This window comes from Marmota flaviventris, chromosome 13 (genome assembly GCF_047511675.1).
Source record: "Marmota flaviventris isolate mMarFla1 chromosome 13, mMarFla1.hap1, whole genome shotgun sequence".
Lineage (NCBI taxonomy): Eukaryota > Metazoa > Chordata > Mammalia > Rodentia > Sciuridae > Marmota > Marmota flaviventris.
In genome coordinates this window covers 27,879,634-27,951,722 of record NC_092510.1, presented here as the reverse complement: position 1 = coordinate 27,951,722, position 72,089 = coordinate 27,879,634, and the positions used below count along the sequence as shown (strand labels likewise).

The 72,089-nt window shown below is 38.6% G+C and overlaps 1 long non-coding RNA gene across 1 annotated transcript; it reads left to right on the top strand.

Moving 5' to 3' along the window:
* Nucleotides 1-29,372: 29,372 nt before the first annotated feature.
* LOC114096544 (uncharacterized) lies at nt 29,373-65,686 on the top strand. Its single transcript, XR_003583444.2, has 4 exons — nt 29,373-29,438; nt 63,126-63,196; nt 64,867-64,931; nt 65,459-65,686. It is a non-coding gene; the product is annotated as an uncharacterized lncRNA (long non-coding RNA).
* The last annotated feature ends 6,403 nt before the right edge of the window (nt 65,687-72,089 follow it).

Below are 72,089 nucleotides of genomic sequence, written 5' to 3'. Positions count from 1 at the left end.
CATGTTCAGAGGGGCAATGATGTGAAGACACAAGAGGAAGCCCATCTTCAAGCCAAGGATTATCTCAAGTCCACCATAACCTGGGCGAGAGACCTGGAACAAATTCTTCCCGAGCATCTTCAGAGGGAGTGTGGTCCTGTCACCACCTTGATCTTTAACTTCTAAGCTCCAGAATTGTGAGACAACACATTTCTTCTGTTTAAGGCACTCAGTTTGGGGTAGTTCGTACAGCAGCCCCAGGAAATTAAAATACTAAGATGTAGGTACATTAAGGGTTGATTATGTAATTCTTTCCATTTTTGTATATGTTTTAAATTTTCCATAATAAAAAGAAAAAATAAAAAGAAGCATTGCACATGGTCTCAAAAATATTAATATTTCAGCTGTACTCTGCCACAGTGTTCCCGGAGGAAACCCCCCAAGTACCAAAGTACCTCTAATATCCAAAATTACAGCTGGTCCCTTCTTCAATTCATGAGTCTAATTTCAAATCTGCAATCCCCTTTCAGGGAATCACTGGTAAGTCTCCTAAACAAGGCGCCAGAGAGCTCTCCTGTGTCTCTTGGCTCTTTGGAGCCCCCAACAGTGTATCCTCCTCTTCAGCATAATTGAAGCAGCCTGGCAGTGCTTAAGAAACCCGCACATGGGGAGAGGAGAGAAAGGAAGAGCTTGCAGCATAAACCCATGCGGGAAGCTTTCCTGAATTAGTTTCCTGCCCAAATATGAATGGACTACTGGATACACCATGTTGACGGTATTTGACACTTGGTAGACAGGTTAAGGAAAAGTACACCATAAAGTGCATTAAATAACCTCATAATCATATTTGTAGGCTAAGTGAACTGGGGCCACCACAAGTACTAAAACACATGATAACAAAGGCAGTCAGCATTTTCCATACCATATGCTTGTAAATGTTATTCTGCGGGGAACCAATTAAAACTATGGAATACTTAGAACACAGACATATGGAACAAAACAGGGCAACTTATCTTGTCACCACGGTGCTTGCTCAGTACATCTATTAGGGAGATGTGATACTGAATTATTAGTACAAATAAATGTTATTTTAATTATGAATACCAAAAGGCATACCACTACTTCAAGTGCTTGCTATGGCGGTGGCACTGTTTTGTTTTGGATAGGAGAGCCTACTATCTCCAAATAGTCACATAAAATACCAGTTGTATTAATTATCAAAAGTATAATTATTATAACAAATGTTAGGTCAGTCTATATTCTAAGTGTCTCAACTGTTACACTGGGAAGATAACAATAATATTATTCTATGAAATCCACAGGGTTCTTGGTAAACCACTTAAAAAAACTGTAAGCAAAAGCATGGAATTTGTGTCAGGTTTTATTTTTCTTGTTATCAATGAAAAGAAGACATGCAGACCATCCAAAAGGAGAAACTATCAAGACTGATTCTAACAATCATTAACAAACCAGCTTTATTAAGTTTTCCTGACATTAAAAGAGACGAAAACTTAAAAAAAAAAAATCTGGGCTACATTCATAGTTCAGTCTTAACAGGTAAAAGACAGTGTTCTTTTCCATCCCATAACTGAAGCTTTGTTTGCCATTATTACTTAATTTAGAATTAACATTTAAAGGACTCAGACATATACATTCTAACAAGTTGGTTCAAACACAACAGGAATTATGCTAGGATTTGCAGGCTCAAGCAATGCCCCCAGATTCAGAGCATGCATGAAATATAAAAGAAGACATAAAGGAAAAGAGTAACAAGAGTTTATAGCCGAATAAATCTGTTAACTATACTGGATGAGATCAGGAAAAGGACTGACTGGTGTAGTATGGCATCTGGGACTACATTAATTAATAGTAAATTAGCACCAAAATATGAGTAACAAATTTGAAAACACTAGTTCCACATGCACACTCCTACTTTCTTGTCAGTGATCCATACAACAATTGTGTTTAAAACAAACAAGATTGGAGGAGGAGGAGGAGGAGGAGGAGGAGGAGGAGGAGGAGGAGGAGGAGGAGGAGGAGGAGAAGACAATGACAAACACTACTGAGGCCTTTTCCCAGGTTTTTCTTCCCTACACACACCTCAGTGTTAGCCATCCAGGGAGCACCTGACCTGTTCCACACTTGCCTGATTTTCAACCCCCAAGTTTTTGCACTGGTGGATCCCTTTCCCTAAAATTTCCTTCCTCTTTGTCTGCTCAGTGAACTGACTCTTCTTTTAAAGCTCTGCTTAGCCATCACCCTTTCTGTGAAACCTTTCCTGTTTACCCCACCTTCAGAACATCAGGGCTTTCGGTACCTTCCAGTGCTAGAGATTTCCAAATTGTAAATGTGTCGTCATGTCTATCTGCATAAATTGTGAGCAACTTGAGGGCAAGATTCCTGTTTTAGTCATCTGTGAGTCCAAAGTCTTGCAATGTTCTGAGCAGACAGCAGAGAAGTACTAAATAAATGTCTAGAAATGAATGAATGGGAATTTGGGTATAGAGACCATCCGATCACTCAAGCCATGTCATTGCTAACCATCTTGCTTTCCCATCTATGTCCCTCTGACATGTATACCAAACATGGGGGAACATCAAAATCACAGCATGGGTGCAGAAAGCACCCAGAAACACTGTTTTTTGTTTTGTTGTTGTTTGTTTGTTTTGTTTTGTTGTTTGTTTGTTTTAATGCAGCCCAGGTTCCACTCTGGTACATCTGATCAGCTGGATCTAGAGTCTGGCCTGCGTGCCTGTGTTTTTAGCAAACTCCTCAGGTGAATGTAATACACATCAAAATGTAAGAATCAAGCCTCCATGATTTAGTAGTAATTTCCTAAATTTAGTAGTAATTTCTTACCGCATAATCCTTGCACCCTGTTTTTCCAATCCAAAAACTGGTTTATTTAAAGAGGTTTATAACCTCTCATAGAATAATCGTCCCATGGTATAATTCTGTTCATCATGCCGCTTAAAAGATAATCAGAGCAGCAATGTATTCACCAGTGGCATATGGATGCACATTTGTCTTCTCTCACAGTGCTAGCCTTGCGCCTAGAATGCTCAGCGCATGCGCATTGTCAATGTATTTCAAGCTGCCTTTCGTGGTTTGTTTGGAGCACTGCAGTCCTAACACATTTTGTATGAGTGGCACCAAGGACCGGTCATCACATATGGAAACCAATGATGGTAGTGAAGAATCTTCGGATACAGAAGATAAAACTCCATATCTCACAATACTGTAGTAAATTTTCTGAAGTGTAATATTTTGACTATAATGCACAAATCAGTAACAACAAACGTTAACTTTTTCCAAACTGTAAAAATGTTCACTAGACTGTCAAGAAGAAATGATGTGCGTCTATAGGGACTATTCAGTTTTAACACATATTCATGAGTATTCCAGGCATTCTAATCTTGCACCAAAGACAGTTTAGTAATAAATTATTTTTAAGAAATATTGGTACCATTAAAAAAAAAGAGGTTCACTTAATGGCTCCCCCCACACACACTTTTTTGAAAAACACTTTTTTTTTTTTGCAAAAAATCTGCAACAGTTATGTAATGAAATACAGTAGACAAAATTATTTCTGCAAATCTGCTTGCAAAACCTGTTTCCAGAGAAATGATTTAGTCTGACACAAAGGAACAGTCTTGGATTTGAGACAAACACTAATTGAATGGATAAATGGAAATAAAAAATATTCAATGAATACTTTGGACTCAAAATCTCCATGGACTTGACTGAGTTTCGTTACTAATAAACCATCAAAGATATTTCCATAAATGCAAGGAATAGTATGCTCTGCTTGGGAATACAAGAGCACTTTATGCCCATGACCCACTGCCAGGCAGAATGCAAACAGGATTGCTCCTGACCACATCAGGACCCTTTCCTGGGCCAGTTTCTCCAGGACTTTTTCAGACTTTGCCACAACAGGAAATGGATGATACTGATTCTGTAGAGACACCTACATAAACAAGTGGGGTTTTAAATTTGTCTTTCTTTCTTTGATTTATTCTTCCTTCTCTCACATACATATGTACCTATTATACTTGGTGGAGGTGGTAGGAGGGAGCCCTGAGGCTACTCCACCATTTTTAGTGGAATTGACAAAAAAAATTATCAGCACATGTCAATGATTCTAACTCTTCTGTTTCAATCTCCTTGCTACCCAAACATGCCATTTTACACACTAGTTTTAAAATAACCATTGGATCTTGGAAGAGGCTTATACCTGAGAGGAAATTTTATATATAATTACCCTAATGCCTGCCATCTCCAGAATTACAGTGACTCCAGAGAAATGCTAATCAAACTGCATTACATGAAATATTTTTAGGCACATAATTTAATAGAGGTTGACACATTTGAAAGAAAGTTGTCTCCTCAGGATGCCATAAGACACATAAAACTCTCTAGTAAAGAGGCAGGAGACACAGGATACAGAGCCGAACTCTACTACTAACTAGCTGTGAGACCTTGATCTAGACACTTCTGTATTCTCAGGCTCAGATTCTTCATCTATAAAATAATGAGGCTGGACCAGATGATTGCTAGAATCCCTTCTAGCTTTACTGCTCTAGAATAAGTCTACAAAAGAAGATGGGTGTATGAAGAGGAATCCCAGAAAGAACTGCATTATAAAGTATAGAATTTTTATTTCATTTTTCTCTTATTTTAAAATTTATATAACTTATTAGTGTATTACAATTATACACAATAGTGGAATTTGTTGTTACATTTTCATACATGCACATGATAAAAATTCCCCTAGAATGTTTATTTTAAAAAAAAAAAAATCAAAGGAATGGTTTCTAAAGGTTGGAACTCCAGGCACTGCTGCACTGGAGTTTGAGGTCGACATCTAAGAACCCATTCAGTCATACTACCCAAAAGTAATCTTCCTTGGCTACAGACTCTCTCCTGAGGCTTGTTTAATTAATGTTTAAGAAACACTGAGATGTTAGAGTGCAGTAACCAAGAATGGGTGAATGAATAATCCACTATTTGAAGAATAAACTTGTTCTCAGATTACAAGAACAGACAACTGCTACCTTTTATAATGTCGTCTCCAGCTGCTGAGATTTGGAAAGAAAGCCTCTCTAGGGGATACCCTTACCCACGATAGAAAATAAAATCTACCTAGGTATAGTGTAAGACGTACTGTGACCCTTAGCAGGGGAGATGTAGAATCGAGACTTAGCAGGAAATGGGGATTTAACAGTGGTGTTGTTATTGACAGATTCTGGGGCTGATCAAGCTGTTTAGCAAGGAACAGACAGGGATCAATAGCCGCATCAGCAAGACACTGAAGATCCTGCTGATTTCTCAGAAATTGTCCTCTGTGGGAAAAAAAAAAAAAAAAGATCAGCACTGTGGTCAATCAGATGGTCCTTGAGGCTACTGGAGAGTCAAGGTATTGACAAAACTCAGTGTAAGAACACAGACTAATTTCAAGGACAGGGCAGCCAGCTAGAAAACCAGGTATTCTCTTTAAAAACAGCTAAAGAGAAGAGAAAGGGAAGGGGCAGATGGAACAGTCTACTCTTAAAGGACAGGGGTGTGCAAGAGACATGCATTGGGGATCTTTGGAGAAGACAGGAGTGACATGAGCAAGAAAATGACTCATAATGTTGTTATGAAAAAGCGCTGGACCTTTGGCTTCATTTTTCTCACTCAGAGTCTAGACAAGCTTCAAGCTGTAAAGTCAAAAGTTACTCACAGAGGACCACAAATAACCCAGAATCCAGAGAGCTCTTGAATCCCCAGAGCAAAGCTCTGTTGGCTACTTTCTAAGAGATACAGGATAGATCATCCACTTTAGAAGAGTTATTAGGAACACAATAAGGAATTCTGATGAGAAGTAAGATTCCTATGTAGTCTTACTTAGTCTGTTGTCTGCGGCTACAACAGAGTATCTGAAACTGGGTCATGTATAAAGAAAAGAGGTTTGTTTGGGTTCACAGTTCTGGAGGCTGGGAAATCCAAGATCAAGTACCTATATCTGGTGAGGGTTTTGTGCTGCTTGGTAACAGGGAGGAAGTCGGAAGGGCAAGTGGGCATGGGAGGAAGAAAGAAAACATGAAGGGCAGACTTGTTTCATAATAGCCACTCTCATGGTAATTAATTCGGTTCAGTGAGAGTCCAGGGTTAATCAGGGTGAGTATTTAGACGTTTTATAATTTTAGAAGAGAACTTTAAAAAGTGATGTAATTCTAATGATACCTATCATGAAATCAACTAAACCCATAAAAATGAATGCTTTGTCTGTTTCAGATTTTTACAGAGAAAGCAAATCACTAGTGGTTTGAATATGGTTTTCTCCCTTCAAAACTCAGGTTGAAATTTGATTGCCCTTGTGGGTTGTTGGAAGATGATTAGGTCAGTAAGAGGGATTCATGACTTTCCTACCAGACTGGGTTAATTCTGATAATTCAAACTGAATTATATAGAATCACTCTTGTTTCAAAGTATATCTTTTAAAATATAGAAATACACAGACTTTTATCTCAATCCTTTGTATCATTAAAATGTTGTATTGGGGCTGGGGTTGTAGCTCAGTGGTTGAGTGCTTGCCTCGCATGCCTGAGGTACTAAGTTTGATCCTCAGCACTACATAAAATAAATAAATAATAAATATATTTTCAAAATGTTGTTGGCATGGAAAATTAAGAATTATAAAATAAAACTTTTTTTATGAAACTTTCCACTTGAATGAACTAGTGATAATATCTTACATCAGAATAATTTTTACCTCAAGGGTCCCTCATAAGCGTGCTAAAGGGAGCCAGGAAGGCTGCGTACAGGCAAGCATTTTCTGAACTACGTTCTGGTAAACAATAGTACAGTAAAAAGTTTGGAAAATACTGTGCTTAACAATGTTTAAACACATGATTATATCACAAGACCTCTCAGATGCTTCACCAGTTTATTGTAAATTACCACATGTATACATGTACATGAGAGAGAGGAATGAGATGTTTCTCAGACTTTTTTAAAACCCTTTTTCCATTGCATGGCTTATGGAATGCATGTTGGGATTGTCTGTGCTTCACCACTTGCGACATGAAAAAAATGTCTATGTCAAAATTTTAGCTACGCTGTAATCAACATCTGAAAAACATCTACTGAACAACAACGTCTTAGACACCATTCTAGAAGGGGCTAAAACTGATCAAAACTCCTGCTTTTATGTAGCTTATATTCTAATGGGGAGCAAGAAAATAAATCAATGAGTAAAATGTTTAATTTTACACATTTTACATTTAATTTTACATGTAATTTTACACAATTTGCATTTACTCAAATAGGAATAAATGTCAAGAAAAAATATCAGGGAAGGGTAATGTACATTACCCACTGTGTAAATACCCACGGTGTATGTGTGTATGTGCAAGTGTGTGGGAACATGCATATTTACAAGCCTGTGTTGGGAAAGGGGCAATATTTTTAGTAAAGTGGCCAAAGAAGGCCCCCAAGAGATAGCTGAGGCCAAAAAGGAAGTGAGGGAGGGAGTTACCACATAGCTGCAGGAGAAGCATGCTGAGGAAAGGGTACGGCAAAGACCCAAGGGCACATCAGAGACAGGGATCTGAAATTGGACTAAAACAAGGCCCTGTTTTTAAATGTAATTGTAAAGATTACACACTAGTCTTTTATGAGGCCTAACATTTTTTAAAGTCATGCATTTTTTATTTACATTTATTTTTATTGAAATTGGTATTTTTTTAAGGATGGATATGAAGTCTTTTATTTTTTAATTGGATACAGTGTTTTATTTTGTTTTTCTTTCCATATTTTTATTGTGCCACAACATTATAATTGTACCTAATCATGTTAATTTGATGTTACATGTTCATACATGTACACTATATAACAATATAAGTTGGCCAATAGCCATGCATGTTTTAGGTATACATAATTCACCAGTCTGGTACTACTTCACTGTAGGAATCAAGTCTTTAATTTGTACCCCTCAAACCCTGGAGGATCCCTGGGACATTTTCAGGGACTTCATGAACTTAGATCTATTTTCATGAAAATTGGGAAATATTATTTTCCTCTTTTTTTTTTTTTTGTTTCTTTCTTTCTTTTTTTTTTTTTTTTTTTTTTTTTTTGATTTTATGCTGTGTAGACATTTGCGCTGATGGATTTTCACTTCACAGACATTTGCACAAAAGCTGTGGTAGCTAAAACTTTCAGAGCCTTGGCAAGAATCGGGGCATTGGCACTATTAGTCACTGTAATCTTCACAGCCATGACCTGTCAGGGACAAAACTGCCAGCTTCACTGAGAATGTCCTCGATGAAACAGCGAAAAATATTAAGTTGATTAACTATCAAGGCTCAAGTACACATATCCTTTTCAGTACTCTGTGATAAAAATGGGAAGTATGCACACAGCATTCCTTCTGCATTCTGAAGACCAATGGTCGTCTAGAAGGAAAGCAATTGTGAGACTGAGTTGTGAGCTGAATTAGCTGCTGCTCACTAAATATTTTTATTTGGGGAAATATATTGATTTTTGGTAAGGTGTTCTTTTGTTAACATGTAATGAAAATATGATATTTTTAATAAATTAATAAATAAATACTTAAACTTTTCCTCATTTTTTCTAATATGATAAATATTGATAAATAGAAAACACAGACAAGTTTTTGGTTATCCTGGCTGATTTTCAAAAGTATAAATGTTTTCTCGAAGAGTTTGAGAAGCACTTATTATAATAAAATAACAAAGCCATCCATGGACTCGTATATATGTTTGTGCATGTATACACATATGTGGATGTATGTGTGTGCACACACATGTTTTTTAAATTGAAATGAAATTCACAACATAAAATCAACTATTTTAAAGAGAACAAGTCAATGGCCTTTAGAGTGTTCACAATATTAGGCAACCACCATGCTATGGCAGGAGTCATTACGTCCCATCTTCATGACCTGGGCCCTATCCATTGATCACCTCTAATTTGCTTACATTTTAATTGACTAATATATAAGCAAAATTATTTCCAAAGTATTATATTATTACCAATAAATATAGAAAGCCAATGCCACTTGCTAATAGAAAAAAAATGTATGAACCACCTCAAATCGTTCAAAGAATTTATATTATATTGTCTTATTCGTACAATACAAAAATGTCCTAGTTTTTGGATTTTAATAATAAGCAAACATTTTAATGAATTGATAAGCTGAGGATTTGATTAATTCTAAAAGTTAGGATTCATTACTTATTCTCTCTTCTCTGGAAAAGCTAGTGAAAATATTTATGGCTCTGAGTCACACACTACCCATGTAGCACTTGGCAGAGCTTTGAGATAATGGACAAGTAACATTCTTAGCTACAGGCTTGCTTTGAACATAAGAACCAAGTGAATTCAAAAACTATAAAATTGTTCAAAAAGTTACAATATGGCTTCTGAGTACATTAAAAAAACAGAACCACATTTAAGTTTTATTGCCTTTGGATTCTCTCTGTAATAAAAGAGACTGAAGATATAAGGAGGCACTTGACACTTGACTTCCCTCTTTTTGGGTGCAGAAATCACTCCTTGTAAGTGAATCATTCTCTGTACTACCTCTTCTACGGTGACTTTGCCAAGTGCAAAATCATCCCTTCCCTTTTCCATGCCCCATTGATGTGATGTTTCTGTTCTTCCCACCAAGACCAGAAATTTATTTTTCCATCCCTTAAATCTGAGCAGACCTGTGACTTGCTTTGTCTAACAGATATAAGAATTCATTAAGTGGCTAAGAAAATGAAAAGACTATAAGAAGTACTTAACACAGTACCTGACACATAGTAAGTCCTGGTTAAACATTGACAGTATGTATGCAGTAAGCAGCATGCACTGGGAAAGTGGCTCCCTGTTTCAGGGACTTTGGTCTGCATTCCTCCCTTATCCTTCTCCTCCCCTCTCTTCACTTGCCAACTTTGGGCTGGGTCCAGATGTTACCAGTTGATAGCAGGCCCAGCTGAAGGGCCTGCACACAGCACATTTGGTTAACACTTCCTGAGGAAGTGAGAATTAACTGGCCCATCCTTGGGTTCACTGCAATCCAAAGAACTCCAAGTCCACCTTAGAGTTCACAGTATTTATGACATTAGCTGGTGGAGCTAGTTTAATTTAAACCATCTCCATTGGGTAATTTTGTTTGCACACTCGAGAACTAGAAAAACAACTAAACATATTGAGGACCAATGGCTAAATGCCTCACATGTACCATCTCATTTATCTTCCAAGTAACCTCCTAAACTCCAAATAAGATTATATGTTTAACAGATGAAAAAACCAAGGCTTGCAGATGTGAATATTATGCTTGATTAACTATGTGGAAGGTGCTGTAAGAAAAATAAACAAGAACTGATTCTTGTTCCCCAAAGTTCCAGCACTAAAGATCCTTTCTATTCCTTCTTTCCTCTGCAGACTCCATGTCTTGCAAGAGTTTATTTACTCATTCCACAGCATCATTAGTTTTGAAATACTAAAACAGTTTCCTGCTTTGGGGATCTCAAAGTACTAGATCCCCTGGTTTGGAACAGTTGAACTAAACCTTACTACTTATTTTGCATTTGAAGAAAGAGAATTCCAGAAAGTGTCAGTGTTTTCCCAAGGTCACAGGGCTCCTACTTAGAAGAGAAGGCACTAAAATCTGCATCTCATTGTTTCCTGGAGCCACTGTTTTTGCCACTATAGAATTCTGTCTCTGGAACATGGTGCTTATCACAGGGACAATTTGAAACCAAATCACCATTAGAAGGAAACAGAATTAGGAAAACAGAATCATTGAGGAAGCCTGTCTGTCTTCACGTGGCACCTCTTCTGTAGCTGTCACACCTTTTGGCTTAGTGATTATTTACCCCAAGGGAAGGAGTGAAAAGGTCTTCATTCTGGCACCAGGTAGAATAAAAAGGAAAGATCAAATGAATGTTTATAGATGATATCCAAAAATACCTAACAGTTATTTGCATATTACCATAGTAGGAGGTTTCATCTGGAATCTGATAGTGTACTGGAAGAAACATCAAACTTGCCATTATTCTTTTTAATTTTTGAGTTTGCATTACAAAACAAAGTAATACCTTCTAGCTTGGTGCAATGTGAAAGCAAGCTTTGTGCATTAAAGGAGGCAAGGTGAATTTGAAAGTCTGGTAAAACCTTGCCCAGGGAAGGCTAGAACTGAAGATCTCTTATTTCATTCCTAGGCACTCACCCATCCTGATTCCCTGGGGTCTACCAGAACAGCTGAAAAGAAATAAGGAAGAGTAAGGGAAATGACCATTAATGTTTATTGAGCATCCACTTTTTACCTGACAAACAGTGAAACAGGACTTAGAGGAGATGAACAGATTTAATCTTCACAGTAGCAATTCCAGACACAGAGCCAACTACATCAAGAAGCAGCCAAGCATGACGAACATGAATGTGGAGTTTGGAGCTGGGTTGGCTTAGGTTCAGAACCTGACTCTGTGCCTTCCTGCCTGTGTGAGTCCAGCAAGTCGATCACCTCTTTCTACCTCAGTTTTCTCATGTGCAAAACAGAGATAACAATGCTCAATTAACTAGTATTATTGTGAAAATAATACTATTTCGTAAATAAAAAATTTAGATAATGCTCTTTCGATGATCACAATGGATAAGTATTACATAAGATTAACATTTATGAATAAGTCAAGGCCCAAAAAGGTTAAGGAATGTACCCCCAAGTTTATACAACTGAGAAGTAATCAAACTTGAAGTTCAGATTCCTTGACTCTTTCTCTTTCAGTCAACCTGAGGCTCACAGACTTAGCAGAGAGGATACCAGGTAGAAGCAGCCTCCAGGCCAGAAACTGAAAAACCAGCCTCTACCTCAGAGCAAAGCCTGTCCAAGGAAGGAGCATGACCTTTGTCCTTGGAAAGACCCACAGAGCACTCCTAGGCACATTCCCACCCTGCTAAGTTGTTTATCTACAAATAATAGGAGAGATCTGCTGTGCCAGTGTCCCTGACTCAGTCAGGCTAGGTGGGGACCCATAGCAACCCCCTAGCAGCCTCCAATCAGCATGAGACCAGGAAAATACCTGGGATGCCAGATGACCCTCCCAGTAGTTTATGGTGGTTATAATGTGTTGGGAAACCATGTAGTTCAGCACAAACACCCCTCTTGGCTTAAACCAATCAGTTCAAAGGAATTCCCCTCTTGAAGTAACCGATCACCCCCTACCCAACTTGTTCCCACCAGTGAATGTGCTAATCAATGTTAAGAGTTGTTTGTTTTTCCCAGGGTGTGTGATGATTTGATAAGAGATGCTATGAGGTATGTGAAGTCCCTGCCTTTCCCAAAGAATGAATGAAACTGCTGCAAACCCTGGGCTCAGGGGCCTCTCAGCCTCACCAGTTGCTGTGTGCGCGCGCGGAGGACCAAGCTAGCTCACAATAAACACCTCTTTGCTGCTTACATCGATCTTGGTCTCTGGTGGTCTTTTGAGGGTTCCGAATTCGAGCATAACAAAACCTCATTATATCCCTTATAAACTCCTCTCCGCAGCACTAACCTGCACGTCTTTACTCATTTCCACCAAGAGTTGTCCCCTGGGGTCAAGCCACCAACTTCCTCAAGCTTCTCCTCCCAGGCTTTGCTCAGGATTTCCCAGCAAACTGTGCAGCTGTCCATGCAAATATCCCCACTCACACAACGCCAATGCACAGTGGTTGAGTAATAAACCAAGTAGCAACTTTCAAAGGACTTTCATAACACACAATGACAAGAGGAGGCAAGCACACATTTAGACATTAATTTGTCTAAGAAATTGCGGCTAGTTTTGTTAGGAGACCAGGAATTTAAGCCCTTATTTTCTATGTTAATGTTTATCTTATTAATGAATAAGTAACTCTTAAACTCAAGTACATAATTCTGATTGTCTGTTGACTCCAAAACTGGTGGTTTTGAAATCCTCAATATGTTTTCCAGAGGTTCAGATACCAAAAAAGGAGAAATCATCACCATCATCACCATCACCACCACCACCATCATCATCATCTTCATCAAAGCACACACTCAAATATTTTTATTATGTACCAAGTATAGATCCAAGAGTTTTACATATACTATTTAATTTGATTTTCAAAATCTCCTACAAGAGGAATTCAATTATTCTTCCCAATTTACATATGAAGAAACCAAGGCACAGAGAATTTAAAGGATCCTTCCAGGAATCCTTATTTGACACAGTCTTCCCTGCTGATCTAAAGAAATCAGCCCAGATTCCTCAAACCCCTTTCTTGGAATGCAGATACAGCCTGAAGTCATCCATCCCAAATGTGTCCATGAAAACAACCCCTGCCCAAACCTCATCTGAAGGCTTTACGTACTACTGATTCTTAATATGAATAACTGCCTAACAAGCCCACGTTTCTTAATAAATGTTTTTACTGGGTGACAAGCTACCTACTGATATGATCATTAATATAATGTGAGAATGGTTCTGTCCAGGTCTACCCAAGAGGGTGAATTCCAGCTTCACAGCATAAGCAGACTGCAATATATTCCTACATATTAGCTTTCCTTCCTACAAAAGAATAATAACATGTCCTCGTGCAATACCACGCAACTTGCAGTACCTGCCTACTGGTATAGTAACACCCCACTGCCATTGGGTTTGGCCTTGTGACTTGCTTTGACGGATGAAGTGCCCATGGAAATGGCTCCTTCTAGTCTGAGAAAAAGCTGTAAGAACCATTGCCAGATCTTCCCAGCTCTCTTACATGCTCCTGCCATGGAGCAGCATAGCCCATGTCTATATTGCTCCTTTAGCTCGCATTCCAGAATGCAGGTGGCACTTGGAGCCACAGCTGACTTTCAGCAACTTGTAACCGGAGCAGTTGACAGCCACCAACACTGGGGATCTCTGTTACCACAGCATAACCCAGTGAAAGCAGATTGATACCTAGAGGTACCTGAAATGATCCTGAAAAGCTGCAAAATGTCTGCTGGTCACCAAACTACAGGAGGTTCCACAAGCCACTCTGAGCTCCCACTGTGTTAAGAGAAACAAAATTCTATGTTGAGGGAAAAGGAACAGGAAAGCACAAAGGGCCTATAGGAAAAGAAGTGTGAAGGAAAAACACATCAGAGCAGCAGAGTGACTGAGCAGAAGCCATCAACATAGGAAGGAGGACATGAATAATAAAGGAACACCATAAATAACACTGCATCATGTACAAACAGGCACCAGGACAATAGGGAGGATGGGACAGGAGCCCAGGAGCAGATAACCATCCAGATGACAAAAGCACTGCCTGAAAGATGGAGAAAACCTACTGTAGATAAGGAGAGGCCAAACCCTGCTGAGGAAACTGTGAACAGTTCCGAGAGAAAAGAGAGCTCCATCCAAACCTGTGTTTCCAGTAGCAAGTCCTGTGGAACTGCCACTGATGTGGTCTTGCGCCCAGGCTCATCCCAAGAACACCGCCAAGAGCCCTCCATTTCCCACAAGGCGGCCAGCCCTGGAGTCCTCTGCTCCCACTTCTCCCTAAACCCGATCACATATTTAGGTCCCCTCCATGGCTGCCAGGCCCCATTAAGCCACAAGACCATGTGTTTTGTATGAGCGAGAATAAGGAACATGAAGTTCAACACACTTTAGAAACTTGTTTTAGTCCAGAGCCTAACTTATGGGTAAGTACAACCAGTGGCTGATGGATTCTGTATGTTGTAACTGCAGATTCTTTTTCTTCCCAAACCAATTCTTCTCTTACCTGAAATAGGATAGCTATAGATTTGTTCCTCTGGCTTAGATTTTAACATCCTGGTACCTCAGGCCTCTCTCTGCAGTGTGACTGCAGTGAGTCAACACTTCCTGGGGAAGTACTGCATTTCTCCTAGCTGTGAAGCCTGCAAATTCTCATGCACCTTGAAAGGGGACATGAACATCGTCTCCTGGCAAATCCATGTTCTAGATCCTCAAATTGTGTCCTGCGAGGTGGGGGGGAGGCAGTGGAACCAGCATCACTTGGGAGCTTGATAGAATTGAAGGTCCAGAATCTGTATTGAATCAGAATGTGCTTTACAGTCTCTGGATGACTCCCACCCTCATGAAAGTTTCAGTGGTGCTTCTGGAATGACCACTCATCCTGAAATTAGTTTATTATGTCCCTGGAATGTGTTGAGATGGACATATAAGCTAAGATTCTTAGGCACAGCATTCTAGAATCTGAGCTCCAAAATTCATTAATTATGTGTGCTAGAGCGAGCTACTTGATGTCTCTGAGCCCCATTTCCCCTCTGGAAACTGGGCATAATGATGCCTGTCTCAGAGGACTGTGGTCAAGGAGAAAAGAAATCACATAAGAAGCTGCAGGGTTAGATGCTAACTTTTGCTTGCTGACAAGGAGCAGGTTTTGCTGAGGGGTGAGTGGCAGGGATGAGATGTGGGATGAAGTCAGTTTGAGGCAACCAGGGCAGGAGAAAAGAGCTAGCAAGTGATACTGGGCATGGCAAAACATTAGCTTAATTTGGTTGCTCCTGTCTTTTTAAAAAGCTGAAATGTATTTAGAAAGGAGCTCCACAGCTAGGAGTTTTGACACACAAGGATTTACTTCCAGAACCTCCTGCCCCACAGCAAGCTAATTATTTAACAGATGTGCATGATTTAACAGCTACACTGCAGAGTCTCTCAGAGTCTGTGATTTCCACTCCCACCCAACACTTATAAAAAACATCTTCCCAAGCATATTTCCTTCAGAATATTTTAAAGCCTCTTAACATGGCATCTGTAAAGGAATTACCATACTGTGTACAAATCATCCCATTAGATAATAAGAATTATCTAAAAGAAAATCATGTAAGGCATTGGGGCAACTATAAATCTAAAATTTCCACTAATACAGCGGGTCACACCTAGACTAACCTTGAATTCCACCTCCCTAAATTTTTTTTCAATTGTGTTTAAATATTTCCTCTTTTTCCCCCCCACCAATGTGAATTAATCAAGTTCTTAAAAAAAGATTGAGGGGTCTGGGGTTGTAGCTCAGTGGTAGAGTATATGCTAATCATGCATGAAGCCCTGGGTTCTGTCTGCAGCACATTCTCCCCCACCCCCAGAAAGGTTTAAAGGCAATCGCAGGGAACTCATCACTTCCATGGACAGGTCAAAGTCTCTGATGCATCTTCATCTTTGCACATCTTGAATGAACAATCCTATACCTCTGCCATGCTATGGCTATTAAAAATAAATAAATGACTCCCTATTGCATCCATGTAGGATTCATTCAGGCTTTGAGGCAGTTAATTAATATGATCCAAATAAAGAAATAGTCAGGGAGGGGTCTTGGAATAAAGAGAGAAAGAAAATTTGGTGGAATCACACTTCCTCTGTAAGCAGAACGGCTTGTGTTAACAGGCATTTAAACTTCTTTTCCCACATGGAAATCCGAGCTGAATCAATGTAAGTGACATCCATGTTGCTCATTACAGGTATGTCAGATAACGCTCACAGGTTCCCACAGTGACCTGCCTCTCTGGAGCTGCCTTCCCATTACCCATGGCACAGGTTCTCTTGAGCCTGGGGTGCCCAGCTTGTTTCCACCAATGACACATTCATTAATCTCACACTTGCAAACTGTACATCAGAGTCCATCACATGAAACTCAGAACAGGCTTGTGTCCACTTGCACAGAGGAAAACCCAACTGTGGCATGCATGGAGTTCACCACAAGATAGTCTCCTCCTCCACTGTTTTATGCAGGAGAATACAAACTACTGAACTCTCAATAAGAACTTCCAATTATCTCCAAAGCATGGACCAATTTTTTGTTCCCAAAGATGCTTGGGAATCAAAAGACACAGATTCTATGCCCAGCTCTCTTGTTAAATTAACTGGCTGTGTGTCCTTGGATAAAGCTAGATTTTAGCTCTCTGGTCTTATTCTCATCTGTGACAAAAAGATAACAACATGAGCCCTACGCGAGTTTGATCAAATGAAATGAAGGTGAGAGAAAATACAAAGTGTGATACTGTGTTTCAAATCACCACCAACTGTAGTCAGCCCACAATATCTCCAGGGAACTCTTAATGATGAATTCCACAGATGCTCAAGTCCTTTCTATAAAATGGTATGCATTTGCATACAACTTACGACATCCTCCTACATTCTTTAAATTGTCTCTAGATTACTTATAATACCTACACACTAAATGCTATATAAGTAGCTGTTCTATTTCATTGTTTATGGAATAATGACTAGGAAAAAAGTCTGTACAAGTAGGTACAGATGCAGGTTTTTTTAAACTGTTGATCTGAGGATAGTCGAATCCACAGTTGTGTGATCCAGAGATACAGTGGGCCAACTGTGCTTGATGACAGTGCACTCAGGATCCCAGTGACTAAAACTAGTGGAGTAAGATGGAAATGTTACAAGATGGCAGATGATTAAGGTGACATTTGACGATGACACTATACATGTGGACGGCTAACTATGTCACAGCCACTAGCTTGTTACCCCATGAAGCTCAGTCTGTTTGAAATAGCTGAAAAAGACTGAGAAAAGAAGAAGAGTGACTGCCCTAGTCAAATTCTACCTCAGGGTTTCAAGCAGCAGAGCTGTAACTGGCACAGCACATTTTGTGTTGATTTTCTTGATTTAGCAGCCAAGACTTAATTGAGCAAGCTCCAGTTTACTTGCTCAGATCCATGATTTACAAAACCAGCATACTAGATCCCTGATATACTGTATAGCTTCTCAAATTTGTCAATAACATAGACCTAGGTTTCAAGAGACCTGGCACCTATGTTTGGCTCTGTTGTGATGTACTATGGGCCTAGTTACCCTTTCTAAATCTCTCTCAGTTTTGAAATTTGGGGAATTCCATCCAAAGGTCAATTTGGAATTATTTATCAAAAAGTCAAAGCTTAAGTTTTTGTCCCAATAATTACATATTTGAAAAGTGATTCTAAAACAGAGTAAAATATTTTATATACAAAGATATTTATTATGCTATAATTAATAATAATAAAAAGGACAAACAGAATGTTTAATCCTAGTAAGTCACCTTTACTAAACTGTATTCTATTATTTAAGATGTTGATCCTGAATGCTATATAAGAACATAGGAAAATGTCAAATAAAATAGGAAAATGTATGAACATCTTCTTTTAAAACTTCTGCACGGAGAAGAAAGACTAAAAAACAGTACTTGCTCAAACCTTATCAACAGTCATGTCTCAATGAAGGTGGACAATTTGTGTCTTTAATTCTTATTTTTCTGTTTATGGGTAGTTTTTCAGCTGTCCTATATTTTCCAGATTTGGTTTAGTGTACATTCATTATTTTTAAAGAAACAAAACCTGCAACACAATAAAGGAAGTCGAGACAAAGGCTAAAGTTATCTGTTTCAATGTTAAAGTTCTATGATTCTATAATAGTTGCAAACGTAAAGGTCTGTGCTTCTGGGATTCTTAACAAAACTAACAGTTATGCCGCCAGAGAGCATAAATAAAAGATGACAGCAATAGAATGTTGTATTTAAACCTGAGGAATCCTGACGGCTGGATTCCACATCATTCCCTGAAGTGAAGGGTCAGGGAGTGTCCAGTGGGACACATAGCAATCAAGGCAGCTGAATATCCATCTTGCTGAGAGCAGAATACCAACAAAGGGGCCAGTAGGAATGTATGGCTCAGTGTTTACAAGATTCATCAAAGTAGTCTACATAAATGTTAGCATGTGAAACCCTTTCTAAAAGAATTGGTTTTTATAGAGATGTCAGGCTTGGTCAGAAGGCTATTTTTGGTATAAAATAATTCCATAGAAATGAGAAATATATATTTTCCCCCACAAGGTTCAAACTGACCTAATGATTTGGAAGGATAATAAATTTTTCAAAATGTTTTAAAAGCCAGTTCTGGGATGGCATTTGGCTTTGCATCCACCACAGGGAGTGTATGTCTGGAATTTTCTAGAGGCTGGATCCAGGAGTAATGGCACTTCAGGCCACAGTCCAGGGGTGTCAGCCAAATGGCAAGCACACGATCAGTTACAGAGCCACAAAATTTCTTTGCCTCATGCTTAGAGTCTTACAAAGCAGACTCACAATAAAATGACTGAAGAAATATTCAGCTAGAAAATAAGATATTTCCCTCTTATTTATCTTTTTCTATGAGCTATATGCATTTCCTAAGACCTTGCTTGTGGTTTGCCTACAATCTAAAGAAACACACACACACACACACACACAAATATATCGCAAAAAGATGTTGGTAAACACTTAAAAGATAAAAACCTGAATCAAAGTTTAGACTTGTATTGATCCACGAGAAACAGCTGAAAGACCGCTTTCTTTTTTCAGCAAGAATACAGCTCTCCAAAAGGAAATGACCCTCGAAGTCTGTTTTTGTCATAACCAACAAAGAGTGAAATAATCTTACCCTGTGTTCCCAAGGGATGTAGCACACAAATCACACCAGCTTGCTAAGGAGCAGGGGAAAGATGGAAGTGTGAAGGATGGAGAATGGGAAATGAAGAGAGATATGGCCCCTTGCTCCAGAGAGGAGACCAGGGATCCTGCTTCCCTAGGGGAGCCGCTGGGCCCTTGTTCTGTTTTCTCAGACGTGCCTGTGGCTGTGAACAGCTGATCTGTCCACCTGCTGTGACATTTCTGTCTTCTCAGATCTGGGTGCTGGTCTGGTCAGAACCTCTGACCACTTGCTACAGAAAATATGTATGTAGAATGCAGAGAGGAGCAAAACACGTGGACATGAAGGGTGAAAATTCCACTTCCCACCCTCTTTGGAGCACAAAAACCCAGCATGAATGTTTCTCTTTTTGTACTTCTTTGTTAATTGACAAAAGATCTCTTTCCTTTTCTTTTCTGTTTTTCCTTGCAGTCCACCCCGTTTCCTGATATTTTTCTTGGGGACCTTATTTTTCATACCTGTGGTCATTGCTACAGCTCTTCTGGAGTCCAGAACCAAATTAGTTCTTGACTCAGGATGGGAGTGGGGAGCGGGGTGTGCACATCTTGTACATGTCGAGGCCTATTTATGCCACCACACATCAGGCTAGTATTTTTAGCACCGTCATCCTCCTCCATCCTGACTCATGATCACTTGTTATAAAACATGACATACCTGGCTTCACTCAAGAATAAGGCACAAGAGGCCTCGCCAAACAACCCAAAGGTTATCCTCTACACCAGTTCTTATTTCTTTTCTCCTTGTTTCTATTTTAATTATCTGTGCTAGAATTTTTTCTGCAATCGCTCACATGCCACACCTTAAACAATCTTTTTCCTCATTTATTCAGGGAAATTACTATGAACATGAAACACATACTTGGAGTCAATGATGGTGTGTCACCCGGGGCTGCACAGATATCTAGCACTATGTACACTACAACAAACGCAGAGGCACTTGTTGGGGGTCCATCTGCTTTTTCCAGGGCCTATTTGATTTTGTTTGTGCAATTCTCCCACAAGTTAGCAGCAACTACACCTCCATTTCTATCATCTGCTTCTGAGAAAAGCAACTTTGGGAATATTGTGGCAAAGTACATTTGAAATAATAACACCAATAATGGTAACTGGCATTTGTTTATCTTTGCTGTGTTCCTGGTATTGCTCAGAATAATTTTCAGATATTATCTCACGAATAACCTGCAAGATAAGAGTGTGGGGGATTTTTCTGTGAGAAACATATTGATGGGGTTTCAATAATCAGTTCTAGGTGCCTGAAGGAGAGCTGCCTTTGCCTAATTCCCTATTTTCAAATGACTCTGGGTGGACTTCTGTTGCCGGAGAAGTGAGCTCAGATATAGAAACTGTTGCCCTTACAACTCATCGCATCCTAAATTTTGGATTTTCTTATGGACCTCACCACTCTTCAAACTTGCTTGCCCTGTGAATCCTCTGGTCCCTCCTTTTTCTCCTATCCCTCCTGCCTCCAACTGCCTTCTTTCCTTTCTCCCATTTCTTCACTCCTACATGTGTGTTAAACAGAGCCAATAGTTTCCTGGGACACTGTGAAACTAGACTTGAGAGCCAGAATCAGCTCTGCACAATTGAGAGCTGTGTTCTGATCCCATGTCTCCTCCTTCCCAGCTGTGTCCCCTGAGGTGCATTCACCCCATCTTACATTCAATCAATCAATCAGTCAATCAAAGTAATCCTGAAGGACTCCAACAGGAGAGTAGCAACAATGAAGAAAACTGTGAAACCAAAAGTGCTAACAACCTTGACTTTTAAGCTATCTTCATTTTTTCTTTCTTTCTTTCTTTTTTTTTTTTTTTTGGTACCAGGGACTAAACTTAGGAGCACTCAACCACTGAGCCACATCCTCAGCCCTATTTTGTATTTTATTTAGAGACAGGGTCTCATTGAGTTGCTTAGTGCCTCGCCATTGCTGAGGCTGGCTTTGAACTCAAGATCCTCCTGCCTCAGCCTCCTGAGATGCTGGGATTACAAGCAGGTGTCACCATGCCAGGCTAAACTCTTTTTTGAATGCATTCTTCTTATGAAAAATTTACTAAATGCTCACAATATTTCTGGTTACTCTGAAAACTAGTCACATACCCTATCATCCAAGTAGTTGATCGGTCATTTCTTTTTCTTTCAAATGGTCATACAGTGAGAAAAATCTCACAATTTATTCAACAGCCTAACACCAATATTCTTCCCATAAAATATTTTCAATAATATTGGTTGATTATTTGATTGTTCAAGGGTTTCATATAAAACAGGCAACACAGAGAAATGAACCCCTCTTGGATCAAAGGGAAAGACCTAGGTGTAGTCTCATGAATTTACCACCCAAACATTACTATAAACCTGCCACGTTGTTCACCTGTAGTTTAAAGAGAATTAAGTGTTGCGGGAGACTCTGTGGGAACCAACACTGAGAGACTAAGAGAGGCTCCTGGAATTGCAGTCAGGTGATTGGGGAGCAAATGCTGCTCTGTTCCTGGCTGGCAGCTGTGCATTTTGGGCAAACCTCTTACTTGGATGAGTCTCAGTTCCTTCAACTGAAAAAAAAGAAAAGACTAATCCCTACCTCATAAGACCATTGTGAGAGTTAAAAGAAAAAAAAAAGTATCTCCTAGAGCTAAGGCTAAGACAGATATTCAATAAATTCCAGTTAAACTAAAGGGAGCTGAGAATTGTCCCTGTTTCTATGACTTGTGAAGAGAGCTCCCTGGCCCTTTTGTCCACCAGTGGTCTTTTTTGCATTTTAATACTGTAGATGGAGGTCTTATTCTGTCAGTATATGCAACCTGCAATATCCCGAGGACAGGAATACTATTATTGTTTGCATCTTACAAAGAAGCTAAGACTCAGGGGCCCAAGTAATCAAGATTTTGTGTCCAGTAAGGAAAGGCTGAGTCAGGATCTGAAATCAGACCTGGCTCCAGAATCCACACTGTCAACCACCATCCTGTCCTGCAATTCAGCAGACAGGAAGTGGGGAGAACAAAGGCTCTCCTGAGCTTCTTCCAAACACTAAACTCATGTTCCCTGAAAATCTTTTAAAATCTGTTTCAGGGAAGGTGACTTCTACCATGGGCTACCTCATGATTCCCAGTTTTGGGGCTCTAAGGTAGGAACATGTGGCTCCAATTATCAAGGATGAGAAGACAGATAAGCTTTTGACTGTGCTGACATTTACCCTGGGCTACTTGTTTTGAAGCCTCCACATGATATTCTTTATCACTATAAGAGCTAATTCTCTAATATGAGTAGATGAACCCTGAACTAGACAAGACCTGTTGCCAAAATATATTCAAGATCAAATACATTATTATAAAATGTATTTATGTGCTCTTACCTATAGCCAAAAGATAAGCCACTTATAATAAAATATACATGTATATCAAAGCAAAAAATTTTTAAAACAAGTGCAACGAGGTAAAAACAAAGAAAGAAAAATTATTTCAGAAATACTAAACTAAGGAAAATTAGCACCAACATAGCTTTGAACTTCCTGGCAGCCCAAGCAAGAACACAAAATGCATGGAACCAAAGACATGCAATTTTTCTAGACACTATAATTTCAAAAAGACTCTTGCTTCAAGGCTCCATGCATTCTACAAATTCTTACAGAGCCTCAGGCACTGTACTAGGGAAGCAGAACCATACAGAGACCTTGATTCCTACTCTCACTGAATTGGCATTAGTCAAATATGCCCCATAAGGACATAATGACAAACTGAGATAAGTGATCTAAAACCACTGCTTAAAATCTGACTTAGAAGTGAGCAGAAATGGACAACAGGGTCATACTAAGAGTGCTGTCCATCCTTCTAGAAGCAATGCAAAGTGGTTTTAGAGGCAGTGGAAGAGAGCTGTGAACAGTGGTTTCAATATTGAGTGCTTAGTGCTTCCTGTGCTCCCTGGTAGCTGCATGAGAATGGTTTGCAGAAGAACAGTGTGCTGGCTGCTGCAATTACCCAGCTGGCTCAGTGATGCTTGGAATACAGTACCTGTGAACAGCCTGAGTTTTCTAACCCAGACTTTCTGGGTCTGATTTTTCAGGGTCATCTAGAGCCCTATTAGCCTCATAAAAGCTCTCGGGAAGAAAGATTGCCTTTTCTTGAAGATCAAAGTCCAAAGTCCAAGGGCTCAGAAAGAAAGGGATTTGGGACAATGCCAGAGATTCTGAGTAGCCTATTTTATGACCTCTGACAGGGCAGCCATTTATGACTGTGCAGGTTGTATACTCTGCACAGATTCAGAGTGTACCATTCATATCAGAGTACACATGAATGTTGCCTCCTGAATACAGCATTCCTGCTCTTTCCTAGTTTCCTTTTAAGAAAAGACTATAAACTCCATGACTCTCCTATAATCCCAGGGTTCAAGAAGAAACAATGATTAAGGCTATATCAGGCCCTTTATCTCTCTGGTCTCACCTCTTTTGCAGCCCTCATCCAGTCCTAGGTATTCTTTTCTCATTCTGCTCAAGAGGTAGCATGGAGGGGTAGATATAAGGGAAGAAGAAAGTCTCTGTCATGCAGCCACCTTGGCTTGCAAGTGCTCCCCAGACTTGTACACCATACCCGAAATGATACCAATATCTGCTCAGATAAAATGATACACAGAAGCAAACAAGTCATTCCAATGCTGTCGGCTTTTTACTTAGTTGACATTAAATATTCCCCAAATCACAGACTAAAGAGTGCCCTTGCTCAGCTAATCTCACGTCCTCCAAGATCCAAACTGCTGTCTTTTCTCCTTGGAGACAAAGTAATCCACTCTGAGGTCTGTTTATACTGGAACAGTCTGGTTCTTTTCTTAAAGTACTGAGACTTATAAACAACCCCCAGCTTTTGGCCTGGATGCTAAGGCAGTGAGAAATGGAGCCGACTCCAGGACTACAGCAGTCAAGGGTCCGTTCCCCACCAGCTAAGTCAGGTGGCACCATACTCACAGAAATGCTTTGGACTCCCAAGGTTTCTGCTCATAATGATCTGGCATGAGGCACTGACTCAAGAGTACCTGCCCTCGCTTGCAATGGGGCTGGAGCTGGACCCATGTTCACTATGGAGAGCTCAGCAACCCAGATGAAACCATTCTCCAGCTTCTCCTCATTACTAGTCTTTACCACAGTGGTCCTTTAAAAGATACTTTTAAAACATCCTTGTATTGACATGCACTTTCTTCCCATATAGGACGCAGGAAGAATAATTTCCTTTAATTTCTGATCAAGGTGATTATTCTGCAGACATGCTGCAGTATTTTCTTTCTTCCTTTCTTTTTTCAACATAAAAACCCCCTATGTTGTGTCCACTCATATTAATACAGTTGTACATTTCAAGTTTTAGATGCACTTTCTCATCCCTATCCCACAGACCACAGAGCACAGAAAACATTTAGGTCATCCAGAATTTTTCTCCTCTAGAAGTCTGGTATTGACTAACACCCAACGCAGACATGAGCCCTTCATCTGCAGCTGTCACTGCTGAGGGCAGGTGCATTCTCTGGCCTGCAGTGGTGACTCTATCCTCACTTTCTCTTTGAAAATCATTCCTGGGACATTGGCATGCCGCTGTATTCTTCCAGCAGCAGCTGACAGGCCCCCTCCAAGGCAGGCCTCATGAAGGTATGTGGGCTCCAGTGGTCCCCACCCTCAGCAGCTGTTTGGATTGCATCAGGTGGTGGCTTCTGGGTGTTAAGGGAGACTCAGCCACCAGTTTACCCATGGCTCTCTATTCATCCCCAGATGATTTCTCATTTACATCACTTCCCCCTCCCAGCCTGCTCCAATGTTCAAGAGAACTTGAACCATGTACTTCGATGAGTTTGTTCTTAAATTGAACACTTTTCTGAACTGAACGCTATGAAGTTGTAGGGCATTTTCCAAATCCGAGACAAAGGCAGGAATTCCTCACTCTCCAACCCTTCAATTTCTCTTACCATGGTGTAACTAAAATGGAAAGCCAGGCTGATATTTAAAGATTGATCTGGAATTGTATGATTTGATTTCTGCCCCTGTTTCAATGCTGAATGAGCAGTGCAGGAAAAACCAGGTGGGCACTGGCAGGAGAAAAAGAAAATGTGTTTTCACTCTCATTTCCATGAGTATCCAGATCAGAAAAGTAGTCAGGTTCTCATAACCAGATGAGTGAGCCCAGCTGAAAGGCATCACCGTGTGATTCCCGTCTCAGAGTTCTCAGCTTGCTCTATTCTTTATTGCTCAAACAGTCATTGTGTGTCAATTCCATAGCTGTCTTTCTGTATTTGTCAAGAAGGTGCCATTTCTGGATACTGTGTTTGAAAAGAGTAATTACCTTCCCTACTACCCTCCACCTTCAACTAAAGATTTTTTGTTTTGTTTTCATGAATTGGCTCCAGCCACCCACCCCGTGCCTAACCAGGCAGAAGCAGGTCCTCTGGAGGTGCATCCAAGCTCTGGCAGAGGTGATCCCTCTTAGGCCACACTTAGGGTTTACTTCTGCCACTTCTGAGAAATATTGAGCATTCCCCATGAAGCATATATAGTTTGGAAGGGAAGATTTTGGGAAAAAGAGCACAGGACAGGATTATGTCATTGAATCTGCCTCAAATTAAGAACCAGACTCGGCTAAAAAACAGAACTAAGAGAGTGGTTGCCCAACTCTAACAATAATTAACCCCTCACTTCCTAATAAAAATTCAAACACACCCCTTCTCATCAAAGATTTCTGTTCAATCCAAGGGCTTGGCCAAGAACAGAAAGCTTCTCTTCATGTGGAGACAGATGGATATCAAATGTCTCATCAGAAAAAAGGAACACAGTTTCTCCAAAATTTTGATTATTAGAAATTATATCTATGGACAATAGATATAATTTTGCATTTTATAGTTCATTTCAATTTATAGTTCCCTTTCCCTTTGTCTATTGAAAGTAGGAAGCCCAGATGATCATGAGGTTATATTAGGACTTCAGAAGGATCTCTATTTCAAATCATTAAAAGACATATATCATTTCTATAGAATATCAAAGCAACAAGTAAATATAGGGTGCTGGCAATTAGGCATTTTTTAGGTAACAGAGAAAAATCTATATTAACTTCTAATGGACACAGAGTCATGAAAAATTGTGTTCCATATGTGTACTACGAATTGAAATGCATTCTGTTTTCATGTATAACAAATAAGTTAATTAATTAATTTTGGAAAACAACTTATACATAACTTCTAAATTCTAATTCTGGTTCTAATAAGGCTTAAGTGTAAAAACCATCACAATAAATTTCTTCTCCTTAAAATGCTTTTCCAAGGATTAGCCAAATTTTTAAAAATCCTACCATTTTTTCTATGAATAAAGTTCCACAAATGAATTATATAATTATGGACTAAACTTTTTTCTCCAAGGAAAAGGTTATTGATCTTCTAGAGTGTTATCACTACTACATTTGAATATTGAGCATTAGGTAAAAATTTATTTAAAACTTTTCATTTAAAAGGTTTATTTTTATTAAAAAAAAATGTAACTTGTCAAGAAAAATGTGAGACTAAATATGACCAAAACATCTTTGCTGTAGCAAAACATCAAAGGCTGAATATAATTTCTGGCCAGGAACCCATTCCAAGAAAAGATAAAATTAGCTTAATTGTTCTTCTGGCCAATGCAGGAAACTGGTAAGAGAATTTCAAACAACAGCTTCTGTTCCCTGTCTTTTTTTTTTTTTTAATGATGTAGAGCAATTGCTCGTCTAATGAAGGGATTCGGTAAATAAATTACACATTACTTTCAACTGATTACTCTAATATAGGGAAATTTCCATCCCAGCAATTGCTCTTCAGAAATGAGACAAACCTCTTGCTTGCAGCAGCCCCCACAATAAACACATGCTTACTGTTAAAATATTGATAAAGTAAACGTGATGGGAATAGAGCACAGGTGCAGTGCAAAGCTCTGCATTATCCTTGATCACCATTCATTTCCATCCTACACACACACACACACACACACACACACACACACAAACACACACACTCATACCTACCAAAATTCACTTAAATTTGTTAATATTTCTTGCCCATTATTTGGTAAAGAACAGAGCATGTACCAATGCCATCAGAGATGCAAAATAGTTACTGAGTTTCTGCAATAAGTATTTTTGCTCACCTGCTCTAGTAAAACTATATGGAGGTCAATAAACACAGAAATGGTCACAAAGCTTCTCAATACTGAAACAGCCACAAACATTTAACTCTCTGGGAAGCTTAAGGTAGAAAATCAAAGTAATTATAAAGTACTAATCAACACTAATGATTCTTTTAAAGATACTTACAGTTTAGATCGCTATAAGGATCCTACTTTCCTCTCTGCTGGGAATGGAGGTTTGGGTATCTTCAGGCCCTCCCTTCCCACACTCCCTTTGTTTTGCCAAGGTAAATGAGTTTCAGTAATAAACTCCCAAATATCCTGCCTTGAGAGAAAGACGTCACCTTCACGCAGAGTTTACGTTTTGGCTTCAATGATGGTTTAAAGGCATCATAAATTATGCATTTCCTTCTATGCCAGGCCCATAAAAAGTGCTCTCATTGTTCATTAAAGAGATTGCTTCTAAACAAGCACAGGCTTTTTTTTTTTTTAAGTGTGAAACAGAAACATTTCTATTATGTTTGTGACTGCTATGCTGAAGAACCAAAACAGTTTGAAATTAGGAAAGTATTAGAGTCTGTTGTTCCAGAATGTGTAGCAATTGTCAACATACACAGTGAAATTATCAGTCATTGTTTAGCTGGCAATACAGTAAAACATACCAGGCCAACTGCTAGTCTCCTCCCAGGAGAACAATAGTCTGCAAACCTCACATCGCCAGCAACAGTTGGGGCTCTCCCCTTTCTGCCTCGGCTCCAATTTACAGATGTGAAAAGAGATTAGGGACAGGATATACACTAGGATATCCCTTATTGCTGCACAGAGCAAGCACTATTCTGAGGATAAACTGAACATTTGCAGAATCCTCCCTAATTATCTCCTGACTTCCTCACTAGGGTTTTGCCACTTCCAGCTGAAGTACCAGTCCTCAGGAATTATGTTCTTCGTTTTTCAACAACAGATATTGCATCTGCACAAGACTGGGTTCTTTTTTTTTTTTTTTTTTCCAAGGAGGACCACACCCATTTATCCCCTATACTTCAGGAGCAAACTGCAGATTTTGGCTGAATTTCCAACATCAGACCAAAGGTACCAGAGCTGGACACATGTGACCCCCACTTCAGCTGGGTCACACACACCCCCGCCAGTTCTATAACTTATATGACTGTGGTTGGAAGGCTGTCGAGGCAGATTTATCACTTTAAGAACCAGCGTTCCAGAGATTGGGGGCAGGGGGCGGGGGAAGGCGGAGTACAGCCCTAACACCCTGCCAACTAAGTGACAAAGTTGTCTTTTCCTCCTCTGCTGCGACACCCTTTCCTTTCCATCAGCGCGCGCGCGCGCACACACACACACACACACACACACACACACACACACACACAATCTGGCTCCCTTGACTTACCAGTTTAGATTTGGCGCGTTGCAAAAATTCTTCCATGTCTTTGCTGGGGATTTGAACCAGAGGTACCCTGTGGAGGGGGACGCAGATGAAGACCTCGGTCTCGGGTACATGAGCTGGGTCTCCAGAAAGTGGTCCACCGGGGCGCAGCTACGGGCTGCTACCTCCGGATTCTCGGAGGCCGCTCAGGTTGTGGTTGCACCCTGAGCTATTTCGTCCCAGGGCTCCCCGCCCCACCCCCGAGCCCCTCCGCCAGCTCTGGGCTACGGACTCAGTCCTAATAAGGAAAGTGGGTGTGCCGCCCGGGAGCCCCAGGGCGCGCCCCGCACGCTCGCTGGCACGCGCCTCTAGGGGCCGGTGCTCCGGGGAGGGGGGGGCGGGGGTGCTGGGGAATGGCGAGGGGTTCCTCGGCCAATCGCAGGGCCCCACCGCGGCCTCCTGACGTGGCGAGCCGAAAGATGCTGCAACCACGGACAGCGCCCAGAAGTAAGAGCCAAGTGCAAGGGGCTGCTGCAGAGGGAGGTTCTGCCGCAGGCACCACGCTGCCAGCGAGGGAAGGTGGGAAGAGGGAGACAGGCCCCAGGAGAGCGCCTGTCCTCGGCCAGCGCCTCCCTGGCTGGCTGGCACGGTACAGAGAGCTCCAGCGGTCACTTAATGAGCTGGTCTGCTGGCCTGACCGGGGATGCACTCAGCTAGATTGGCGCGGGGAGGGCGCGGGGGAGGTACTGCTGAGCTAAAAGCAGTATGACCTTGATGGGTAATGATCAGAAGTGTAGGCAGGGAGGTTGTTCTAGGCTGCATCTTTTTTACCTACCCTCTAAATATGCCCATCAGCAACGGATGTCCGCCATTCTTTCCAACTGGATGCCCTTATGTTGGCCCTGGCGCTAATGCATAGATATATCCTCCTGCAGTCCCTATCCACTGTCTCCTATGCCCAGGGAAGGTTGAGGCAATAGAACCTCGCTACTCAAAGTGTGGTCCGCAGACCAGTAACATCAGTATCACCAAGCTCATTAGAAATGCAGAACCATTCTGTCCCCTACCCCCAACCTACTAAATAAGAGTGTGTTTCTAGGAGATCCTCATATCATGTCTATGTACATTAAAGTTTAAGAAGCACTGTGGTAAATACTTAAATTTGCAGTTATGCACCTATTTGAACTCATGGAGTTTTGTGTGTACTCATTAACCTTACCAAACTCCCTCCTACATTTGATTTTTTGCATATCTGCCTGAACAACCCTTCTTGCCCTCTCCCCAGTGCCTGACTAACTTATGCTTCAAGTGTCAGCATGAATAAGTGGTCTTAAGCCTGGCTGTCATTAAAATCATATCATAATCATGTGGGGCTTTAAAAATGCTCATACCTGGGCTCTATCCCAGTCCAATTAAATCAGTATCTCTGGGTGTGAGGTCGAAGCATCAATCTGATATAAAAATGATCCTGTTGAGAGATTCTGGTTCTCATTGAAGCACGTATCTGAATCACTCACAGGGCTTGTTAAAACATGGGTTTCTATGTCTCTTCCCCAGAATTCCATGCTTCATACTCTGGCTTACCAGGTGTGAGAATTTTCATCTGGAGTAACCTCCCAAAGTTTGCTGATAGTGAGGATCCAGGTACCACACTTTGAGATTTGTATTTTCTACTCTGCTATAAATTCTATTCTCCACCAGGCTGAGACCTTTCCTATTGCATTCATTGATGGATCCCTAACACGACATAATGTTCAGGCAACATATAACATATAACAATAAATACTTGTTCATGAAAATAAATGTATACATGGGAAGACGGAGTTTCTTTGCCATCTCTGAGTCTGTGTTTCTGACTATATCTCCGCACATGCGTGTGTAACTATGTCCCTCATGATCAAATTATTCCTTATTCAGAGAAATTCAATGAAAAGAAGTCAGCAGGGTCTACAGATCTGATTAAAGGAGAGTGATAGGAACATTAAGCTCCCGGTTATATTCAGGTGGTGAACTATGTGGAAGCTGCAGATTCTATCTGCTTCCTTTGCTGACTTAAGTAATTTAAAACCATCAAGGTAAAACAAGTGTTTTGTCAGCCTTTAAATCTGTGAAGGTGCACACAAGTCAAGTAACATTACTGAGAAAAACTCCTGAGAAATCCTTGCCTCTGACTTTGTTGGGGGAATTTAGTGACAATCACACAATATTGTTTTTATTCTTCTGACATTTGATTATAAACATTCCCAGCAGCTATTATACAGCTATTATAAATAATTTTTTAAATTATTTTAAACTTTAATTCCCCTCTGACATGAAACCTAATCCATTGATCAGTTCTGATGATTGGGTTTTAGACCTCTGGGAGACCATTATTCTGCATACTACACATCTCATAACCTAAGTTAATTGGTGTCAGCTTTTTGTTCTCAGTTTTCTGTAATTTCGTAGCATAATGAAATTATCTGGAAGACTTTGAAATATATTGATGTTCTAAGCTACATCTCCAGAAATTCTGAATTGAGAGATTTTGAGAGGAGCCCAAACATACCTACATGGTATCTCTACCAATGTTACATAAATGTGCAATCCCCTGTCACCCAGATACAAAACATGGAGTCCCCTTTATTATATTTTCTCTCACCTCCTGTAACCAAATAGTCCCCAATCCAATGTTTTCACTATTTAAAAAAGGCCTCCTTGGGCTGGGGTTGTGGCTCAGTGGTAGAGTGCTCGCCTAGCATGTGCAAGGCCCTGGGTTCGATCCTCAGCACCACATAAAAATAAATAAATAAAATGAAGGTTCCACTTTTTTCCTTTCTATTCTAAGCATTATCATCATAATTTAAATATCTGTATCTGAAGCTAATGCTCACCTTCTTGTTTTAGTCATCTTTTCTGTAGCTGTGACCAAAAATATCTGACAAGAACAGGTTAGAGGAGGAAAAGTTTATTTGGGGTGCTTGGTTTCAGAATTTTCTGTCCCTGGTCTATAGACCCCACGGCTCTGGGCCCAAGTAAGGCAGAACATCATGGTGGAAGGATCTAGCTTCACTCATCAAGAGTAAAACATAAACTCCAAAGGTACATCCACAGGGACCTACTTCCTCCAGCCACACCCTATCTGCCTACCGCAGTTCCACCTACTTATTACATATCAGTGAACTAATCCACTGATTAGGTTATGCCTCTCATAATCTAATCATTTCATCTCTGAAAATTTTTGCATTGTCTGATACATGAGCTCCTTCTCTCCAGAGTCATTTGCACTTGTTCAAAGAGCAATCCCATTTCCTCTTGTTCTTTATTTTTATTCTCAGGTTTCTTGATTCTTGAACTTCTCTCTTTGAGATCTTTATTGGAGCTCTCTTTATTTTGTAACTAATTGGCTTGAGCATATTAGTAGACTGGCTGCTGTGGACTGAATGCTTGCCTCCCGAAAATTCACACTGATGCCTTGATCCTCAACGTGATGACATTAGGAGATGGGGGTTTGGGGTGTAATTAAGTTTAGATGAGGTCATGAGATTAAAGCTCCCATGATAGGATTAGCGTCCTTATAAGAAGAGGAAGGGACACCAGATCTCTCCCTGTCCCTACTGCCACAGCAAGAAGTTGACCATATGCAAGCTGGAAAGATGGCACCCATCCAGAACCATTGAACACCTTGGTCTTAGACTTCTCAGTCTCCACGACTGTGAGAATAAGTGTCTATTGTTTAAGGCACACTGTTTATAGCATTTTATCATAGCAAATCAAGCAGACTCTTTCAATATTAGTGCTAGGAAAAAGGAAGAGATTTTCGGGACCATTTGATCCCATCCCTTCATGTTATTGAGAGGGTGTCGAGGTCCAGAGCTGTTCAGTGTCCTGATCTGGCCCGCAGAGCTCCTGAGAAACAGAGCTGGGACTGAAGCTCAGCTCTCTTTCATCCCTCCCTTCAGCATTTTTGGAGTATGAACTATGACCAAGTAGATATTATGTCTAACCCAAGATGCATAAGCCATGACCCTGCCCTCAGGGAGCTCACAGGTTAATCATTGTAATACAAAGGATAAATGCAGCAATTGAGAAATGCATCAGGGATGGTATTAGTTGAGATGCAATATGGTGTGGCAACCAAGACCTGAAATCTTTGCTCTGCATGGTAGATGAAATATGGCTGCAAATTCTTTGACACTCCTCCCAATGAGAGGAGTGTCACTATATTCCCTTTCTGAATCTAAAAGGGCTCCATGACTTCATGGGCAAGAAAATATAGTGAAAGTGATATCATGTCCATTTCTGGGACCAGGCCTTAAGTAATTGACATCCTCTTTTGTCTTTTGGAACATGTGCTCTTGGAACCTAGCACACAAGCTAAGGGGGAAACCCAAAAACCCACCAGAAGAGACCTTGGGTAACAGCTCAGTTGCCAGCCATGTAGGTGAGTTAACTTAGAAATAGATTCTCCATCCCCAATCATCAATCATCCCTGCTGAACTCTTCCCAAATTCCAGAGATATGGAATTTCTTACAAAATTATGGATTATAATAAAAAGATGGTACTATAAGTCATTAAACTTCTGGGTAATTTGTTATGCAGTAACATGTAAGCAGAACACCTGACCACTTACAGGCTAAGAAACCAGGCAAATTTTTCTTTCTGATCTTTAATATCTTCATTTATAAATAAAAATTCACTTTCCATCTTACGATTGTAAAGAGTAAACGATAACATATGCAACACACCCCATTTCTAATCAACAGCTGTCATTTTGTCATTACCAAGAATTCATTAAGGAGAGGAGAAACTCGGTGCAATAGCCTCAAGTAGAAATAAGGGTCTCCACAAAAAGAACCCAACAAAAGAGGACACTCTAGATAGACTGTGGATGGATCAGCAGTCACCAAGAATGTGAAAAGACCTGATTACAATTTGTGCCTAATGCTACACCCAATCATACCTCCTAAGGTTATAATCTTTTGGCAACATGAGCTTTCTATACCTGTTTCAGAGAAAGATATTGCATTTGTTTCTCAGCAATGACATATCTACATGTATTGCTCACTGGTAAATTTTAAATTAGTTGGTATGTTTTATATTCCCAAATTACCACTCTTCACCCCACTGGTCACTGGGTCTTTCCTTTACAGGCTCTCACAACAACACTGTGGCACTGTACCCACCTCAAGATATTCTTATTTCTGTTGGTGCCACTGTGAGAGCATCTGAAATTTTTCTTATAAACGCCAGCTCAACCTGTGCCCAGACCAGCAAATCAGAAAGCCTGGACATGATGTCTTGCTGTGTACTTTTGGGCAGGTTAATGACTTCTCTGATCATCCTTCCCTGGTTTCTTTACAAGATCGTTGCTACAAATCAAATACTAAGATCTCTACATATATTGGAAAATGTTTACCATGGAAGGGAGAATAATGGGAAAATCCCTTGGTTAAAAAAAAAATCAAACACATGCCATCCTTTTAGATATGAAATGTAACTGGCATGGCAGTTGCTGAGTCACCATTGGGCATATTTCAATGCCAGATGCCTCACTTCAGAAAGGTGTCTCAATTCCCTCCCCTCCAGAATACCAGAGCCAGCAATAAGGTCCAGAACCCATGTACTAAAGTCTTGCACATCACTGCCTGTTAATACCTTATACTGCCCAGTAGCTCACCTGGAAAGGTAAACATGGAAACTGGAAAAAAATAAGGACACTCTTTTTGTTGTTATACTTCTCTATGGTATACCTCTCTAGGGTATTTTTACATTATTTCTTGTGACAAAAGATGTTTAAGAAATTACATGTACCACTTGAATTAGATTTAAAAGCATTCAATCTTGTTTCAAGAAGGAGAGGCAGAAACACAACTAATGTGCATTAGCTAATGCCTCTCATTTAGCTTTGAAGCAACTATTAAATGTTTGCTTTTCACCATGTGGATAGTCAAATATTACCCATTTTGTCAAATAATATTAAAAGGAATTTACTTTTTTAAATGTGTTTTGGCAAAGATTTCCAAATTTTTTAAGGTAAGTTTTGTAATACTTTAAAAAAAAATAAGAAATCCATCTGATTGTTATCCTTTCTCAGCTTCTGTTAAGAAAGAAAGAGGAGTTATTGGAATTGTCAGTGACAGGGGCCAGCTTACTTGGGAAAATGTCCTGCGAGTCAAATGTCCAGGCTGTGAACAGAACATATACCACTTGCATCATTTCTGGGAACCACAGACATCTTGTAGAGCAATGAATTTAATTTGAAAGGACAGCAGAGGAGAGGGGAAGTACTCTGGCTCCATGAGTCATCAGGATAATGAGGCAGTGCCTGCTACATTCAGATCTGCAGCCTGTTGAAAGATGAGGGAGATGGCCTTAAAATCTCCCCTTCCTCTCAAAATATATATATATATACATACATACATACATACACACACACACACACACACACACACACACATATCCATCCTAGGGGCACTTAGCCACTGAGCCACATCCCCAGCTCTTTTTTATATTTTATTTACAGACAAGGTCTCACTGAGTTGCTTAGGGCCTCACTGAGTTGCTGAGGCTGGCTTTGAATTTATGATCCTCCTGCCTCAGCCTCCAGGGCCACTGGGATTACAGGCATGCGCCACCACACCCAGCTTCAAACTGTACCCTTAAGAATGAGTGATTCAAGTTTTACACACTCTCCTCCTGCAGAAAGTCATCTCAGTTCCCTTCAGAACAAAACAGCATGCTTTCCAATTATACTGAGCTATGGTTTGGATATGTTTTGAGCCCCTCTAAGTCCCATATGTTGGAAGTTTGGTATCCAGTGTGGTGATATGAAGGCATGGCAGAATGTTGAAGAGGTGGAGCCTAGTCAGAGGTAGATAGCTCATTTAGGGCATTTCCCTTAGAAGGCATTAATATTGTCACAATCCTCCCATGAGTGAGGATTGTTATGAAAGAGCAAGACTCTTCCCTCTGCAGGTCTTTGGCTTCCTGTGTCACCATGTGATCTCTCCACACATTTTCCCACCACAATGATGCTATCTGCCATGAGGTTCTCAGTAGAGCAGAACAGAAGCCAGAACCATGATTTGGGGCTTGTGAAACTCTGAGATAAATAAACCTGTTATATTTATAAGTTTTCTGCCTGGATATTTTGTTACAGCAACAGAAAACAGACTAATAGTATAAACTTTAACTTATGGTCCCACCATGCATTCCTAGTGAGAAAGTTTTTGTCAAGGAGAGTGGAATATTAATAATGCCTAGATCCTGAAACTCTACCAACATGATCTCTTATCCTTGCAACAATCCTCTAAGGCAAAACACATGGGAACTACAACTGACTCTAGTTTGGAGATAATCTGAAGCCTCTAATTGTTTATTCACATGATGAGCATTGAAATTCAGACTCTGGATTCCAAAGTCCCAAACCTTTTCATTAAAATAGCTAATCTTATTAAACAGATGCTTTGCATGAAATATCATTTTACATGTATTGTTTTACATGAATTATGGCCATTGTGTTCTTATAACAAATACATGAAGCAGGTACCACAATTATCCTCATTTTAAAATATGCAAACTGAGGCACACAAAAATACCATTTTCACAGACCTATCCAAGTAGTACTAGCCAAACCAGAATTCTATCTCAGGTGACAAAGTCCAAAGTCCAAGTCCTAAACTGCTCTACATCAGTGCACGTTCACTGCCATCCACTGCCCAGTAGCTCACCTAGAAATTTCTCCTCCAATCCTTATTTCTCCTCCATCTCAAACATGGAGATTGGAGGAGAAATAAGGACACGGTACTCCTCTTTCAAGTGCTCTTCCACACTTAGGGAATGGCTCACCTCCCCAGCACTGCTCAACCACATAGACCTCACACGTCCTGTTTGCATATACAACAGAGAAATCACCAAAAGAAAAGGGGTGAAAGCCTCAGAAACATGAGTTTTATAAGTCATTTAAAATCCCTTATGTAGATTATGGCTCAGCTAAACAGTTGCTTCTTTTCCACAATACATACTTACACAGCCCTTATCCTCACACCTCCTCCCCACTTTCCCTTAACCCATCTCTCATAAAGTGCAGACATACCATTTAGTGATGATCAAAGGCTGAAGTTTTAGTCCTCTGGACAGTGGTTTTAAAGTGTCCTGGTCTTTGTGTCCTAGTGAAAAGGAGACACTTGAGTGCATATAAATTCTCAACCTTAAAATTCTAAGATTTACAAAACTGAATTGTCCAATCATTAGATCCACAAAGAATATTTTTAAAAAAAATGAGTCTTATTGTCAGTTTTTAAAAGTCTGAATATTTGTGACTTTATTTGCTTATGTAAAACTCAGAGAGATTACATTTAAATCATCTAAAAAAGTTTACCTGCTAAAAAAAAAAAAGTCAAGTATTTTAAGGAATATCAGTTTAAAGCTCAGTAATTAAGGGATATAAATTGACAAGTTTGAAAAGACAAAAATTAGCTAGCAGGAATTGTGGAAGGTGTTTGTATTCTCATGTTTCAGATGCTGATGTCTTCAGAAGCACTGTCTGTTCATGACAGGAAGTGGGGGGGACTCAAATTTCAGACTGAAGGGTGCTGCTTAATTGTTGTTTAAAGATCATTGATTTCTCATATAATGCTATTTCACTAAAAAACAATAAATTCAGCATTTAATGTGTTTCCAATAATATTATGTAAAGCTAGTAAAATAGAAAAGGATATTTTTTAAAGTCCCACAAATTGTTGATTTCAATGAAAAAAAAAAAAAGAAAGAAAGAAAAAAGAGTATTTGCTCTGTATTTTCCTACTCCGAATCTCTGCATCTTCAAATCACCAAAGTTCCAGAAGGAGAGTAGGTACATCCCAGTCTGTTAACGCAGAGCCCTAGTGTCCAGCTGCAGCTTTTGTCTTCTGTGCTGTGTTTTCCTCAGCCTGGCCATCACAACAAAGAATTTACTTCCCAAGGAACATCTCTGTCAAACTCTCCTCAACCCATCTTTGAGTCACACCACCAGGGATTAAGGCCCTTTGGGAAATGCTGCCCTCTGAGTGCTCCTCTAAAGTATTCATTTAAGTTGATATTCCATGAGACCTAGCTCAGAAACTTAAGTTAGGAGCAGATTCTACCTATTTTGGTTTCTGGATTTTTTTTCCACATATTCCCTCCACCCACCGCCTTACTTCCTTTGAATGAAAAAGTAAATTCAAAAAACTCAGCAATTGGAGAAAGCTGTTCTATGATCACTACCAAACTGCAATAAGAACCCAATTTGCTCATTGGCTTATTTAACAATAAATTTACATAGATCCATTTCCCCCAGTAATTTAGTTAATTAAAGACTTTAGTGATGTATAAATCACAAGAGAAAAGCCATTGGTCTTTTGGAAAATGTCACAGAAATAACCAAAATCATCCAGAAACAGTTGAAAGCTTTGAAGACAGCAGATGTTTTATGTCAAACACTGTGTCATCCACCACATGCCATTTCAGGTTGTAACTCCTCACATCTTCTCCCTCCTGGGGAGCTATAAGACTCCAGAGAACAGGGCTTTGGTGGGCCCCTCTGAATCCTCCCACTGGATCCAGCACTGTGTTCTTCTCAACAGGGCCTCAAATAATCTTAATAATAAGTGTTTCTCAAGTCCTGCTGAAGCCTTAAAGAAGAGAGGCTCACTAACCATGCAAAAAACAGAAAGAAATGCAGGATTTTTTTTTAAATGTTTTATTAGGTTTTACCAGCAGATCAAATGATGGTTTTTAATTGTGTTAAAAGGCAATATCTTCCAAAACTCTAAGGCTAGTGTAGACCTAGAAATAAGCCAGATGAGGAGAAAGTAAATCACTGAGACCAGAATTACTTCTGAGCCACAGAGTCGAAACAAAGGAAGACTAAAAGATATTTTTAAATAATCTCAAATATACATCTGCTGGTTGCCTTTTCAATTTCTCAAATATTTGTACATGCAAATGTGCCCATTCAACACCGAATAATTAAAATGGAGGCAGACCGTTGAACTTTGCACACAAGCAGAAGAAGCCTGGAGTAGAGAAAATGGGCAGGAGTGGGAGGGAGAGAGTGCAGGAAACCTATATTATTGTGTGACAAAGAAGCCTAGTAATGACTGAGAGACCCCAGTTGCTCTGAAAAGGGAGAACTCCAACTGTAGGGAAGACCCCTAAAAGAAGGAGGAAAGAATTAAGGAATTGTTGACCTTCACAAAAATTTCCATGGCAAAGCCCTGTATGTAGGGACAATGTTTCTAAAGCTCCTACTACATCCCAGACCTATTATAGGCTCTTGAGATGTGCATGGAACATGCAGACTCAGAGACTTTGGGTGGAAGAAGATGGATGTTGGTTTAGAATGCACGACCCCAAAATATGAGCCCTTGGAAATTGAGAAAACAGTAAAACTAGGTATGTCTTCCTGACCTTCTCTTCTTTTCCATTGGGAACCAAATTATAGCATACATAAAATATGACTTCTTAGCATCATGTTCTTATATACCAGTCTCTCGAAGCTAGATCAAATGCTTCTTTTAAGGGTGTTTTGTTTCTATGGACAGGACTATTTTGATGCCTCAACATTTGATATGCAGGTGAATTTGTTTTGTAGAACCACTGAACTTCAGGCTTACATATTGAACCTCATGTAGCTCCCTCTGCATACACATATACACACTCTCATTCTTCTGAGGAGAAAATGGAGGCTTGTTTAATAGCACACAATTAGCTGGAAATGAAGTGGCTACTCCTATCCTCTTATCAGGTCAAAGAATATTATTCTTCCACATGGGAATTTCTTAAGAGTTGCTCTTTGTAGGTACTTGCAGGAAAGACTTACAGAGAAGTATAAGTATAAATGGAGATGTACTCTATGGCTTGGTCAGCCCATCAAACTATACAGTATAGATTTGATAGAGGAGGCCATCAGATGCTTTGTATAGCCCAATGGAAAAGTACCCAGAATTCTGGAGATCTTGACTCTCAATAAGTGCTATTTTCATTATGGCATCATCATTCATTCATCAATTCTCATATAATTATAGCTTCTTAGAACTAGATTTCTTGGTAGCCCAAACTTTGACTCCACTGCAACACAATTGCACTAATACAGCAGTTTACTAGCTGCTAGGGTGTAGGTGGAGGTCAAGGTAAAGAAGAACCCCACCAGTGGTCTTAGGTGGAGGGTAGGGAATGATCATGTAGACAAAGGACTCCTGGGGATGCTCTTCACTCTCCTTTCCTCTCTGTGTGTCACCAAATTTGATGTTCCTTGCAGATCAACAATATGTGCCAAAATAATTATTTAAAAGGTTTCTTTAAACAACAAATTTCCAAAGTGCAGACACTCTTTGGAATTATCACATAATCATGCCAAATCTCAGCAAAATTTGGTTGCCCTTAATGAACTATATTGTCCTTAATGGATCATACTGACCTGGTTGAGAACAAAATATGCCCTAACATACCTAAAGTTGTTTTTAACATCTAAAGAAAATATAGAAAAGAAAAGCCAGAGATTAAAAGAGGCATTAAAAGTTATCAACATTAGAATATACAAATTACAACTAGCAAGTTTTACTGTGTTAAGCATTATGAAGTTATAGGTGAAAATAAAGAATCCATATAAACTGTGAGAGCTGGAGATTAATTCACATTTTCTAATAGTGTGCTAGCAAATGTTTAATAATTGGTTCTCCAGAAGAAGGAGAGAAAGGTCTGATTTGTATCATTTGCTGATGTCCACGGAGTAAATACTCCCACGGGAGCCAGTTGTAAGACACCAAAGTGATGTCAATGAACACAAACTAAGGAGGAGAGGCAGACAGCTGTCCTGAGAGCTGCCAGTCAGTTCCAGCATGCTACTGACCTTTCCAAGAAAACATGAAAACTGTTTGAGATGTGCCTATCATCTGACTCAGAAAACCTACCTTATGCATGTATTATCAAAAAATAGTGGGAAAAGAGATACATCCAAAAATATTTGCCACAAGGTCATTTACAATATCAAATATTTGAAAAAACCCATTGCTCATGAATACAATAACAGGACTCCACTTGTTCATGTCTTCCTTGTGACATTCACCCCTATCCCAGCCACCACTGACCTAATTTTCTCTCTGATTTTGCTTTTCCCCAAATGCTATGCAGTTGGAACCATTCAGTGTGTATCCTGTTCAGATTTCTTTCACTTACCAATATGAATATGTGTTCCCATAGTCTTTTTATGGCTTACTAGTTCATTTCTTTTTCACTGAATTGTGGTATAGTATTTAAAATTCATTGAGTCTCATTTTCTCATTTGTAATAGGAATAACATATTTGATGAGGAATATATATATATATATATATATATATATATATATATATATATATATATATATATATACTAGGAAAAGCAAAGAATGATGAATCCTCCCCTAGAGCTTCCAGGCTGACACTTTGATTTTAGACTTGTAAAACCATAAAAGATTTCTAACCTCCAGAACTGAAAGATAACAAATGTGTATTGTTTTAAGCCACTAAGTGTATTTAAAGTGGTTATAACTGAAATAGGAAAAAATTACAGGTGATTAGCCTCAGCATTCTCTTTAACATCTTGTGTGCCTTCCCCAAAGTAGAGGCTAGAAATCCAAAAACTACATTTCCCACCATCTCTTGCAGCTAGGGTTCTAAGGAACTACTTAACCCTGTTTAGATTCATTTGGGCAAGTTTCAGAAGGTGGAAGTGAGGCAGAGGGGGTTTTTCTGTTGCTTTTGGCTGAATTTTGCTAGAAATGGGTTTGTAAAGATATATTTCTGCAGTAGCATTCCAGCACGGTGCTCTCAACTCCCAGCTTCACAGGAGTCAAGAGGCAATTGTGAGTAGGAGGCAATGTGGATTCCAGTCCCGCCGCAGCCTTCTGACTTCCTACCTTCATGGAAGAGGTAGTTGTTCCCCTAACTGTTAAGTTCTGCAGTGTCCTAGAAGTCTCTTGAAGGCTTGACTTAGACCATACTCCACTAGCACTTCCATTGATTCTCTATGCAGCTAATTCTCTGCATTAAACCACTATCTGTTTACAATAACTAGAGTTGTTGGGAATCCTTGATGATCTCAGAGACTGAGCACCAACCAACAGGCCACTCTAGTAATTCTACCACTGTCTCATGACCAACCAACATTTCTCTCGTACTATTGTATTACATCCTTGAGTCACCTTTCTTTAATCAGGCCTTCTCAATTTTGAGTTTTCCTCTTAAATCAGATCAATATCTTATTATAATTTTGGTGAGTCCAGGAACTAGGGATGGCTTTTAAATTTTTAAAGGTATTATAATGTCTCTTAGCCCTATGGAAGAAATTTTTAAATTACCCACACTCAAGAAGAAATATGTGATTGGCAGTCTCTAAGAACAAAGCACATTTATTGCTGCTCTCATAAGGAGAGATGACTTTTAAAAAGGTTAGAAAAGGTTTCAGCAATTTACTTACATTGATTTAGATCTGCAATTATGAAATATGTTCTTTTTTTATATGACTCTTCAACCACATGAATGCTCCCAAAAATGTATGGCAACCACAACTCTCAACACAGGTGTCCAGAGTTCCCAGAAATCATTTTGAATTAAAAAAAAAATAATGTACCTATCTCATACTTTAAAAAAATGATTTATTATAACTTCTAAGTATGCTACAGAATAATAAGTGGTAGGGAAATCACAGTTGCTGGAATTAATGAATTTAGTGATTTGTGACCTAAGTTCCATAAAACTTAAACTTTCTTTCTAGGGCTCCATCCTGGCCTGGACTTTCTGACTAGTATTCTACTCCTTCATTTTTAAGAATATAGACAGGACAAGATTTTTCCAAACAGAGTCAGATAGGCAATTTTTTGGCTTCACAGGCCTCCCCATTGATCATTTACATGATCTCTGTCACAACTACTCAATTCTGCCCTTGGAGGGAAAAAGCAGTTGATGCAGAGCTATGCTCCAGTAAAACTTTATTTGTGAACACCGAAGTTTAGATTTCATACAATTTTCATGTTACAAAATACTAATCTTCTGTCGACACATATCAACCATTTTTAAATATAAATGCCATTATTTGTTGGTATGCTGGGCTTAGCTTGAAGGCCATAATTTGCCAACCCCTTCTATAAACCTGGATCTAACCCCTCCAACTTACCCTAAAATTCTCACTATGATCAAGATTTGGTTATAGAGACAGGTTGGAGGTGTTTCCCTGGGAGAGAAGGAATGATTTTTCTTCTGTCTTTTCTACCTAGTATTTTTTTGCCTTCACTTCCAGGTCCATCTCTTCCTCCCTCTACCCGCAAACTGGATTCCAAATGTCACATAAGCTCTCCAGTCAATTCAGACTACTTGCCTTTCCCTGAATTTCAGGGAGTTGCAGCCCTCCATGGTTTTGTTCAAACCCTCTAACAAGCACAATCTCCCCACATGTCTACCTTATGGATTTTTGCTCATTATTTAGTTCAATGTCATTTTTTTTTTTTAATTTCCCCAGAAAAGTGAGGTGAAGACAATGGCCAGAACATGGTCCACATGAACAGGATTGAGTAACTGAATGTGCAGACCCAGAAAGGGGTATGCTGACTGCTGGGCACAGGGGCTATAGAGAGGATGGTATCGTGCAAGGTATACTAACTACACAGAGACAATGACGAACATGGAGAGTGATGAAAGGGTTGTGAAGACAACAGCTTACTTCCCAATATTGCCACAACCCATAATGTCCAGAGAAGTGGGAGTGTTTGAACAGATGTTTCCTGATGCTGAAGCTATAGGGACTTGTGAGCTTCAACAGCAGCCATCAATGGTTTAGCCTCTCCTTGGCACAGGCTTAACAGTGTCAGCACTGAAAATCTTGGGAAATCAACAAAGACAGCCTGGGACAAGATAGAGATTAAAATACCATTTTTTTTTAATATTTGCTTTTTAGTTATAGGTGGACACAATTTCTTTATTTTATTTTTATGTGGTGCTGAGGATCGAACCCAGTGCCTCATGCAAGCTAAGCAAGTACTCTACCTCTGAGCCACACTCCCAGCCCCAATTTATTTTTTTACAGAAAGCTAAAATAAATTGTGAGACCATAAAGAATTTTCTCATAATGAATCTCAAGAAAGTGAAAGAACTGTAAAGGTTACGTTTTCGCAAAGAAAAATGAAAGGGCAAATTGCAAATAAATAGCAGTGTTGTCATCTTTTTAAGTTTTGTCAGGATAAAAAGAGTAATGAGTCACAGCTCTGTCATATCACCATGAGCCATCTTGATTTGACCCCTTTGATAATTAAAAAGCAAAATTCTATAATCTTTTTTTCTGAGTTTCAGTTTTCATTTTTTAATTAATTTTTTAAATTTATATATGACAGTGGAATGCATTACAATTCTTATTATACATATAGAGCACAATTTTTTATATCCCTGGTTGTATACAAAGTATACTCACACCAATTCATGTCTTTATACATGTGCTTTGGATAATAATGTCCATCACATTCCACCATCAGTTCTAACCCCATAAAAATTCTATAATCTTGAAGTTTTAAGTTAACTCAGTAGATGGCTTCAGGTTCTAAAATCATACAAATGCCAACTTTTTATTTTTACCCCAATTTTACTAACATTTCCTAAAAATAAGAAGTGATCAGAGCCCAGGCTTGCTAACCATTTTTCAATCCTGCTCTCTTTAGCACAGTTTTATCCACATTCTCTTCACAAAACACCTGCTGAGCTGTACCAGCATCTAGCTCCATGCACTTCTTTTGTTATGAATCTTTCAAGGTATTACAAGATAATGAGAATTTTAGAAAGTTTTACACTCATTTTCTGCTCTGTTAGCTTTGAAGTTTGCATCCCCACAGATTTTCAGCCAAGAATTTATGATGTAAATCCAACAGTTTAGGTATTAATGATCATTAGTGTCACATCCAAAAAACAATTTTGGTCAGTGTTATTTATTAAAAGCTATCAAAATGTACAATTATGGTCCTAATTACAATATTTACTCAGAAGGCCTTATTTATTCACAAGAAAAAATAATGCTAGGCAGCTTCTAGAACTTCTATACCAGACATAAGAGAAACGTGAAGCCCCAGTTCTGTGGAATGATGTCCTTGAAGAGAAATAGTTATTCCTCATATTTATGGAATGCTTTATTGATAATGGGGGAAATGCATTGCCCTTTCATCTATCTATATGCAGCAGGTTAAACGATATAAGACACAAAGAAATTAAATGCATCTTCCTCACGAAGATGTTAGAATAATACTGGTTGCTGTCCCCATCCTACCCCAGGGTCACCTCTGGAACCACAAACTGTATGGGATCATTGTTCTAGTTTTAGTTTGATTTAATTTTTTTTTTTTAATTTGGGACTTTCCTTGTTCTCCTTTGAATTTAGCAAGGAATTAAAAAGTATATTTGTTCTAATTTATCCATGATTTGAGTGTTTTTGTGGTGGGAGATCATTTCAAAATATCTGGTCTTTTTAAATTCATAGAAATGGAAATCTCACAAACCTGTTTTTAGAACTGAATTTTATACTAGGAATGCCTGTAATAAAATCTGTGATAAATACTTATGGGTTTTTTTTGTTGTTGTTCTTGTTCTTGTTCTTATTTTGTTTTGTTTTTTTGTTTGGTTGGTTGATTTGTGGTTTTGTTTGTTTGTTTTTGTTTTTGTGCTGGGGATCAAATCCAGGTCCTCATGAATGCTACCACCTCATGCACTCTACCATTGAGTTACATCCCCAGCACTGTTCCACACCCTTGGATATATTTTTCATTATTAATCAGTGATATTTATCTTTTTCCATTAGGATTGTTGCTAATAAGAAAGGAGTGTCCTCTGTGCCACAGTTTGGGTTGAGGTTGGGAGCATCCCCAGGACTTGGGATCTGAGAAGGCAGGAGGCAGCTTTGCAGAATGCCTGGTCTGACTGGGCACACAGAGGGAGGCAGAGGCAGTTTTGCATTCTCACCATCACCCAGGGTGCCTTCGTTTCAATCTGTTAAAATGAGCTGTTTTTCAAATAGAGTCATGTAGCACTTAACAGTGGAGATACATTCTGAGAATTATGTCATTAGACAATTTTATCATTGTGCAAATAGCACAGAGTGTACTTACACAAACCTAGATGGAACAGGTCAATGACCAAATGTGGCTATTGATGCAATCAAGAGACATGGCAAACACAGGATGAATGAGGCTACTGCCATCATAACACAGCATATTATCTTGCAGTAATTTTTTTTAACCAAGTAAAAGGAGTACACTCGAGAAATGATAGATACTAAACCAGTAAAGTAACATAGTAATTTATTATCATTAAGTATTATGTAGATATTTTTATGTATCATACTTTTTTATATGCTAGCAGTAGGTTTATTTACCCCAGCATCACCACAAATACAAGAGTAACATGTCATACTATGACAATATGATGGTTGCAATGTCACTAGACAAGGGAGAAAAGAAATGAAAAAAAAAGCATTTATTTTTAAAATAGTAAAAGAAAGTCATCCAGAAATGAAAGATACAAGTAGAATTGAAAAGGCAAAGCCTATTCTACAATCTTCTAGTAGATGAAAAAGTCACATGACCATCAGCCTTCTCAAACACCACTAAAACTTAGAAAACAATAAAGAAAATTTAAAATTTTGATGTAACGCATAAATCAAAGGCATTCCTGTATATCAGTAACAAAACTTCTGAAATGGAAATGAGGAAAACCACCCCATTCACAATATCCTCAAAAAAAATAAAATACTTGGGAATCAACCTAACAAAAGAGGTGAAAGATTTATACAATGAAAACTACAGAACCCTAAAGAGAGAGATAGAAGAAGATCTTAGAAGATGGAAAAATGTACCCTGTTCATGGATAGGCAGAACCAACATCATCAAAATGGCGATATTACCCAAAGTTCTCTACAGGTTCAATGCAATGCCAATCAAAATCCCAACGGCATTTCTGGTAGAAATAGATAAAGCTATCATGAAATTCATATGGAAAAACAAAAGACCCAGAATAGCAAAAGCAATTCTAAGCAGGAAGTGTGAATCGGGAGGTATAGCGATACCAGATTTCAAACTGTACTACAGAGCAATAGTAACAAAAACAGCATGGTACTGGTACCAAAACAGGAAGGTGGATCAATGGTACAGAATAGAGGACACAGAGACCAATCCACAAAATTACAACTTTCTTATATTTGATAAAGGCGCTAAAAGCATGCAATGGAGAAAGGATAGCATCTTCAACAAATGGTGCTGGGAAAACTGGAAATCCATATGCAACAAAATGAAGCTGAACCCCTTTCTCTCGCCATGCACAAAAGTAAATTCAAAATGGATCAAGGACCTAGATATCAAATCAGAGACTCTGCACCTGATAGAAGAAAAAGTTGGCTTCAATCTACACATTGTGGGGTCGGGCTCCAAATTCCTTAATAGGACGCCCATAGCACAAAAGTTAATAACTAGAATCAACAAATGGGACTTACTCAAACTAAAAAGTTTTTTCTCAGCAAGAGAAACAATAAGAGAGGTAAATAGGGAACCTACATCCTGGGAACAAATCTTTACTCCTCACACTTCAGATAGAGCCCTAATATCCAGAATATACAAAGAACTCAAAAAATTAAACAACAAGATAACAAACAACCCTATCAACAAATGGGCGAAGGACCTGAACAGACACTTCTCAGAGGAGGACATACAATCTATCAATAAGTACATGAAAAAATGCTCACCATCTCTAGCAGTCAGAGAAATGCAAATCAAAACCACCCTAAGATACCATCTCACTCCAGTAAGATTGGCAGCCATTATGAAGTCAAGCAACAATAAGTGCTGGCGAGGATGTGGGGAAAAGGGTACACTTGTACATTGCTGGTGGAACTGCAAACTGGTGCGGCCAATATGGAAAGCAGTATGGAGATTCCTAGGAAAGCTGGGAATGGAACCACCATTTGACCCAGCTATCGCCCTTCTCGGTCTATTCCCTGAGGACCTTAAAAGAGCATACTATAGGGATACTGCCACATCAATGATCATGGCAGCACAATTCACAATAACTAGACTTTGGAATCAACCCAGATGCCCTTCAATAGATGAATGGATTAAAAAACTGTGGCATTTATACACAATGGAGTATTACGCAGCACTAAAAAATGACAAAATCATGGATTTTGCAGGGAAATGGATGGCATTAGAGCAGATTATGCTAAGTGAAGCTAGCCAATCCTTAAAAAACAAATGCCAAATGTCTTCCTTGATATAAAGAGAGCAACTAAGATCAGAACAGGGAAGAAGAGCATGAGGAAAAGATTAACATTAAACAGAGACGAGTGGGGGGAGAGAAAGGGAGAGAGAAGGGAAACTATGGAAATGGAAGGAGACCCTCATTGTTACACAAAATTACATATAAGAGTTTGTGAGGGGAAAGGGGAAAAAAAAAAAACAAGGGAGAGAATTAAACAACAGCAGATGGGGTAGAGAGGGAAGATGAGAGGGAAGGGGAGGGGGGATAGTAGGGGATAGGAAAGGTAGCAGAATACAACAGTCACTAATATGGTATTATGTAAAAATGTGGATGTGTAACCGATGTGATTCTGCAACTTGTATTTGGGGTAAAAAATGGGAGTTCATAACCCACTTGAATCAAATGTATGGAAGATGATATGTCATGAGCTGTGTAATGTTTTGAACAACCAATAAAAAAAAAATTAAAAAAAAAAAAAAAATTTAAAATTTTGATGTAAAAATTCTATACCCAGCCCAAATATACTATTTTAATTATTAAGACCCTAATTTCTCACATATTTGAATATTTAAGAATGGAACGTGCCTTCCAGTCACTGTCAGTCAGGTAGAGTGAAGACCTGATTGTTCTCCCTTGAAATCTGGTAAAATTAAGACAGAGCCAATATAAAAGCATCAAGAATAAAAGTGGAATAATAAAAGATATTTTCAGAGCTGCCATGATTCGATTTACCTCCTACATACCCTTTCTTGGGCTGCTGCAACAAAATAGCCCAAACTAAGTGGCTTACAACAATAGAACTGTGTTTTCTTATGATTCTGGGGACCAAAAGTCCAAACTCATGGTGTCATTGGAGTGGGTCCCTTCTTAGGGGCCCAAAGTGAGAATCTCTTCAGTGTATAATTCCTGTGGTGGTTGCTGGCAATCCATAGCATTCATGGGTTTGGGCAGCAAAAATCCAATCTCTCCATTGCCCAGTGGTATTGTATGTGCCTGTGTCTCTTTTCTTCCCTCTTATAAGGACACTAGTCATGTTGGATTAGTGCCTAACCCTAATAAATTTATCTTAATCTGGCCATGTCCACACAACCCTATTTTCAAAAAGGTCACATTCTCAGGTATTACAGGTTAAACTCCAACATATCTTCTTGGGAACATCATTTAACACACAGCACTTGCTAAAGATAGGTGCTAGCAAAACAAATGAATGAACAAAGACTAGAAAGACAAAAGATCCAAAAAATCAGGGATTTCATGAAGGAAAATGGTGGCATAATGTCCTAGGATGACTGTTGAGTAGTCGATTAAAGAGCAACCAATTCACTTTCCAGGATGGAGTGCAAGGATGGAGGGCTCCAAGAGGAAGAAGGAGAAGCTTATGGACCACTTGATGTGCTTGAACATGTGGAGGGGGGTGAAATCTGTGGAGAGACATAAAATTTACCTAGAGGGATATGCCCAGACACATGAGAGTTGTTAAATCTAAGTTGTTAACGATCTTATCTAGCACTGCAAAAAATAATAATAATAATAATAACAATTTACTTTAGGAAAAATAAAATGTTATTCAAAAACTAATAAACAAACATTTAAAGATACTTGGCTTTGAACTAAAATGAGCATATTATCATGATACATGCATACTAATGTTTATAGCAGCACAATTCACAATAGCCAAGTTAAAGAACCAGCCTAGGTGTCCTCCAGTAGATGATTGGATAAATAAAATGGGGTGTATACCCACTTAGAGTTTTACTCAGACATAAAGAATAATAAAATTTGTCATTTGCTGGTAAATGGATGGAACTGGAGAACATCATGCTAAGTGAAATAAGCCAGACTCAGAAAGTCAAGGGTCGAATATTTTCTCTTATATGCAGAAACTACAGAGAAATGAGGGATTTTTTAAAAAAAGAATCTCATGAAAATTGAAGGAAAAACATGAAGTAGGGCAAGGGAGTCAAGGGGAGGAAGGATTAAAAAGGGAAGGAACTTCAGAATGAAACTATACTATGTAATGAATATATTACAATGAATCTACTTTTATGTATAATGATAATTAATGCATCAACTTAAAAAATAAATTAGTAGAAGGAAAACCAATAGCATAGAGGGAGGAAATAATGGGGAGGAATAGGATAAGGAAGGGAGTAGTACTAGGGATTGAAGTACTGTGTTATATGTCTTTATAAATACATCAAAATGAACCCCACAATTATGTATAATTATAATGCTCTAATAATTTTTTTGGAGTGTTTTATAATACTTGGCTTTGCTGTAAACAATATTTACATGATGAGTAATGAAAGCACTGAATGTTGATTTATCAAGGAACACTTCAGAAGGATGGGCAATGAAAAGCGTGTGACACATGGAAGGCAAATGGTCTACCACTGAACTATACCCCCATCCCCTTGAGGTTTTAATAGATATTTCACTGGAATTTATAGATTAATTTGAGAACTGCCATCTTAGCAATATAAAGCCTTCTGTAAACATGGGGGAAAAAAAAAGAAAAGCGTGTGACATTGAGAATGGCAAAATCTTCAACTATCCTAACTGTAATCAATAGATAATATCAGAATGATAATAAGAAGTATCATTTTATGTATAATCGTAAAAAGTACATACATCAGTACTAAACTTTACTTATTTGCAGTGCTGGGGATTAAACCCAGAGCCTCACCAGTGTTAGGCATTGCTCTACCAATGAGCTACATCTCCAGTCTCATATGTTAATACTAAAAAAGTAGCCAAGAAAGCTAAAATACTCCAGGGAATCATACCCCAGGGAGTATGACTGGGGTGGCAGTTGTAATAGGTACTCAGGACTATTACTTGGGGTTATAATACCTTCAGTACAACTTGATTTTTTAAAATACTTATTAAAAAGATTTAAAGCATTTCTAAAGAAAAGAATCAATGAGAGGGGAAAAAAATGTGCTTGCTATGAAATCCTGCCCAGCTTCCTCAGACAACTAATTCTTCCTCCACTGAACCCCAGTAATACTCTATACATTGCTCCATTACAGCCTTCTCACATTTTATAGCAGTTATTTCTGCTAAGCCTTCCTGCCTATGTGGGCCCCAACCCATACCTCAACTGACTCCAGCTGGCTCCAAATGCAGTGGAGTCTGATAGGATAGTGAAAAAGCAACCTCCCTTTGAGAAAAAGCTGTCTCTCTAAGTCTAGGCAATAGACAGCCTGAGTCATGCACTGTGAGAGGAGAGTGCTGCAGCCTACCTGCTTGCCAGTCTTCTCCCTCCTCCTGTATCCCAGGGGGTTGGTCAGTCAGCGACTTGATTTCCATGCAGAGTCCTGGCTGTACTCCCCACTGCAGTGTCTTGTTATGATTAGAGCCTATTTGTAACGCCCTAACATCATAGTGTCTTACATTCTTATCTAGGCCCTATCTAGTCCTATATTGGGGTGGATTCACTCGCCACAATCTTCCCTTCACTCCTACTCTACTCCAGCCCTCACTGCACTGGTCCTTGCATGGACCTCATAGCCTTGGCAGAAGCTGAGGGCTGACATTCATCTGAGGACCTCTGCAGTCAAAAGTCCCCAGCACCACAGTCCACTTAGGCCCCCTCAGGTCAAAAGTTTCTTAAAGATCTGCTCTAGACTAGAGCTGACTCTACTTTCCTCTGTTCCTTGGACTTTGTTAGTACCATTGGGAAAAGGACTGAACTTTTTTTTCCTCCTATCTAAATGCTGTGTTACATCTATAGCCCTAGTGCTATGTTGAGTGGTTAGACTATTCCAATACATATTTGTTGCTAAACATTAGTTACATTAACTTGGGTTCTTCCCTCTCAGCTGGCACCATCTTCCCGTCTTCTGTACCCCATCACCATTTTCAACTTTTTCCAGTCACAATAGAAACAGCAATTCTGCCTCCCCGACTCTTAACTATGAGATCTTACAATTCCTTATTAATTTTTCTCTCTGTCAGGGCTGAGTTCAAAACACAGAACATAGTAAGTGCTCAACAAATATTTATTGAATAAATAAATTCAATAAAAGTTTGTATGAATAAGTAAATCTGTTTCTGAGAATCTGAACAGATCCTACAGATGCACTTTTCCATCCATTAAATATTAATATGGAAGCTAAAAAAGCTTCCCGTAAGAACAGTTATCCATCCTTTAGGAAGTTTTAGTTGTCTCGTTACAATGTGAAAGGACAAGATTATTTAATGTAAGTTCCTTAAGAATTTCACATACACATCCATGTCAAAGAATGAAAGGACTAAGAGGTGTAGTTTTGCAACCTCATTTTACTTGAAAAGCACTTCAATCAGCACACTGGAACTGCTGTATGTATCTGTAATTATAATTGCAAGACCCCCCTCAGGTGCTAAGACCACCTGAAAAGAGATGCTTCCCTGATTGAAACTTGATAACCTTCTCCTCTTGAACCTTGATAACCAGAGTCTTTAATGGGACAGCATGGTCCACACAAGAATTTTCTGGAGCAAATGAACACGTCCTATATGACATGGGTAATGGCTAAACAAGTAGGTACACTTGATAAAAACCTTAGCCACATACTTGAAATTTACACATAAATTATGACTCAAAAGAAGTTTTCTTAGCATTAAGAAAAATTAAAGGATTCTAAGAGTATAGTTCAATGGTAGAATACGTGTCTAACACATGCAAGGTTCTGGATTTAATCCCCAGTGCCACACACACACATACACACACAAAAGAGCAATTTTCTGTATTATACACTGCAATAAAACACTCTTCAAAAGATGCACCTTTCAAATCTCTGTGAGTAGTTGTTATGAACTGAATATCTGTGTCCCCCTCAACTTTCAGGTATTGAAATCCTAGCCCCAGTGTGATTGTATTTAGAGTTGGAGCCTCCCACAGGATTACTGACCTATATGAGACACCAGGGTGTACTCTCTCTATGCCCGAGCATACAGAGAGACAGTGACCATCTATAACCCAAGAGAGTGACCTCAGAATGAAATCTACTTTGCTCGCACCTTAATCCTGAACTTCCTAACTTCCAGAAATAAATTTCTGTTGTTTAAAAAACCACCTGGTCTGTGGTATTTTGTTACAGCAGCCTAAGCAGACTAATATTAGTATAATTAATAACTGACAGCCCAGCTACTGTACTCTGAAATCCATCACCATGATGGAGCTGAGGCTATTCTTCCTACTGGCTGCTCCTCGCCGGTCATTGAATATGACAGTGACAATAAGCAGACCTGTTCCTGGGAGAGGCAGGACTCCTCTGATGAGTTATATTGGCTTTAAGGTGCCCTCTCTAGCCTTACCAAAGTCTACGATTCTTCCTCTTCTCTCTGCTTCTCAGCAGTCTGACACTGCAATCTGACAGCTCTCTGACCAACCTCAGCCCCATTTTTTTCTCAGACAATTTTCCCCAATAAATCCCTTGAACGTATACCACCATCATGGCACTGCTCCTCAGAGACCCAAATTAATGCAATCCCTTAAGACAAGGAAAAAAAAAGAGAGATCAAGTCAACAAATTATATGGCAGGACAGAAAAACAAGTACCAGTTAAGAAGAGTAATCAGAATACTAGGGAAAGCAGAAATATGAACTGTTTATGAATAAATCTGTCCAACTGTTCACTTACGGTGGTGTGGAGTGACATCCAGGGAACTGAACTTTCTTTGGAAAGTTCATACCTAATCTCAAAATACTTGCAGTTTTAGCTTCTCAGCACAACTCTGTCCAAATCTTAAGCCAAAATAAATTAATAGCTTAGTCATTGTCCATTAACATGATAATAAGGTTGTTGAAAAAAATCAGGTCACAGAGGTCATAAAACTGGACATAAAGCAACCAAGGACCTTGAGGGACTGACTGTAACTGGATAGCTCTGGGAACATCTTACCTTATTTAATTACTTAAAGTAATTCAGTCCATCACACTATGTCAGGCAGGAACAGAGTGTATAACAACAGCACTTACTCTCATCCCATCTTGCCAATAGCGCCCTACTGCAGCTTTAGTTTGAATGATGAGGATTGCTATCATTTGGATGCATTGAAAGCTTGGTCCCTAGTGTGACAGTATTGAGAAGTGGGGGACCTTTAAGAGGTGGTAACTAGTGTGAGGTGGTGAGCTCATTAGGGGCATGCCCTTGGAAGGAATTAACTAGTTTTCTAGGGTCCCAGTCTCTCTCTGACTTCCTGTCTCACAGTGTGATCTCTCCATCTTGGACACACTCCCACCTTTGTGAAGCCATTCACCCCAAGTTTCTCACGAGAGCCAAGCCAATGCTGGCGCCATGTGCTTAAGCCTTCAGAACTTTGAGCTAAAACCTCTTTTCTTTATGGAGTAACCAGCTTCAGGTATTTCATGATAGAAACAGATAGGGGGTTCTGTCATTACCCAAATGCAGCAATGACTTTGTAATCACAAAAGTATGGCTAAAGATAGGTCAACACATCATAAATTTGTGATGCTGGACAGTTTTCTCTGATGCTGGAACAAACTGAGCTTCCTAACACTGAGACAGAAATTGTAAAGTGCCTTGAGTCTTCTTAATTATGTGCTCATGCCTTCCAACTCAGAACTACCTTTTACTTTTTAAAATTTTATTTAAAATCTACATGTATTAATTGTATATAATAATGGGGTTCAGTGTGATATTTCAATACATGCATACAGCATGCAGTTTGCTTTTATAAAAACCAAAGAAAGAAACTCAAGAAACCCATAGGTCGTGCTTCTCCAGAGAAAGGGCAAAACCTATTTGGGTTCAGATCTACTCTCCATAAGAGGTGTTTATTCTCTAACTATATTACAATTAAGTCCTATTATATTTCCCTGGCCCATTCACTTTTTCATGCTAATTCACTTATTTTCCTTTAGCCTCAAGCTTCTAATGCCTCTTCCCCATCTTCATTCACAGCTAAAAATATTACTTTTTACTCCCCTGAGAAACCAAAGCAATCCACAGAAAAATTCCCTGTATTCCTATTATCACAAATTCATGTACTGAGCCATATTTGTACACATACTGTCTGCCTTTCTGTTTGTTTAGATAGATGCTTCATGGTGCTAGCTAAAGCCAGCTCCTCCCATATACACACATTCTCAAGGCTGTCAGTAATAGCATTCCTTTGATCTCTCCTCCATTATCAATTTGTCCACAGTCACTGGACTCATTCTCTTTAGCATACAGACTTGCTATAATTTTGCCACTTTCAAGACAACAAAATAACAATCATCCAAACCATCGTCAACATCCTCCTATGCCAGAATCCACTTCATATGTCTGCTTCTCTTCACAACTAAGTAATGCCTTAGGAAAACCTGCTATGCTGTCTCTACTTGTCTCTAATTCCTCTCTCCCCATTTCTCTCCAGTAATTCTTCCTCCCACATCGTCACCAATAATGCTTTTGTCAAAGTAGACGATGACCACAGCATTGCTAAAATGTAAGGTTAATCCCCAATCCTCACCTTGTTTGTCCCAAAAGCAACATTAGACCAGTTGAATAGTCCTTCCTCCTCAGGTTATGTCACTCACTTGACTTCCAGGTCATCACACACTGCTGGTTGCTTCTTAGTGTCCTCCACTGAGTCCTATGCTTCTTCCTTTTTGGGCACCCACATGACTTGGCCTTCTACCTTGTGTCCACTCTCACTTCTGTTGGTAACCTCACCAAGTGTCACAATTTTAAGCAACATCTGTGTCCCAATAACTCCAAAATTTCCATGTCCAGTTTCTCCTTGAACTCCAGAATTTTATATCCATTCACATCTTCACATATCTATTTCAAAGTCTAACAGATTTCTTAATACGTCAAAAAACTTAGCTCCTGTTCTTCTCTGTCTCAATTAATGATAATTCTCCCCTTTTAGCTGCTCAAGGCCAAATCCTATGTCTTCTCTCATTCTCTTATTCCCTCATTCAATTTATCATAAATTCCTGTTGACTCTGTCTTCAAAGTATATATATCTAGAATCTGACTTCTTCCCAACACTCCTACTGCTTGTGGTCCAGCCCACCAGCATCTCTTATCAGGACTATTACAGCAGCCTCATATCTGGTTTTCCCACTTCCACCCCTTCTCTCTACAATTTCCAAGATGGCAGCAAATTATTTTAAAATGGAAGTCAAGTCATGTCACCCTGGTGCTCAGAACCACATAGTTGGCTCCCATTTCTCTCAAAATGAAAACCAAAATCTTCTACAAGATCTGATGCTTCTTTGGTATCTTACCAATCCCGCATCATTCGCCTCACCCCACCTTACTTTTCCTCAAATCAACATAACACTCTTCTACACCATGTTGTTCTCTCTGCCTGAAATGCTCTTTCCCCCAGACGGTCTTCCAGAAACCCATCTTTCCCTTCTTCCCTTTGTATGCTTCAGTTTCCTTATTGGTACACAGAGAAACTTCAGATAACAACATCACCCAATGCATATGCACATAAAGGAGACTTTTGAGTTTAGTGTGTATTATTCCTCAATTCTCTTTTCAACTTTAAAATATGTCCTTGAAATGCTACATATCGCTTATATGATCTTCCTCATTTTTAACTTTGTTTATTTTAACTGCTGCATTGTATTCAACAATATAGATATAAAACACTTTTATTTTTAAAGATGCATGGATCATAATCTATTTTTTTCCTACTTCAAAAATTCTCCAAGACCCTTTTATGCACATGTCCAATTGTTTCTCTAGACTGACTACCTAATCGTGGAATAGTCTGCGACGATAATCCCGAAGAGAGATATCTAAGAACACCTAAGGGGTTAAGGCATATGCATATTTCTAAAAGAGGTCCTAAGGAAATGCTCTCCACAAAAATCATGCAAGTTTACATACCTAACATATTTCTCTCTGCATCTTTTCCACTACTGGATATTGGTAATCTTTAATTTTTGCCAATCAAAAGAGCAGATCTTTTACTCCCAAATGATCTGAAATTCTATCTATCATATTTCTAACTACTGTATGTATATAAGTACTACTTATTACTCTTTTGATGATTTTTTTATATTTTAATGCTTGATAAGACAAATACCTTCCATTAACCTTTTTTAAATTTTTTTTTTTGCTAGCCATTCTTGCTTGTTTATTCTTTCATATATTACTTAATTTCAGATTGTCAAGTTCCAATAAAAAGCCTATGGGTTATTTGGGGAAGGGGATCATGTCAAATTTACAGATTAATTTAGGGAGAATTGACATACTCATGATGTTGAATCTCTCCAATCCACCCTCTCCCCCCAGCCTCTGGAAACCATTATCTACTGTGTTTTAAATGCTAATCCAGTTTCTCCTTCTCTAAATAAACTACATTTGGTCATGATCTATTAGCCTTCTAAGTATCATTAGATTCAATTTCCTAATAATTTGTTTAGGATTTTTGGCTTCAGTACTCATGAAAAATGTTACCCCCTCTCCTCTCTCTCTCTCTCTCTCTCTCTCTCTCTCTCTCTCTCTATATATATATATATATATATATATACACACACACACACACACATTCACACAAATATATTATATACATATATATTTATTTATATATATGTATGTACATATATACATATATATGCATATGTATATATATACACAGATATGCATATATGCATATGTATATATACACATATACACACAAATATATTATTTGCATATTTGGGGGTCAAAATTCTATAAACATCACAAAATTTGTAAAATTTTCCTTTTTTCTCTGTACTCTAGAAGAGTTTGCATTACCATCATTTAGTGGTATTTGATGAGGGATAGAATTCACCTGTGAATGAGTTTCCTCTTATTTTTCTTTAAGAAGTTTTCTTTAAGGGAAGGGATTTTATTTGCAAAAAGATTTAAATTACACATCCAAACCCTTCAATAGATATAGAACTGTGCAGACTTTACATTTCTTTTAACAGTTTTAGGTAAATTCTATTTTCTTAATAATTTTTCTCTTTCATCTATATTTTCAAATTCGAACTTATGCATTTGTTCATAGTATCCTTTTTATTTTTTAGGGTTTGCATAGTCTTTCTTTTTATTCCTAATAACAGTTATCTTCACCTTCTTTCTCAATTTATGGATCAGAAAATAAAAACCGACAGCTTTGGGGCTGTTCATCGAGTCCCTATCGTTTACCCTGCCCACCTGGCAGAAAGCCTGCTTGAGATCAGCTGGCCTCAGTGACTCTGTGTTCAGCCTCAATCACCCTCTTCACATAGAGCAAAGGGAACCCAAGAATGCCTTCTGGCATTATCAGCTTTGCTGACTTTCCTCTCAGGTATAGCATCTTACTTTGTAGGATGGTGCTTTACCAATTTCATTTGAATTGCTAAGAGTCCTCCTGCCATCTTCCTGCATCCCTATTTACATTCTCCTGAATTTGTTTACTGTTTCTCCTGACCTGTTCAGAATTACAGATGTATCTCACATCAAAAGCAGTGCTTCTGTTTCCCTGGGTTGTTTTGTTTCATTTTAGTTATTTTTGCTTTGGGATGATTTCCAAAAAGCGGAGTAATAAAGATATCATTTTTATAAAAATGATCTAAAACAAGACCAGATGACTTTTATAGTCAACCTGGTAAGATTTGCCTGGAATTGACGGTAAAAATATATTTGAGGACAACTGTCCTTCACAAAATAGTGTGTTTTCCAGCTCGACGCAGTGGCATATGCCTTTAACTCCAGCAACTTGAGAGGCTGAGGCAGGAGGATCACCAGTTTAGGGGAGCCTCCGCAATTCAGTGAAATCCTACCTTAAAATAAAAAACTTAAAGGAATAAAATTTTTAAAAACTGGGGGACATAGCTTAAGGCTAGAACACCCTGGGTTCATTCTTGGGACCAAAACATCGCATTTTCCAATTCTGGAACATGACGTTTCTCATCATTTCTTTTATGTCATTCAATAACATTTTCATTGTTATAATTTGTGCTACTTTGATAGTATGGCACAGATACTTTAAAACTTATTCACAACCATTTCATATTTTCCTTTGTACTGTGAACTAGATGGTCTAATAGATTATGGTTGTATATGAAAAACCTATTGCTTTTTGCATTTTAATCTTTTATCTATTAGCTTTAGCAGCAAAAAATTCTAGCAGTGTGCTATTTCATTGTCTTGTGTCTTCTAGGAAGATAGCCATGTGAACTGCAAATGTAATAATAGAATTTTTTCCCTCTTCCCTTCAAATATTTACACGCCTGATTTGTTTCTGTGTGTTACTGCATTAGCCAGAAACTCCAGTATGAATAGTGGTGATTAATATCCGTATGTTCTTTTCCAGAGTAAAGAGAAAGGCTTCAGTGCTTCATTATCATATATAACTTAATTGAAACCTCTTTCTGTTTCTTTTGCAAACACTACTTGGTCATAATCTACTTTAATTAACTTTTTAATGCTATTTTTTAAAAGCCTAGGTTATTTGTTAGCTTTTACCTAGGAATTCTGCACTTCAAGATTTTAGTGATTTTTACCTGTGGTTTCTCTTCTCTGTGCACAATCTTTATTTAATTTTTACATGAGAATCACCCTGGCTTCACAGAATAAGTTAGAATTGTTTTCCAGGTTTTAGATTCTCAGGAGGAGTTTAAATAACAAAGGAATTATCTGTTCCATGAAAATTTGGTAGGTATCACCCAGGTCTGGTGATTTTTAAAAAAATAGATCTTTGGGCTGGGGTTGTGGCTCAGTGGTATAACACTTGCCTAGCATGTGTGAGGCATTGGGTTCTATCCACAGCACCACATAAAAATAAATAAAATAAAGATATTGTGTTCATCTACAACTAAAAAAAAAATTTTAAAGGAGAACAGATCTTTGATTACATTTTTAATCTCTTAAGTTTTATTTGCCTATTCAGATTTTCTATTTCTTGAGTTAATTTTGAGTAATATTTCAAGAACTTAAACAATTTGCCTAAATACTGAAATTTATGTTAAGAAATAGCATATTAAAATAGGTGATTAATAGATATTAATGAATAAAGGAATTCATCATATAATCTTAATATTCTCCAGGTCTGTAGTTAAATTATACTTCTTATTTCCAATGAAGTTTGTAAGATAATGCTTTTCATTATTAGATATGCCAAAGTTTTACCCCTTTTATTGTTTTTCTGAAAGAAACAATATTTGTCATTTTATAAGAGAAAGAAGCATGTTATTATTTCAAATAAAACAGAATTTTTCTTGGAGGTTTTTATATTCATTGCTAATTTTTATGTCATATCTGGTGAAAATAGACTGAATAATTTAATTTCTCAGAATATATGTTGAGATATGTTTTGTTCAAATCTAACTACTGGTGAATATTTGTGAATCCCCTATCTATGTTTTCTTTTAATTTTTTGCCACTTTATGAATACAAGATCACAAAAACAAAAATTACATTTATAATTAAATATTTATATCTATAGTTTGTTAGCTATCTTATTCAAAACTTCCAAATCTTATTTTCTCAATCTGATAATTTCTGAAGTCTCCTGCAAATTATAATTTATTTGTCTTGGTATTTTTATGAGTTTTTGCTTTCTATAGTGAGTCTATGCTTTTGGTGATGAAATTTTCAATAGTATCAAGTTTTACTGAGTTGCACATATCAATTATTTATTATTTTTATTTGACTTGTTTTCTTTTTATTTGAACTTAGCTAGCACATTTTTCTTTATTTTCAACATTTGTGTTATTTTCTTTCAGACATGACTTTCATTGACAGCAACAATTTTATTTCAATTTTTATCTTTTCCAAGAATCAGTTTTTGTGAGTATTGAAATATTTGAATTTATTCCTGATTCTTCTCAGAATTTTAAAGCCATCCGGTGTCTTTGACGGCAGTCGTTCGTATTTTCTAGATATTTAATGATTCTGAATTGGACTCAGCTTTGAATTTGAGATTTTCTTTCACATGTGGGTGTGTTTTCTGATTTCTTTGTTCTACTTCTGGTGACTATGAGAGAAAAACAGGGTATGCAAAGAAACAACTTGTAGACTGGAACTAAGGCAAGTGTTTCTGTGAGATATCACCTATCTTATTGGTTAGATCTGCATATTTAAACAATCAAGAATTTTGAAAAATGACATCTGAGATATCATTTGAAATTCATAAAAAAGTTATACACACAGAGTACAGTAAGTTAAAAAGATGGGAAAATGTTTATTTTTAAAACTTGGTGATGGTTACCTAGATATTCATTATGTTAAATTAGACTTTTGTGTTTAAAATTATTCATGATATAAAGTTAAAATAGTTTAATGAATGTTTTAAAGTAAGACATTTTGTGACATTTTCACTTTTTTTTTTTTTTTTTTTTTTGGTATTAGGGATTGAACCCAGAGGGACTTAACCACTGAGCAACATCCCCAGACCTTTTTTTATATTTTAGTTAGAGACAGGGTCTCGCTGAGTTGTTAGGACCTCACTAAGTTGCTGAGGCTTACTTAGGGTCTCATGATCCTCCTGCCTCATTCTCTGGAGTCACTGCATCACAGGTGTGCACCACCATGCCCGGCTTGTGATCTATTTTTAATAGTATAAAATAAAATAGATATTATTTAAATTTCAATAATTTTATAAAATACATATGTGTTGGAGGTTTGGGTATCTAATATTCTTTAAATGAAATTAATCTCTGCCACGTAATAGCTGAACAAGAAATAGTGTTTGGGTAAGAGAAGACATTAATGAAGGCATGTCAAGACAGAGTGAGGAGACATGCCTAACTAAAGGAACTGGGGTATCATGTGGTTGGAAATCAGACTAAAAAATGAAATATTCTAAAGTCATACAGAAAAGTGAAAATTTACCATGATAGAAAATCAGACACTGTAGTTGAATGGGCAGATGAATTTTCTGGAAGTAGTCTGTATAATTTTCTGCAGGAAAAAAAAATCAATACAAAAATGAACCTATTAGATCTAAATGAACAATTATATTAAGAGGGAATGTTTATGATGTTATTCTTTTCATACTGCTAACACAGTTCTTCCTGGTATACTGAAGACAGGAGAAATTGAAAGTGATTTGGATAAAATTCAAAGACAAGGGGAAGGCTTGACCTTGGCCCCAAGGGCATAAAGAGAAGACAAGTACAATACAGGCCAGGCTGCAGGTTTTGATGAGATAAGGGACTGTAAGTCTGAGGTAAGGGTGAGGTATCAGCTAAGAATGACCTTGGAAGAAGGGCTATGGGACCTCTAAAAAGAAAGAAGAAACTAATACTAAGAAGAAGTCTACCAAGTGGGATTAGTGCCAAGTTGAGGCCTCAGATCACGAATTCACAGAGAACACAGGTCATTTGCTTGGGCTATTCTGTCCAGCAACACAGAACCTCTCAGATGGAGGCACATAGAAGAGACAGCACTGTTCTCCTAAGGCTGGGGTTTTTTTCAGGTGAATATCACAGAGAAGGGAAGAAAGTTGATGGTATCTGCAAAGGACTGATTGTATTGAACCATGGAATTTACCTGGATGGAAAGAAAAATAGTAAGAAGAAAATGATGGGCAATCAATGGATTGACTGTCCAAATAACATCAAAGATGGCACCCATGGGTTATTCCAACAAACAATCTAGAAAAACCAAAGATTGCTGCCAGAAAACTTCAGATTTGAGACTTCAGATTGAACAATTGCTGGCAATGCCAAGGTCCAAGTTGTGACCATGGGACAAAGTAGCTGAGTTGGAATGAATTATTACACAGATGATCCCAAGAGACTCAAGATTATCCCTTATAGCCTATCCTTCCCTTTTTTGTCCACAGTTCCTTCACTATAAGTAAATGAATGTTTGCGAGGGGGCATGTGGTGTTATCATATGAGATATATATACAATATATATCAAATTATATATATATATATATAATATATATTGTTTTATAGATATAATATATATATAAATATAATATATTGTTATATATATAACAAATCTTATTTATTCCAGGATGCTAGGATTATGTGGCATACAGAAGAGCCAGGGAGCAAGAAGATGGCAGGGACCCTTCTGTGACAAGGGTAAGAGGGTAAGAGAGAACCTACGGGAGAAATGATGAGAATGAGAGGCTTAAGGGCACCTGGCCAATTTTCACATACTGCACACTGGATTTGAGGTGCAACTACGAGAAGTTTAGAATTGAAATTAGTTAGGTAAGTTTGATTCTATCATAATCAGCTATTTTAATAATACCATAAAGAAACTCAACAATTTTAGAAAGGATTACCCAGGAGATTAGCGTCTCTTTGGTATCAACAGTAGTTCAAAGCAGGATCTGACTTTAAGCTAGATGAGGATATATTGTTTTGTCACTCAGTGGCTGTCCAATAGTGGGAAGGTCAGTATGCTCTTGTTAAATTATGAACAACATAAGTAGCCTTCTGCCTTCCTGTGGCGGCTCGGGGAAGATACAACTGTACCTGAGCCAGAAGTGCCCACTCAGCCGTATGAATGTCTTAAACCACCAATAATTTCTGTTCCTTCCCACACTTTTTCACAGGTAGTCTCAGCGCTTACCTCTAGAGATAAGCAAAGGAAGAGAGATTAACTTAAAGTGCACCATGTCACAGAGATGTATGCTTTGCTTCATTTGTTCACCAAAGATTTATTGAGAATGTCCAGTGAGGTGAACATTGTGTGGATAGAGACTAGAGAGAGTTCCAAGCCTCAAGAGATTACAATTTAGAGAGAATGGACAAACAAATGCTGTCGATTTTGAGGTTTAATTACTAAGATTCATTCATTTACTCTGTAATGTTTGTGAGATACAGGCCACATACTTTATTAAGCTGTAGAAATAAATACAGACCTGCAGATATAGTCCCTGCCTGGACTGAGTGACATATAGAATGTTCTGTGAGCAAAGAAGCTGCTTACCGAGCAGGCAAAGGATCTCCATGGGAGAATTGGTCTTTCATTGACTCTTGAGTACAGAGCAGAAACCTTATGCAGAGAGGCCTTGAAAAACATTCTAAGCAAAGCAAAAGAATCCAGAAAGCATAATACATTTGAGAAACTGCAGGTAGATTAGAATGATTGGAGCTAATGTCTGGTGTGGAGATATAGGGAGAGAGGATGCTAAGGAGGACATACCAAAGAATATGTACATGATGCTAAGGAATTTGAACTTTACTCTGGAGAAGATGGTAAACTAAGCATCTTTTAAAGCAGATGATTGGGCTGCGTTATAGATAGATCATTCTGCAGCAACATGGAAAATGGCTTTGTTTTAGGCAAGATGGGAAGGCAGGAATACAACTAGAAACTCAATGCAATGATCCCATCTGGTGAAATCAGAAAAATACCTGTGAATTGCACCAATGTAAGCTTCCTGGTTTTGATTCTGTATTGTAGTTGCACAAATTATTAACATTGGAGAATAAAACTGGATGACAGGTACATAGAACCCCCTTTACATTTTTTTAAAAAGTTCAATGAATCTATTAAATTTATAGAAAATATATTTATGGATTCATAAATATATAAGCAAAATAAAACAGATAACAGCTAAAACTTGTTCCTAAAATAGCAAAAGAATCTGTGTTACTACATAGGCGGAAGAATTCATAAGAGACAAGCACAATGCTTCTTCCACTGAGAAAGAATAGGTACAGATGCAAAGTAGGTTGTGGGATGGAGGGTCAAAGGGTGAAAATGTCCACACCTAATATTTTCTCTTTTTCTTGTGCAGAGAGACTCAACCACCTATTGAAAGCAGGAAGAAGGTGATGGGTTACAAAGCCTGAGTGAGCTGAGGTTTGGAGCAATTACTGAGGGAAGTGGGGCAGGTCCTTTAGTAATATGCCCAAGTTTCTAAACCCCATTTTACTGTCTACAGTGCTGTCCAGTAGAACTTTCTGCAATGATAGAAATGTTCTGTGCTTGCACTGTCCAAAGCAATAGTCATTAGCCACACACGGCTTCTGAGCACTTATAATGTGTTTAATGTAAGAAGTGTCTTTTTTATTGTATTTCATTTTAATTCAAATATTCATATGTTGTTAGTGACAGTGAAGATAAAAGGGTCGCATAGTATAAGAGCCATAGATTTTCTGTTTCCTTTTGGATAGTTAAATAAAGATTCCAGTCTCAAATTCAAAGCCATATAACTTCTTTCCTAATACATAAAGAACAGAGTTTTCTTCCCTTTCTGTGTTGTTCATAATTTAGTTTGCACTCAAACTGTAATTCATTATGTAATCCTTTGTTCTCAAAGCTCAAATAGCCAGCTTTCAAGTAATTGCATTTACTTTTATTTCTGAATTTTGAATCCTCTTTGTCAGGCTTAGATTCCAACGGACTTTGGCAGCAGAGTCATTGGAAGCATGACCTTGAAGGGGGCTGTGGAACCCTGGTCTCTTCCTGCTTCACTTTTCATCCTGGATCATGAACTGAGGGTTTTTCTCCACCATAATGTGCTGCCCCGTCAAAGGCCCAAAGCAATGGGGCCACCTGTTCTTGGACTGGAACCTCCAAAGTCATAAATAAAAAGAAAACTTTTTATAAATTAATTATTTCAGGTTGTTTTTTATAGTGATCCAGAGCTAATACCAGAGCTAATACAGTGCTCATCCCCTCTCTAACTACCAGCATATTCCTGTTTGAGAACCAACCCAGGCATCTTGGTCCTGATCTTTCTCTTATACCTGCTCTCTACACATCTCCAACCCACTCCCATAAGACTCTTTATTTCAATCACATTAAGGATAAAGAATGGGGATACCTATCTATGACAACATTTAACCCAGAAATTCAGTTAGTCCAGAGGATCAACAGCTCCTTGTTCAAATCTTACAGTGACTTCTCAGATGACAAGTTTGGGCGAAAAAAAAGCCAACTATCCCTCTAATCCATTTTCACTAGAGCCCCCAGTTCCACGAATAAAAACTGCTGCACTGGCATGCTCTAGAAGATTCCCCTCCCATCAGCAGTTCTTTGTAAGAGGTACGCCTAATGTCTGTTGACAAAAGTTCCTGGGGTTGCAACTTCCTGACAATATGACTGGTTAAAGCAGTTTTGGAAATAGAGGCTTTAAGTGATTCAGAGCCTCTCCCACATATCGGCTTTCCACAGAGGCTCTGAAGAAGGTTTGCAGTGTGGTAGGCCTTTTCCTTGTAACCTGAGAGCTTGGCTAATGACCCTCAAGTGTTTTTTCTGATGGGGAAAAGCAACCTAGTGGAGCCTTTCAAGGATAGCTTGCACATTAAAAATTGATGCAGCACTTTAAAGTTTAATATTTAAACAAAATGTTACTGTTTACTGGTACCGCACATTTTCATAGGTACCTAATGTGAGGGAAGTCTTTTTACTGTTCAAAGTATATATTCCTAAAAAGTTAATTCAGGGTTTTTAGCCTCTGATTTTTCTATAACAATGTAGCTTTTTTTTTCCTTCAGCCTAGATACAATATTTAAGATGTAACAACTGAGTGCTTTCTCTTCCAATAACCATGAGTGTTGGAAAAACCCAAATCTGTGCTTCAACACCAGCCATTCTCAACCTTTATTTCTGCAAAATATTTGAATGTTGCTATTAACTGTAAATGATAGTACAAAATCTAATTACTTTTAAAATGCATGCACATTAAACAGGGTTTGTTTTTTTTTCCTGAGGAAGGAAGTAGAATATACATGGCAAAAACAAAAAGTTACCAAAAATTTGAAGTAGGGATATGTAACAAGCCGCAAAGCAATGGTGGGGTAAGCAAAGAGAATGATGGAAACTACCTATAATTAAATATTCCCTCTACATTCAGGTGGTGCCTAAACAGATAAAACATTAATTGTAGGCTATAAAATGGTGTGGCTGGTTCCATAAGCCAAACACAAGAAGCATATCAATAAATTCCCACGGCACCTTCTGTGTGCTATGTCTAGAACTAGAGAAACGTGTGTTCCATATAAGTATCACTGAGGGTTCTTCTTCAAAGAAATGAAGACTCTCTCCAGCTCAGACCAAAGGGGATTCACAGGAAGGACAATCAGGTATGCCAGAGAAGTGACAAGGGCTGGGGAAGGAGCCTGCAAGGTGTCAAACAGCCAAGACAAACCCTCAGCCTGGGTAGGACAGGGCATCGCTGGACCTTGGCAGTTTTTCCCAGTGCCATCTGCCTTCCAGGTTGCTTTGTCAAAAGTCAAAATCCCAGGAGGGAGCATCTGACGGGTGACAGGTCAATGCTGCTTCTAACTGTACTGGAAAAAAGGGATGGGGGGGGGGAAGATCGTTCATTCAGCAGCTTTTTTTTTTTTTTTTTTTTTTTGGATTGTGAATCAAAAGCTTGTGCTTTAGTCATCTTTTTGCTGCTGTGATTACAAGACTTGACAAGAACAATTTTGTCGTGGAAAAGTTTATTTTGGAGCTCACGGTTTCAGAGGTTTTAGTCCAGAGATGGCCAATTCTATTCCTCAGGGCCCCAGGGGAGGCAGAATATCATGGAAGAAGGATGTGACAGAGGAGAACAGCTGGGAACATGGCACCAGGAAGCAGAGAGAAAGAGACTCCACTTGCCAGATATAAAATATATACCCCAAAGTTACTCCCCCAGGGACCCACCTCCTCCAGCCACACCCTACCTGCCTTCAGTTAACACTCAGTTAATCCCTATCAGGGTATTAATTCACTGATTGTATTAAAGCTCTCATAACTCAGTCATTTCACCACTAAACCTCCTTGAATTGTCTTACACATGAGCTTTTGAGGGACACCTCACATCCAAACCATAACAGCTCAGCACTGCTCTGAGACACTGGAATACAACCGTAGATTATACATCTCTACCTTCATGGCACATACACGTTTTGGTGGGGGAGTCAGATATAAAATCAGTGAGGAAGACAGTAAAGAAAGACAAGAATATGCAGGATCATAGATAGAAAGCTGTGACTACTACAGGTATCATGATCATCAAAGGCACTTTTGAGGAGACAACATCCAACCAGGATGTGAAGCAAGTGAAGGAGTGGGCCATAGGACCACCCAGGAAACCAGTACTCCAAGGTTAACAGCAATGGTAAAAGCCAGAAGCAAGAATGAGTTTGGAAAGGTAGAAGAATTGGAGTCCAAGTAATAGAGAGAAAGGTAGAGTTAGATTACATTTTCCTCCCCTGATGTTTCCTCCCACATAAAGGAGGCTCCATTAGCATGGCACCCACTGGCCAAACTTTCATTCACTCACAGGAGAGGAGAAGTTCCCCAATGGGAAACTGAGATGCTTTTAGGGAAGGATGCAGCTTCCTAGTTGAAGGATATCACTGGAATTTTCAACCTCATCTAGATTGGTGGGGACCATTCAATCTTGATGTGAATTTGTAGTTCAATGGCCAAAATACTTTTCAACCTCATCTTTACTTTAACAAACTCATCTTGTTAATAATTCTATCAGATCAATTTAAGCAGAAAGAAAGTGTAATGATTTATCATATGAATGCACAGTGTTCACTCTTATCAAAAAGCAAGGGCAACAGGGGCTGGGGTTGTGGCTTAGTGGTGGAGTGCTTGCCTCACATGTGTGAGGTACTGGGTTCGATTCTTGGCACCACATATAAATAAATGAATAAAATAAAGAACCATTAACACTAAAAAATATTTTTTAAAAAAAGCAAGGGCAGGGCTAGGGTTACAGCCTGTGTGAGGCACTGGGTTCAATTCTCAGCACCACATATAAAAAAATAAAATAAAGGCCCATCAACAACTTTAAATATATATATATTTTTTTTTAAAAAAAGAAGAAAGCAAGGGCAGAGGCTGAGGTTGTGGCTCAGTGGTAGAGCACTTGTCTAGCACATGTGAGGCACTGGATTCAATTTTCAGCACCACATAAAAAAAATAAAGATATTTTTTTAAAGAAAAGCAAGGATGAAGTGTCAAAATGCATTCTACTGTCATGTATAACTAGTTAGAACAAACTTAATTTTTAAAAAATGACTCTGCAATTTCAGGCATCCACTAGGGGTAGTGGGATATAACTCTGTGGATGAGAAAGGAGTGCTGTAGTAAGCTGTACAAAGTCATAGGTTATGATAATAAAAATGGGAAATGAAGTTGTGGTCTATTAGTTAGAGTTTTGAGTAACATGCCAAGAACCTTAGTACTCATGAAAGTCCTGTAATCATGGTGTTTCTGTAGGGAACTCAGGCCTCAACTATCACATAAGCTCTGCCTTTACTTCATTATTTGTTAGGTATCATTAAACATGGTAGCCACTATTATCTTTCTAATAGGAATGAACATTTATAGGTTTCAATAGTGGAAGTAAATTATATAAATGTCTGTATTGAAATAAACTATGCACAACTTTAAAAAATTAAAAAAAAGAAAAAGAAAAAGAAAAGCAAGGGCAGATGAGATTATTTTTCAGATTTATTAAAGTAAATTGTTTGTAAGAAGACAAAATACATGAAAACTTGCCCACCCTATCATTTAAGACTTCCTTGGGAAGACCTATAGATGGAATAGAAAAATCAGAGGGGAGACCTACCTCTTACATTAAAGGCTAACAGACTCTCCTACCAGGATTCACAGGCCTTTTTAGGTAACTTAGCTGTAGAAATATACCTATAGGTACCTATAAGCCTCATTTATTTCCCTCTGATAAGATACAAGAATAGAGGCAATAAAACAATAACCATTAGGGAGCAATCCTATATAGAAAGGGTAGTAATAACTTTTTGGTCCTCAGATTGCCCCTTTGCCAAAAATGCCTGATTTGGAGTTGCAAAGGGAACTAAATGATTAAAAAAAAAAAAAAAAAAAAAAACTACCACTACACATGAGTCTAAAGAAGAAAAAAAAAATACCAAGTTAGTGTCCCAACGCAGAAGATGAGCACTTTGTTCAATATTGCTTTCTTAGCAACCATGACTATTAAAAAGGGCAAAAATGGCAAGCACTCAATTCACCTGAGTGTGGGAACGTTTGCCTCTTTGTCCTCTTTTGATTCTTTATCCAGCGATGGAGGAGCCAGTGTCAGAATGTCAAGGAAGTATGGGGCAACTTTAACAAAGGCAACTGTGAACAGGAGCATAATTTTGGAAAGCTACCCAGACTCCATTCACTACTTAAAATAATTCACTTGTCCATCATTTAGACACCTATGGGCTTTAGCTTACTATTTTGGTTCCCATTAAAATGCAAATCCCCAGGGCTACGGATATGACCCAATGGGTGAGTGCTTGCCTAGCATGAACAAGGCCCGGAGTTCAATCTAACACTGTCAAAAAGAAAGAAAAAAATCCCTGGACTGGTGGATTTCAGATACTTGTTAGGTTTCACTAAAAGACCTGGAAAAACTCACAGGGGGTCTGGCTCTCTGAGGAACAGTGGTATCAGTGGATTAGGGGGTAGATTGAGTTGGATTGTCAGTTTTTTTAATTGCCTAGGACTAGCCCTTTTCCCTGTTACCCACCTAGAATCGGGTTTTCCTCTACAGTGAGCCCATTCCAAGGGCCCCAATGTTTAACCACCCTTCTCTCAATTCTCCGGTCTGAACCTGGATTATAATCCTGTTAGGCTTTTCCCATATGTGTTTACATGTATAATCTCATGTAATGCTATGGCTTTGTGTCATCAGTCTTTCCAACCAAAATGTCTGCCTCCTCTATTCCACCAAAATAAATTCCTTTCCTCAAGTTTAAATCTCACCTTTTCTGTGAAATCTTCCCATGATCTCTCCACTCACAGCAAGCTCTTCCTAAACTGAATTCATAGCACTTACTTCTTAAAGTAATCACTTGGCATTTACCCATGCCAGCCACCCCACTGTCAATACTCAATGTTCTCATATTTTGGGAATTCTGCAAGATGACCTTTTTCTCATAATACTTTAGGTTCCACAATTATTCTTTTCTCAATCTCATATATGTATGATGCCACCCATCTTTGCAAAGTTGTTATGGGTAAAGTATATAATGGCCCTGAATTATCAATGTCTATACTTTTAAATATTCAACAACCCTGTGGAGCAGGTTTTTTATTTTCAAGGAGTCAAAATTGAGATGCAGAATGTTAAGTAACTTGCCCCTATTACATTGCTAAAAAATGACAGTATTGCCAAGTGAAAGCTTGACTAACTGTGCTAGATCATGCTACCCCAGGACATATCCCCAGAATCTAGTATCCTTTGGATCCTCATGGTACTTCACATAGTAGGTGGAGAGAACTGCATTTTTTTTAGAAAGGGGCATATCTTAGATCAGTAACAGTAGAGAAATTACCAATATATAATTAAGAACTAAGATTCATTTTCTGTAATTAGATTTTTATAGATCCAGTATTCGAGTTTCAGGATCCCTGTGAACCATTTGAAATTGTACCACAAAAATTTACATCTTTGTATTTGGGGGAAGGAAGAGTCCATAGCTTTCATAAGATCATTCATATGATTTTGTGATTAGGGTTGATCACACATCTTCTGGCTTCTCTCCTTCTGGACCAAAGGAAGATAAAATTTCTCTACCTCAAGAAGTAGATATGATCATGTGATTTGTCGAGTTCATATATGGGACTTAAGTAACTTGTGACACTTCTAGACAGAAGCTCTTAAGAGACAGAGCTCACAACCTTTCACTTCTATCTATTATAGTGGTTAGCAATTTTCAAAACAACAGCAGTTCCATTAGCTCAGCCCCTGAGGGTCTACAATCAGCTTCTCCATTTATCCCAAAATGAACATGTAGTATGAGGGAAAAAATGAAGTTTCGATTCCTTATTCCATAGAAATCTTGTTAAAGTTATTTATTACTAGAGTATATCCTCAGCTGTCATTGATACACACTTATAAGCCCTCAACAAATCTCTTTAATCTTAATGAAGTTCTAGCAAAAGATTTCTATGGATATTTTCTGCTTCTCTTCATACTGATGAAAGTGATGTGTTGAATTTTATTTTAACATGTTGATTATCTCTGAGTAAAATTTC